This window comes from Lynx rufus, unplaced genomic scaffold (assembly GCF_022079265.1).
Source record: "Lynx rufus isolate CCGP_SWC_20201006 ecotype Redwood Valley unplaced genomic scaffold, mLynRuf1.p SCAF_6, whole genome shotgun sequence".
Lineage (NCBI taxonomy): Eukaryota > Metazoa > Chordata > Mammalia > Carnivora > Felidae > Lynx > Lynx rufus.
In genome coordinates this window covers 53,245,306-53,317,394 of record NW_025814878.1, presented here as the reverse complement: position 1 = coordinate 53,317,394, position 72,089 = coordinate 53,245,306, and the positions used below count along the sequence as shown (strand labels likewise).

Here is a 72,089-nt window from a genome sequence, read left to right as displayed (position 1 = left end):
AAAACAAACATGTTTAATTGGAATTGCCAGAATCAATGCCAGGAGATGAAAAAACAGTTGCAATCTTGACAGAACCAAAATTATAGAGCTAAAGTTAAATTCCTTAGCTGTAAAATAGTAAAATGGTACAGTAGTAAGCCATTACGCAAATACTATGTTATTCTGAAGCAATGGAATGGGAAATTGGTGCCAAGGAAAAACTGAAAGGATCATTGCATACAACCTATTTTGGCTTTGAAAACTCCATTAAAGTACTCCTGTAAAATATCTAAATGAAAATACTTATTAATTCAAACCCAGCATGAATAGCTAAAATGATAATATAATGGGCCAAATAATATTGCAACTCCTGAAAACATTTGGAATGGCATGCATTAAAATGAGTGTTGATAAGCAGTTAAAGTTTTAACTACCCTCCTGGCATGATACAAGACGGTTGAGTTTAGCATTTGGATGCCCTAGAATTGAAGGTTGTATAGAGGCAAAAGAAAGAATGACCCAGGAGTATCTGTTCTTCTTCATTGTTGGCAGCCTCAAGAAAAAAATTTACATCCATCTTTAAAATAAAAGATGTGAGACAGATACCATATGTTTTCACTCTTATGTGGATCCTGAGAAACTTAACAGAAGACCATGGGGGAGAGGAAGGAAAAAAAAAGGTTAGAGAGGGAGGGAGCCAAAATATGAGACTCTTAAACACTGAGAAAAAGCTGAGGGTTGATGGAGGGTGGGAGGGAGGGGAAGGTGGGTGATGGGTATTGAGGAGAGCACCTGTTGGGATGAGCACTGGGTGTTGTATGGAAACCAATTTGACAATAAATTTCATATAAAATAAAATAATATAATATAAAATAATAAACTAAACTAAATAAAATAAAATAATAAAATAAAATAAAATAAAATAAAATAAAATAAAATAAAATAAAATAAAAGTGTAAGGGTGCCTGGGTGGTTCAGTAGTTTAAGCGTCAGACTTTGGCTCAGATCAAGATCTCACAGTTTCTGGGTTTGAGCCCCATGTCGAGCTCTGTGCTGACAGCTCAGAGCCTGGAGCCTGCTTAGGGTTCTGTGTCTCCCTCTCTCTGCCCCTCCCCCACTCACACTCTGTCACTGTCTCTCTCTGTCTGTCTCTCTCAAGAAAATAAATAAGCATTAAAAAGTAATAAAATAAAAGATGTGTACAACTGAAATAGGAAAATGAGCATAGTTTAACTCTGGATGTTAAACCCACACTACACACAGTCTTAATAATATACATACAACATGTATATTTGTGTATGTCTGTGTGTGTGTGTGTGTGTGTGTGTGTGTGTGTTTACATTTGGATTTTAATTTTGAAAGTAAACTTGCAGGTAGACTAAATGAATTGGGCAAATAGAAGTTAAAACAAGAGCCTTACTTCTCCCTACTGAAAATAAAGGAAGAGACTTTCCCACTTTCCTTTTTCTTAGAGCACTTACTTCAAAAATATGTGATTGTATTCTTTATTTGTATCTTTGAAATTTTTGTGGGGCGCCTGGGTGGCTCAGTCGGTTAAGCGTCCGACTTCAGCCCAGGTCACGATCTCGCGGTACATGAGTTCGAGCCCTGCGTGGGGCTCTGGGCTGATGGCTCAGAGCCTGGAGCCTGCTTCCGATTCTGTTGTCTCCCTCTCTCTCTGCCCCTCCCCCGTTCATGCTCTGTCTTTCTCTGTCTCAAAAATAAATAAACATTAAAAAAAAATTCCACAAAAAAAAAATAAATTTTTGTAACTCTTTTTAAAAGCTAAATATGACTCTTCCCAGTTTTAGGGGATGTTTTTCTGAAGGACCTCGGAATTCTCTTTTTGAAATGTACTCATAAGGAACACAGCACCCCATCTCCAAGTTTCTGTGGAAGAATAGGAGCCTAGGTCTGCAGGGCCTTGCTCCAAGTTGCAAAATTACCTCTTGTCATAAACATAGGACAAGTTGACTTTCCTTTGGATAAAGCCAATTAGCTAATGCAGATGGTCACTGCACTTATCAAGTGAACTTAGGATGAACTGCCTATGACAAATGGTGCTTCATGTCATTTTGCTTGAGGACTAGTTATTGTTTAACTTGAGAACATGTATGTGATGGCAACCCATATTGGCAACATGTATTGTATCTGCTTGGCTATGCAAAATGGTGAAATTTCTTTCTGTCTTTGCAATCGCTTAGCAGATTGACTATGATGCACATCGCCTGCTGGTTTAATGCTTATTCAATAATAAACCTGTTTCCTTTCTCTTCTACCTTTGTGGGGAGATTTTCTGGGTTGAGAAGAGATCTTGTCTTGTTTTTAATTATATTATCCCAATAATCACCATCATTGAGTATATACTCTGCAATTAATTAAGAAATTTTAAAAAATCTCCAGTAGTCAAATTTCTAATTCTAACACTTATTGTGAACATTAAGAATGAAACAAAATTTAATCATGACTTATTTCCTATAATACCACAGGGCATTGATGTAGGAGGCACTTGTTAAAAAGCCATCTGTCTTTATTGAAATCCAACTTGTAAAAACTTCTAGCCTATAAAAATTACAAATAGTACTGTTTTTTTTTCCTAAAAGTAGGTCGAGTAATATTTCAAAAAATTTTAATTACATTCTGTTAACAGAAACTATGTTTTCCTTTCACAATCAGTGTGTATGGCAGGAAAACAACTAGGGACTAAAGCTGATGTGTCACTTTTTTATTCCCCGTCTCCAATCAGAATGACCATAAAGTATTAAGAGGCTACTCTCTCTAATGCAGCAGAATTGTAGGCTGATGCTTATATGATTATAACTGTGTTTATCTTTCTGGGTACAACCCTCATAAAAGAAGGATATTATTCCCTATCACTGTAAGTAGGAATCTGGAGAGAAGGAGAACGAAAGAACAGACATGAATATTCCATTATATGATTAAAAGTAGACTTCGGTGTTCAGCTTTCTCCAGAGGATGGCCATAACAATTAGCAAATTTTTTAAAAGACTGGTTTTAACTGGTTTTAACTGGTTGCCCAAATCCATCACAATGTATTTTGGTTGCTTAAACTAAGGATATTCTTTCATATACAAAAGCAATATATAAGCTATCAAATTATAATTTAAAATATTTGAACTTGTTATCATTCTCCCTGTTATTTCCCCTTGTTCAAATTATTTTTAAATTATTTAGCTTATTTCTAATGATTTCAATCTCTGGGTAATGAAAATAGCAAAAGCACAGATACAAGGAGCACATATGAATGAATTATATGGCTTTTGTTATTGAATGTTAAAACTAGTCTGTCTTCAGGTGAAATAGCAAAAAATAAAAAAAAGGAAGTAAAAATGTATTGTGGTAAACAATTATTTTTAATTTACACAAATATACAATTAAATTTCATGAAAAAGTATACTTATACACAAGAATCTGAGACACTAATTTGTTTTCTAATAAATTTTCTATCGTCTAATTGTGTGACTCGTGTAATTGTGTGACTAGTGTAATTGTGTGTGTAATTGTGTACTGAAAAATCCCAAAACTCTTAAAATAACATCTTCTGAAAAGAGAAGCTGTTTATATCAAATAACCTCTACTCCTATGCAATCAGACAATATATAAAAAATCAGAATCTTCTCATTTCTATTATCTTTGACACAGAAAGTTCTCTAAAATATATCTGAACATTACTTATGTTGCTATTTTACCTTCAAGCAGTTGTATCAATTCAGAATAAAATGCTATTTCTGAAACATCTACATGGGAACAGTGGTAGAACTTAGGTGCCAAATTGTTGCACTATTTCTAGCAATGGAGTAAAATGAATGGCTTCCATATATTTTATGATTCTTTTTTTCTTTAGCTTTGTCTAAGATTAACTTTACACAAAATAAAAGTTGGGATCAGACTTTATAAAGGTAAATCAGTATAAATAAGATTTAATTTTAAATGATAAGAGATATTTAATTAAATAAATGAAGATTAAATGTAAAATAGCAAGGAAGTTTTGTTTTTTTTTTCCATTTAAAAGCCCATCTGTCATTTCTGTTGCCAATACTAAAATATATCACAAAAAAAGATTAAAAGTCCAGCATCTTATTTTTTTTTATTTAAAAAAATTTTTTTTTATGTTTATTCATTTTAGAGAGACAGAGCACAAGCAGGGGTGGGGCAGAGAGAGGGGAAGGACACAGAATCTGAAGCAGGCACCAGGCTCTGAGCTGTCAGCACAGAGTCCAACAGCATCTTATTTTTAAAATATAAATTATCAGGGCACCTGGGTGGCTAAGTCAGTTGAGCATCTGACATAGGGTCAGGTCATTATCTTAAGTTTGTGGGTTTTAGCCCTGCATCAGGCTCTGTGCTGACAGCTCAGAGCCTGGGGCCTGCTTTGGATTCAGTGTCTCCCTCTCTCTGCCCCTCCCCAACTCATGCTCTGTGTCTCTCTCTCAAAAATAAATAAACATTAAAATAATTGAAATATAAATTATCTTATGTTCTAAATACCAGAAAATTTTAGTAATCACAAAACTGAAAAACTTGTTAAAAGGTTCTGATGATTTAATAGAAGACACAATCATGAAATAACATTAATTGTTTTTTTTTGTTTTTTATTTTAATTCTTCAACAATTAATTTCACTATTACTTTTATGTTACTCACACATATATACATATATGCATCCTTATTTTGATATACTAATGCATACATTTGTGGTGAAATTAATACATCCTCTACATTCAACTAGTACAATAGATACTAAGCTAGCAATTTTATTTAAAAAATAAATCTTATAAAATTAATATTGAGACCCAAATGTACATGGATCTTTTAGTTCTTTTATGAATTATAGTTCCCAATTTTCTCCTACCTCTCTGAGACTCAAATCCTTTGCTTTAAAGATGATGTATGCTAAATAATTTTATAAATATCAGAATTTTAACTTCTGTCTCAGAGGGATTCTGTTTACCAAATATTTCCTCATTATATAGCAATGCATTCATCATTCATTCATTCATTTAACGTTTATTGAGAGCCTACTATGTGTCAGGCATTCTTCTAGATGCTTATAATGTATCAGTAAACAAGGGAGACAATGATGCCTACCTTCATGGAGCTGCTTTCCAGTGAGAGCACACCAAAGGTATGCAATGTATATAATTAATAAATAAGCACGATGTAAGAATGTTAGAAGATGAAAAAAGTTAAGGGGGAAAAAAAAACAAGGAGAGCAATATCAGTGGAGGTCGGGATAAGAGTACTTGCAATTTTAAATAGATGATCAGGTGAGCTCTTATTGATACAACATTTAAGCCAAAACTTGAAGGAGGTGGGGAATTAGTTACATAAATAATTAAAGAAAGAATATTCCAGGCAGAGGACCTGATATTACAAGCAAAAAAGATCACTCTTTGTGTTGCATGGGTAATATGTTATAGGAAAATAAGAGTGGAAACTGGTATAAAGCAGTGTCACTATGCAGCTAGGTGGAACAGGAGAGCTAAGAGAGACCTTCCACGCCTTACCTAGGTTCAGTTGAGTAGGACTTGATAACTTTTGTGTGCAATCCACACATCTTTTATATATAATAAAAGTCTGTGGACACACATAGTCTGAGTCCTGCTAAAAGAGTGGATTTTTTTAATCCTATTTTGCCCTCAAATAAGCCTGTGATGAACTGAATCCATTAAAGCAACAAAAATCTTGTTCCCATTTTAAAATACAGACTAGCCTGACAGAAGAGGCATGTCTTTCACTGAATTATTGGTCTCAATAGCCTATATAGTCCCTTTTCACACAATTGCTAATGTTTAGTTAAAAAATAAAAGCTGCAAGACATAGAAGAGGCAAAAAAAAAAAATTGACACTGTTAAGAGATTAAAATACTCAAAAAGATCAGACTGAGAGAGCTCACATATGTTAGAATAATCAGACAGGGATTTTCTTTTAAGTATGAAAAATCTGCCAAAGGATATAGTGGAAAAGGCATGAAAAATGTATGAACAAATGGAAAATTGCAGGAAAAAAGATAGAAAAATTAAAAGGAGCCCAATAGAAGTAGAAATGTTGCAGTAACAGAAATGAAGATATTTTGATGGTTTTATCAGAAGACTGGAAAGAATAGAGAAAATGAAAAATGAATAAAAAATTGAAGAGGAGAGGAGAGAAGAAAAGAGAAGGAAAGAAGAAAGAAAGAAAGAAAGAAAGAAAGAAAGAAAGAAAGAAAGAAAAGAAAAGAGAAGAGAGAGGAGGGAGGAAGGGAGGAAGGAAAAGAAAAAAAAAAGCCTGAGATCTGTGAATCAAGATCAAATGTGAAACATGTAACTGGAGAAGAGAGGACAAAAAGAAAGCATAAGGGAGAAACAATAGGGCAGCATAAAAATTTGAAGAGAGAACATTTTCCCAATAGTTGAGTAAATTCCTTTATTTTATACACATTTTTTTTTCTTTTCATTTTGAGAGAGAGAGAGATCACAAGCTGGGGATAGGGGCAGAGGGAGGGAGAGAAAGAGAGAGAGAGAGAGAGAGAATATCATAAGCAGGCTCCAAGCTCAGCATGAAGTCTGACATGAGGTTTAATTCCATGACCCTAGGATCATGACCTCAGCTGAAATCAAGAGCTTAAACCAACTGAGCCACCCAGCTTCCCCAGAGTAAGTTCCTTTCATACCGTCTTTCACACACATAAGAACTATAAACTCTGGATAAAAATACAATCAATCAATATTTGTTTTTCATATGCTTCTCAAGGCTTTACTAATCTAGGGGCATGGCATGAAAGTAGAGTCTATGTTTTTCTTTTTTTTTTTTTCTTTTTTTTTTTTTTTAATTTTTTTTCAACGTTTATTTATTTTTGGGACAGAGAGAGACAGAGCATGAACAGGGGAGGGGCAGAGAGAGAGAGGGAGACACAGAATCGGAAACAGGCTCCAGGCTCTGAGCCATCAGCCCAGAGCCTGACGCGGGGCTCGAACTCACGGACCGCGAGATCGTGACCTGGCTGAAGTCGGACGCTTAACCGACTGCGCCACCCAGGCGCCCCAGTATGTTTTTCTATCTGGATTTCAACTACATTTATTGAAATGTGTGTATTTTGCCAATTGTTCTGTAGTGCCATTTTACTATAAATAATATGTTTATATTCATGAATCTCTTTAAAGATTTTCAATTTGGTTTGATTACTTGTCTGCTTTGTATATTTTTGTGCCACTACTGCACTGTTTTAAATATTGCATTTATATTGTATTTATCTCTATATTTCCATACAATTATATAAGCAATTCAATGTTATCAATTCTAACCAAAAAAAAAAAAAAGAAAGAAAGAAAGAAAAAGTGGAATTTTCATTTGGACTGCATTGCATCTAACGATCCATATGAAGGAGAATTATCATCTCTATAACAGTGAGTTGTAATTCTGAGAAGGTTAAAAAAAAAGAGAAAGGCAGATGGAATTCCTGGGATGGAAGAATAGTAATTGTGTAAAAAAAGGAAGAGATGTTTAAATTTGAGATCACAGATTTGGAACAACTATCAGTGAAGACACATCCTGGATATGACCATTGGAGTGAATGGATAGGTGGAATTTAGGTAAAGGTAGTTAAAATTCAGGACTACCAAAAAAGAGAGGCAGAGGGTGAGAGAAATTGAACAAATTCTGAATGGATTATATATTGAGAATACTTTCACCAAGAAAAATAGAAAATAGAAGACCTGGTTTGGAAGCACCTGAGCTAATTTCAAAGTCTTTGGTAGATGAGAGGCTATGAATGGGAGATTCATTGTTTGTAGTTACAAGAAGTGTTGTAACATGAATGGAGTTGGTGTCAAAGCAAAATGATGTTTCACAGAAGGGCAAAGGGGTATTTGAATATAAGAAGGACAGTGAGTATCAGCTGTATAGGAGTGTGGGAAAGAAAGTAATAATTCCTTTAAAACCTCATTTTTTGTTCAGTAAGGCAAAAAGATTAAAGGACTGTTCAGGTAAACGTTTGAAGAGGTAGAAAGTATATGTACCATGAAATAAAGGGCACAGTGAAAAGTTTTGTCAGAGGGCAGACTAGTGTGAGAATAGCTCAGAAGACCAAAAGCAGTTGTTAATGAGAGTATGAGACAAGTGTTAACTTTAAACAGAGTCAAGAACTATTTCATTTAAGTAAAAAAAACAAAAAACAAAAAAAAACAAAAAAAACAAAAAACAAACAAACAAACAAAAGTTTAGTTGGGAAGAGCAGAGGAATTACAATCAGGACAAGCAAGCTATGGTGAACCACAGGCCAGTCTGAAGAGACAAAAGAACTGTTTTATTAGGGGGAAAATGGGGAGGGTTATTCTAAACAAAGTTTATTGAAGAAGAACTATTTGATGCTATGGAAATTTCTCATTGCCTTCAGGCTGTGGTTAGTATGTTGTTGGGACAGGGAAGGATCTCCCTTCCTTAAAGGCAGGAGATAAATTCCCATGTGAAAAGTATCCACCTTGAAGAAAGTATCCATCCTTCCGTTTTTCCTGCTGGTTATGTGAGTTTCAATGAGTAAGAACTTTCCCTTTGGGGCTTACCAACTCCATTTTAAATGAGGTTTCCTTTGTTTGTTTGTTTTCACATAAGAGTATGAAACTCGGGTTTGAGAACAAGGTTACCAGGAAAGGGAGAGAGACATCTTGGTTTGAGTTGGCATAAACTCTCTGGGGCATGCTGAACGTCTCAGCTACCCTAAGGATTCTGTGTTGTCTGGGATTCATTTGTTCTGCGAAAACTCTACTTTCAGTGAACAGATCAAACACTAGCCTCCCAGGAATAATAGTGAATTAAAGCCATTGTGCTTGAACTTGAAACCTGAAGCAATTTGTGCTTAACTTGATGTTATAAGCCTTTCAATGTTAAATTTTTAGAGGAAGATCGTTGTATACATACATTAACCTAAAGGTGAAATAATTAACAAAAATATACTTCTATTTATAAAAAATGTACTTGAGTCTTATGAATATCAAACTGAAAACCTAGATTTTGAGATGAGGTTTCACATGAGGTAAAACAATGTATTCAAACGTATATCGCTCATCATAATTGAAGTTTTTTTTTTTTTTTTAAAGTGTTGTTTCAACAAGTGCTGGGCTGTTAACAGCTCTTAGTTGAACTAACAATTCTGACTGCTTACCAACTTGACGGTGTTGAAGCTCAAACTAAAAATAAAGTAGTGTATTATTTTACAAATTAAAAAAATAAGAAAAATAAAAGACATAAGGATGATCTAGAGATAGAAAAGTATATTATGTGATATTTTGACTCAGGCTTTTCTTGAACAACAGAATAGTTAAACAAAGGTGATCTAGGAAATAGAATATACCAATGAGGCAACAAGAGCTAAAGATGAATGAAAGGAAGTGTAAAGTAAATTTTTTAAATGGTGGAAATAGCTATTGAAATGAGCAGATTTCATAAAAGGAAAGAAAAATAAGAAGACAAAAGAATTGCTGATTTGTGTAAAAGCTTGTTTTAAATACAGTGAGTCATTAAACTGAATCTGTAAAAGAAGATTATACCAGAGAGGTGATCATTAAAAATAGGCTGTTCCTTTTTTCCCCTATTAATTCAGATACCAGCATTGTCCTCATTTGCAAGTTTATGAATTTCTAGTCACGTAACCTAAGTTCTGCCTAGTTCCATCTTTAGTTATTTTGTCAAAAACTTCTGCTTCACTGAGACTTCAAAGTAAATATGTGTATACACACCCACCCACCCATCCCACGTCACACATACAGCATATGCATGTTTAACGAGTTCTAAAATTTTGTTAATTAGTTTCAAACCACCATATTTGAGGTATAGAGATAGAATATATGATTAAAATAGGCAGTTTTTTTTCATTTACTTTATAAAGTAGAAGTGTGGTTACCTAAATTTCAGAAGACTTGTATTACAAGATCATTCTATTCATACAAGTTTAACCACGTGCTTGAAAAGGAAAGAATATGAAAGATGGGCAAACAGATTGATTTCAACACTGTGTGAGATGCCACTTAGTATTTAACTCAATAAATTTATGTTCTAGATAGAATTTGATCTCTATTGGTCTAGTTGCTTTGTTCCTCTAATACTACCCCACTTTGAAGACTCTGGTGTCTAAATATGTCTAATTTTAATAAGAGATTCTTAAATGCAAGGCAACTACATCTGGTGCTCAAAGAAACAGGGACATAACAGGATAATGTTGATCATGTGCTAACCTATTACCTACTTCAAATGTGGGCGCATGGTCCATAGCAGAAATAAAGCAAATGTTTACTTCATGCTCTTTCTTCTTTTCTTTCTGCAATTAAAGTATTAAATATTCACGAAGAAAACATATTCAAACACTGTCAACTCATTATAATACATTATTACTATGATGACTACATATGATGCTTTTAATGTATATTCCAGCAATTCTGAGGGCCCAGGGAGTAGCCTCCAGTCACCCCAAGGAAAAAAACAGAAGACAGAGGAGATATGACTCTCATTTTCCTATATGCCTGCTTCAACCAGAATACTTCTTTCATCTTTCTTCATATATTTCATTTACAATTTTGTTTTTAAAAAGGATATTTCTACATAACAAAATAAAAATGAATGAAAAAATAGAAGACTGTTTTTCATGAATTCAGGTCCAGACTTCCTAAACGTTTCCTTTCTTTTTTTTTCAACTTAGAAGTAAATAAACAAGTGATTTTGTTACTTTCTATATGTAACTTCAAATTTGCCTGTTTGTAAGTGATATGAAAATAACATTTTCTGTATTCTCTTTACTTATTTTTTTCAGATGTTTAATTAGCTGTATATTTTATCCACATGTATATGGAAAACTTCTGTACCATCAGTGTCTGCCCCTATGTTCCCCACACAATCATAAAATAGCAGCTACTTGCCCTTACCTAAATTCTGTCCTCATCCTTTATTTCCGTGGTCCAGCCTGTTCAGTTTCACAAAATCAAAGACCTCTAGGATGATAATTTCATTTTTCCCAGGATCTCTGCCTCTTTCCTGGTTTTTGCATCCTTTTACAAATTCATGGAACCTTTGCCTTTGTCTTTGTAATATATCCCCAACACACTCCAATCTTAGTAGTTTTTCCCTTACCTCATTGCCTAATCCCTAAATTTGTCATACTGGTAAGTATTCCACTCTTTGTTGAGTGGGGATACTAATGGTGATTTTTATTACTTCAAATTCACCTTGAAAATCTGACTAGGTTTCTACATCATACACATACCTACAGTCATCTTGCTAGTCATCATGATACTGATCATATGCCTCCTAATCTACTCTCTGCTGCTGCTGGAGCCTCCAGATTATCTTTCTGCAGGTGCAAATACTTTTTTTTCTCTCTGCTTTTTTTTTTGAACGTTTCATTTTTCCACGCCCTATTATAATTTTGTAGTCTCATTGTTTTACTTTCAGTGACCCCTAGCACCCATCTGAAATCCTGGTCTTAACATTTCCCCAAATGTGAAACATCCAGGAATTTCATGTGCTTGCCTATTACTCATTGTTAAGGCTAACTGTACTGTTATTGTCACTCTCTGCCGGTCAATATCCTTGCCAACTGTGGATCCTAATATTTTCTACTTTTAAGTACACATAACAAGTGTGAGTTCAATAATAAGAGACCATACTCCCTCAGCAATCTGGATAGCTTACTTTGAAAATATAGAGACAGAATGTTACTCTCTCTAACTTTAACTGTTACTACCCAGACCTACTCTGCCATTTCTCTTTTTACCTGGGTTAACACAATGGCCTCTTAAGTGGAAAAACTCAGTTTTCCTTTCTGTATAGGAAGCAAGAAAAACAAATCAGTTCTTTTCTACTGTGTTTCTTTATCCTGTGAGTCTTCCTTTACCCTCACACAGGACACTTTACTTCTGACATTTCTGGTCACCAAATGTGTGTGGATTTTTTCCCACAACAATAAGCAGGTCTCAGGCACCAAACATCCTACAATATCTCAGTACAGACACTGCCCAGATATGGTATCAGATCCCACCAGTAAGGACTCAGCCCCTCAAGGCTCTTCCCAACTGTTGCTAGACCAAAGCAGGTCTGCTTTTTAGAGAGTTATAGACAGAGACTGTACCAAGTGGAGTTGCTTCACAAAGTTATCTTTATTTGCAGCAAATAAGGAGATCACAGGGAATAGGTTTCAAAGCTGTGACTTCCCAACAGGGATAAGCAGGATCCTTTTATTGGGGCCTAAGAGGGACATTCACAGGGGTTTTTAACATTATATGGAAACTGAAGTAACTGTCTTGAACTTTCTGATTCATCTGTGCAGGTGTTGGGTCCTCAAATGTTTATTTTCCTGTTCCAGCAATTTGTTAGTTTCTAAAAGATAAAACTGACAGGCAGAATCTTCTAGATGTTCCCTGAGTTCAGGAGTCATTCCTGAGCCCAGGGGATCAAGGGGTCTCATTGTTGACATCCCCACCCCTACTTTGGATCCAGTCGCAAACCTAGGTTATCACCTGTACTTCTATCTAACTCTTTCCTCAGGTTCAATTACTTTGCTGGAGTAGCTCACAGAACTCAGGGGAATATTTACTTACATTTACCAATTTATTAAAGAATATAATAAAAGATACAAATGAACAGCCAGATAAAGTGATACATAGGTTGAACTCTGGAAGGGTCCGAGTGCAGGAGCCTCCAACCCTATGGAGTTGTGGTGTGAGTGTGTTTGCCCACCTGGAGTCCCTCACTATTGGCATTTTATGGGGGCTTCCTCATATAGGCATGATCAATTAACTCCATTTCCAGCCCCTCTTCCCTTTCTGGAGAATAGAGGGGTGGAGTTGAAAATTCCAGGTTTCTAATTCCAGGTTAGTCTCTCTGGTGATTATCCAGCAGCCCATCCAGAGTCACCTCATTAAAACAAAAGATGCTTCTATCACTCTTCCCACTTAGGAAATTACACGCGTTTTGGGAACTCTGTATGGAGAATCAGGGTCAAAGACCTATATATATTCTATTTCTCACACCCCTTACCTGGTCTTCCTGCTTCTGCTCTTGCCACATAGTTTCTTACAGCACAAATTCCAGAGACCCCACTGTAAGCCAGATTACGTCATTCCTCTGTGCAGAACCCTTCAATGTCTTCCCATCTCACTCAAAGGAAAAGTCCAAGATCGCTAATGTGATTTATGATCTGGAGCCATTACCTCTCTTACCTTACCTCTCCTGGTCTCCACATTGTACCACTTCAGCCATACTGTCTTCTACTAATTCCCCAAACTGCCAGTCATTCTCTTCAGTATGTCCCTTGAGTGGGAAAAGGGTAGCATCTTTTCACATTCTTTAAAGTGCATCTTATTAAAAGAAAAAAAGATGCACCTTATAAATAATTACATGGCTAAGTTGACTCAATTTTTCTATACGTGATTCATCCACTTTTAGTGTTATGTGAGAAAACTAAAAATTATTCCTATTTAAAAATGGCAACACCGGGGCGCCTGGGTGGCGCAGTCGGTTAAGCGTCCGACTTCAGCCAGGTCACGATCTCGTGGTCTGTGAGTTCGAGCCCCGCGTCAGGCTCTGGGCTGATGGCTCAGAGCCTGGAGCCTGTTTCCAATTCTGTGTCTCCCTCTCTCTCTGCCCCTCCCCCGTTCATGCTCTGTCTCTCTCTGTCCCAAAAATAAATAAACGTTGAAAAAAAAATTAAAAAAAAAATGGCAACCCCATATGAACTTTTGACTTTGTTTCCTCCTATCAGCTGACAGGTATTTGGAGGATTAAAATTAATTGTAAAATATGCATTAGCAAAGTGTAATTAAAGTGGTAAACCTGTTTCTGAAGAAAAAAAGTCACAAAATCTGTTTCATGGACAGAAATTATTTTTGTATTACCTGTTGTCAGACTACTTCCAATCACTTATTGCAACTGAAGTAAGATGAGAATGAATTACACATATAATTATTTAAATGGTCCATTTTATTCTTTCCATATGGATAAAATTAGTATTAGATTGCTATAACTATTTAGTAACTGCTTATGTTAACATTCATAGATAAGACCTTCATTTTCCATTTTCTGTGTCACTCAGGAAGTAAATGAACATAGAGAGGACACATGCTTTGTGGGAAATCTTTATAACTTTTGAGAAAATGATGATTCTCTTCCATTATAAATGAAGAGAATTACTTTTGTCAAAATGAAAAATCCTTTGCCTGTTTTCTACAGGGGCTTTCAATGTCACTACATGTATAGAATTATCCACTTATAAAATAGCAGGAAATTTATCTCATCAGAAGGTTATTACATGGTAATAATTTTGTTTAAAAAGTGTTCGTATGTTATCGTGAATTGCTTTCAATAAGATTTTTAAAATATATTTAGAAATTCGTATTAAGATGTAAGACTATTGTTTCATGAAACACTTTTCCAACTAATATTTCTGTCCTCCTGCTCCATGTAGATAATGAAGAGTTTCAGAGGGCAGAAAAAAAAAATGTTATAGATGCAGTGTTATCTAAGTGCCTAAGAAAAAATGTATTCCAACTAGCAATAAAAACTTTTTTCGGTGTCATTTTTTTTCTTCTTGTGACACATCACATACTACCTTGAATTAAATATCTGGAACTGATTCTTTTCACACAATAACCTATCCACATTATAAGTCAGTATTTGATAGTGACAGAATATTCATTCCACTATATAAATATGCCCTTACTTATTTAAAACCATTTATCAGTGGAAGGACAATTAGTCTTTCTATATTTTGTTATACAAAGAATTCTGCTATCTATATTTTGTTATACAAATAATTCTGTACTGAATATCCATTTATACGTAAACTTTCACAATATTTTGTAGTTACAGTTTTAGAATCAGCATTTTAAATCAGGGATGACACAGATATGACTAAATCACCTTCCAAAAGGATATTACTATATATATTCCCATGAGCAATGAGCAATGAATGGTATAAGTCCAGTTCTCTAGCACTTTATCCAGGTTTTATCTTTTATGGATTATCCTTGGTGTACATATCTTCTTATATCTTTCTTTGTCAATTTGTTTATCTTTTGTTAATTATCCCTTAAGAATTAATTAGCAGTATTCAAAAATGTGTTATTATATATGTGAATACTTTTTTGTTATATGTGTTGCAAATATTTACTTCTGGTCAGTCACTGTTTTAAAAATGTGTTATGGTATCTTGAATCTTACATTTTTATAATGTGTTATACCTTATAGATGTATTAGTTTATCCAATTCTGGGTAATATATTGCCTCAAAACTTAGTGGCTTAAAACAGATAAACAAAAAGAGTAATATTCTCTCAGTTTCTCTGGGTCAGGAATCTGGACACAGTTCAGTTGGTCCACTGATCCAAGTTCTCATACAAGGCTCAAATCAAGGTGATGGCTAGGGCCACAGTTTTATCTTCAGGAAAAACTCAGAGAGGACCCACTTCTATACTCTTTGGCAAGGTTGTTAGCAATATTCAGTTCTACCCACATTGTTGGATAGAAGACTTCCATTTTACACTGGCTGCTGACTAGAGGCCATCTATGACTTGGGGTTCTCTCCATGGGGCACCTCACTTGGTGATGGCTTCCCTTTGAGTATGCAAGTGAGAAAGCAAGAGATGGTGGGCAAGGCAAAGCCAGAGTCTTTTTGTAACCTAATCTCAAAGGTGACATGACATTATTTTTGCCATTACTATTCCTTTGAAGCAAGTCACTAGGGCCAGCTCACACTGCTAGAGAAGAGATTATACACACTGCTAGAGAAGGGAATGAATATCAGGAGGCAAGGATCTCCCTGAGAGGCATCAGAAGTTGTGTAACACAGATGTTTAAAATTTTAGGTAAGCAAATTTGTCTGAATTTCCCTTTATTATTTATAGCTTTGACAGAAAAATGTTTGCAGTTTACCGACAATTCGTTTACTAGGCAAGAATATTGTTTGGAATGTAACAAAGACTCACTAATATTTGTTGAATATATGCATGAATAAATAGGTATAGCACTAAAATATTGAATACATCCTAAAAATATTGCTTTAGTGTCCTATCCAATAGAATGAAAAGATAGCCGTAATTTCCACTCCTCCCTAGGTCCATGGCACTTGTAATGTGATTTCATGGATCTTTCCATCAGGAGGTGGGTGTTCTCCCTCCACACCCAGAATCTGAGTTAGTTTCATGATTTGCTTTTGGAAACAGAAAGTGGCATTGATAACACCTACATTTAAATAAAAACCTACATTTAAATAAAAATATTTAGCTCTACTGTAAGACTTTGTGCCAGATAAGGGTAAAATAATGCAGCAGGTGGTGTTTTACTTTCTTTAAAAGCAAAGTACTTAATTTGTTGAAATAAGTCATGAACCCATAAGAAGTTAATGAAAAATTATAACAATTTCAAATGTGTAGATTGAATTGTAATCCCTTGATATTAAACCTTGGATCTCTGCTTTATCTTTTTATTCTCAGGAATTGACATATTTGGGCACATTGTAAGTTCTCAACACATTTATTTATCAGATGATGGGGCCAATAATCACAATCTAAGGTCAAATAAATGCAAGCAAATCCAACTAGGGAGACTTAAGGGGCAGGTATTATTCAAATTGGATCATGAAAAATAGGTTAGAGTTAGAGAAAGAAAGGAACAGGAGGAACACACCTGGTATGAGAAATAATGTGACAATGGTAGAGAGAACTAGGTTAACATCAAAATCTTTCTACTCCTTCTCTATAGGACAGAACTGTAGCTGACCATACAGACACCCATATTGAAAGTACACTTTAGGTCCTTCTTTCAGGAAGGTGCAGTCACATTACTAACTTCTTGTCAATGAAATATAAACAGAAGTTCAATAAGTCACTCTCAGCATTAACCCACCATGGGTATGGGTTCCTCTATAGTCTTTTCTCTTCCAGTAACTTAGATGTTGGAAACTGTGATGTGACCATGAAGATGAAAACAAAAATCTTAGTAAATGATAGAGGAACAACACTGAAGGAACTGCATCATTGAGTGACTTTGTAAAGATGTCCAGCCTATTCAGACTACTTACTTTGAGGCTAGTACATGTGAGAACTAGATTTTAGCATCTTTAAGCCACTGTGTTTTAGGGATCTCATGTTTACAATGCTTCAAACTCTTAACTAATGTTAACTAATCTTAAATAATATAGCGAACACAAGTATAAAAGGGAGGAAGCACCATAAAACTTTGTTGCTTTGATTGGATTAGTTGATTATAAGCTTGAAAAAAAGAATGTGATGGAGGGAAATGCATACAGATAGGTATATCATCACTTCTGAGAAGTATATTTACAAAAGAAGGATGAACAAGTATACTTTTCTAATTGTAGAAAAGCTACTTAAGAGCAGTGGATTAAGATGTACAGATTCCTATATGTGCAGTCTGTTACTATAAGGATGAGAAGTCTGGAATTTCCCTCTTCAGACTTTGGTTCATAAACTTGCAAGCATAACTGAAGGAGGTAGGGTGTAGTTAGCAAATTAGAAACATATAATTCACTTTCACTTCCATAAATTAACAAACTTGACACGTTTGTTCGAAAAATAACATTATCAGTCTGTTTTTCTTTGCTTTCTCTCCTTGGATACAGACACAATGGCAGGAAACATTTCACTTTATTCCGAACTTTTCTTAAGGAAAATAATGTAAATGTTACTATGAGTAATAATTGATATACACTATTATTGCTAAAAAGATAATAGCACAGCATATGCTCTATCCAAAGGAAGTGATTATCTATTAATGCTCGCTGACTGTGGCAATATACAAATCCAGCCTCAAGTTTCTCTATCTTCTGTCATTTGTTTGTTTGTTTGTTTGTTTGTTTGTTTGTTTTTCAAGGTAAGCCAGGAGTCTGGCCTTTTCATCATAAAATTCCCTCATCTTAAATGTTGGTACAAAATTATAGCTTATAATGCTGGGCTAACCTTTACTGTGACAACTAAACTGACCATGTCTGTAGGCCACATTTGGTCGACAGTCTACCAGCCTATGCTTTTTGAGAACGTTCCAGCATGGGAGAAATCATGAAAATGCCATCATTTGTATTTGAATTTGATTTTGATTGTATTTGAATTTGTATTTGAATTGATACCTAGATGATTTGAAGTAAGCTGATATTATTTGTGGTGAAAGAAAAGAAAGGAAATAGTATTTTTGTGCTCAAAATAGTTATTATGTAAAATGCTTCACATAATTTATTTCAGTATGCTCACAAAAATCCTGCAGTTCAATATTTTCTGTGGTAAGTAAATTGAACATGAAGGAATTCAAATAATATAGCTTTGGTTTGAGTAACCCAAGAAGCAGAGGTTGAGTAAATATATTTGAGTGCAAATAGTTTATTTGGAAGGTGATCTCATGAAGCACTGGTAAGGAGGTGATACAGAGGAGGAAAGGAAAAGAAGTCAATATAGTCTGGGCTAATGAACATATTACCAGGGTAGGCTATAATATGCCTCAGAATTGGTACACCCTGCCCCTATCCTCCCAAAGGACAAGGAAGCTGGGTTATGTGTCCACCATACCTACCTGTCATTTGTTGAGGACTGTTTCTAAGAATGTTGATTGTCTGGCTTTTCTGACATGCCTCATGCTGCTGCTGGAGAACACCCCTGTGGCCAGAGATCATCCTCAGGGCCAGTGTTGCAGGTGCTGCAGAATAAAGCTGCAGGCATGGATAGATACCCTGAATGTTGAGGGGATGTGGAGTCCCAACCATATCCGCTACTCGACCAAATTTACATAAGTGTTTAATGTAGGGATGGGAACCTAAACTGGCAAAGGAACAAATGAAAGAGATAAAGAAGAAATATTAAGATCATAGGTAAAAACTAGAACAATATGGCATTATAGAATTGAAGGGTGATTGGAATGAGAGATTTATAAAAATTAATAAAATCAAATAACTTATCAATTAGTGCATAAAATATACATTATATTCCCTGGGAAATTATCAAAAGTTCAAATATTCCATACCCACATGGAGATGTGAAATATAGACCAAATGATAATTTTTGTCTTCAGAGAACTTGAAATTACACAAAAGCATGGTCAATAGAAGACAGTATAGATTGTCCTACTCTTAGCTATGGATTTTAACTTTTTAAGGTAATTTTATTTTCCTCTATAGAAAGTCAGATCTATTTTTATTTGAAGTTTTTAGATACTTACTTAAGCTGGTATTCAGTGCAAACTGACCTGGCCTATCTATTACTTTGTCGTGGTGCACAAATCCATAAGTTTTATCTGACATCCTTTTTCAAATATTCAGATCTGCTCAGGTAATATTTCTTAATTAAGTCCACTGATTGGCTAACTCCTTGTTTTTTTCTGCAAAATATTTCTGAAACTTTTGTTCTGTTTTATTTTTATTTTATTTTATTATTTTAGTTAAGGACTCCAGTTGAGAGAAGAAATAGTGTTCATATAGCTAGATCTGTATTGATTCTATGATAATCATCGTAACAATCAAATATAAATAAAACTAATTTTTCCAGGTCAACTTCAGAAAACACCAGAACCAATATAGCAGAGTCTGGTTGTACGTTGCTAACTAGCACAGGAGGGAATAAATCTTGCCAAGCAGCAAAACAACAGTGCTATTTGCGCACTCCCTGGAGGGAACAGATGATATTGACATTGAGCACATGCAAGGTCACAATATGGAAAATAGGTTTAGTAAGTTCACTCCATAATAACTGAGATTTGCATGGTCTCACTGTTGCCCACACTTTTCTACTAAAAATTTAGGTAATGTATTACTTTTGTTGACTAGGTGATTTTTTTCAGTTTGTGGAGTCTCAAATTCTGTGTCCTTAAAAGCGTCTTTCAATCAAAAAGCATAAAAGTTTGTCCCAAGTCTTGGTTACATGACCCATGAAAAAAGTAAAAGAACACTAGATCTGTCAGAGAGAGAGCTGTTGCTTAGTAGCACATAGTGGAGTGTCACTTTAGAAAAGAAAGATGTATTTATATGTGGAGGTAGATTTCCCAGAGAAGCAGTTTACACCATGCTCTGCAAAGTATTTATCTGGCAGTCAATAAATGACAGTGATGATGGTGATCTGTTAGACTTACAAGAGCACCTGGAGGAACTATCACGCCTGACTGATAAGCTGAGAAAAAAAACAGTGAGAAATAGAATTGGGACCATGAGAGCTCCACTTGATAAACTGCCCAAAGCTCACAGTCCATGAGAAAAGAGTGAAGTTACTCTTGGGGATTGATTAATTGGAGATGGCAAATAATCCTGGAATTTGTCTATTTTTACCAGTCTGCTAATAGATACTGCCTAATGAGCACTACATTTTGCTTCTAAGTTATTTACCATTATTTAAGAAATGATAGGGGAAAAAAATCTTCCAAAGGTCAACTCATCTTAACATAAAATGTTACCAACATAAAATGACAAAACCCACTATGTATTAGGATACTACATAATAAGATATTTTCATAGTGATTATGATGAATGGAAAATAAAAACACAAAACTAAAAACTAAGATTTCTGGAAGAATGGAAAGTAATATGAAATTAAGATTGACAATTGACAATCTTTATATATCAGGATGGAAAGTATGACCTATTATTTTTTCTTATGGTTTGCTCTAAGGGATACCCATAGATAACTACCCTCCCTGGTGTGAGGCCTCATCAGTCTACAACTCTGTGCTACATTACATTCGGCGGGTTCAACGCAAGGAAAGAGGAAAACTCTCACAAAGCCAAATCATACAGAACTTCACCAGGGAAAAGAACGTGAAACAAGTTCAGGATAAGGCAAAGAGCTCAGGGAACACAGTTGAGAAGAGTTTCATCTATAAATAAAAGCAGCAGTACAATGTTGCCCCAATTTATATTTGAAGACACTGTTCTTTGATGATTGCCCATACAAGCAGTGCCAAGGTTTGACTCCTGATAGATTTACAGAGCATTCTTTTGCACTTGTTCTATTCTCTGTTTAATTCTGAATTTCAAGCTGCTCAATAACATAGAGGAGTTTATTGCCATGGCTACAGTGAGGTGTGACTGTTAAAATAGATCAGAATGTTTATTTTTCTAAGTATTCATTTTAAACACTTGTTTACAGTTTCTTTTCATTTTAAATTTGTTCATATAGTACCATGCTGGCTGTCCATTTCCCTTTGTTTTTAACCACTTACACCAAGCAGAGATTTAGCTAGTATAACTAAAATTGCCACATTCAAAATGGATGCTGTAAGTACTACCCTTGACATTAGCCACCTTTATTGTTATAAGACTCTCATCTCAGTTTAGATTTTTTTTTTATTTTTTTTAACGTTTATTTATTTTTGAGACAGAGGGAGACAGAGCATGAACGCGGGAGGGTCAGAGAGAGGGAGACACAGAATCCGAAACAGGCTCCAGGCTCAGAGCTGTCAGCACAGAGCCTGACGCGGGGCTCGAACTCACGGACCGTGAGATCATGACCTGAGCCGAAGTCGGCCGCTTAACCGACTGAGCCACCCAGGCGCCCCTCACTTCAGTTTAGATTAATATTGACTTTAGATTTAACATGGTAAGAGAAAATTATTACCACAACTATATCAAGTCAAGGAAAGATATGCATCATGAAACACATTAACTATTTTTAATTTTATTAATACATTGAACTGCATTAACTATACAAATGTAGACCTTTGTAGCAAGATAATAGCAGTAGAAATATATATAATATTTTGGAAAGCACTGCTTCAAAATAGATTCCCCTTATTTTCTTATATTCTGGGCCTTAGAAATCTGAGCATAAGAAACATGTTTTACCTAAGTTCTTTGTAATGTGAGAAATGTATTTTATTAATAACCATTATCGATAATGCTAACAAAATGTCTTTAGGCTATCCTATTTTCTATATCTATTCATAAGTAGTTCTTCGATTGCATAGTATAACAAGTCTTTGATGTAGATAGAAAATGTTCAACTACATCTGTATTACAGATAAAACTGACTGGTCTCAGATCTTACATTAATATATGGCAAATTCAGGATTGAAATCTTGTGATTGTTTTGCTTTCTGCAACAACGAGAGTCAAACAATTCACCTCATTTAAAGTAATTGGTAAAAATCATTTTGTACTCCATTCAGAACTTGGCACATCAGGCACTGAAATATTAGAAGAATAGATGTTTAATAATGAAGGACTGTTCTCTTTTCCACTACATCTTTCCACCAAAATACTTTCAGAAAGGTTTGGCTTGGTTCCTTCTTTGTTTGTTTGTTTGTTTGTTTGTTTATCATATTAGAGTAATCTCCACAGAGGCTAAACCCCTCTCTCCAGCTACTAGTGTAACATCTGTCACGTAGTAAAAAGTCAATGTAGGTTTTTTTGAATGAATGGATGGTTGGATGGCTCTCTGATTGCCTGCTCGGCTGGATGACTGCATTTTTTTATTTATATCTTGGGATCTTGGTATTTGAAATTATTATGATTGCCTGAAATAAACAATGAAAATGAGGAATTCTTCACTTCGCCTACAGCAGTGATAATCGTGATGGTTAAATTATTCATTTCTTGACTTTGTTTCTCAATAATTATTCAGTGTGTGTAGGTTGTGTCCCAAAAATCTGCATTTTAACACACTCAAATTTATACTAATGCAGGCTGTAGATTATGTTTTGAGAATACTTTTATATGGTATATAGGTCTGATTAGAGCAGACTTTGTTAAAATTTCTTGAGCAAATCTAGGATAAAGTTGTCAGACTTCAGATTCCATACATCTCAAAGTACTAAGTTGATCGCTGAAATGGCAGAAGTTAATGCTATAAGCATTAACAATAAAGATAAGAAATCTGCACTGAACATTTGATGTGTGCGGTATTTTAGAGTGTAAGGTACAGTTCTTGATTCAGACAGCTGGGTTAAAATCTTGGCTGTCTCCTTCAATAGTTGTATCTCTTTGGTTACATTAATTAATTTATTTCTTCTTTAGTTGTTTTATTTGTACAATGTGGAAAAAATAACCTTTTCTTTCATTTTAGATTTTTGTAACAATAAAGCGGATTAACTAATGTAAAACATTTAAAACAATAGCTGACATTTTATAAGCTTTTACTCAGCAATATTTTCTCCCCCAAATCTATGTTCTTTTCTTCCATTTCCCTAATATCCTTGAGATGCTAACATTAGAGATTCATTAAAAAAATGCTTAATGGACTTTAAGACTGATTAGCAAATCCTTTTCATCTTATACGTAAAATAGAATTAGAGACGTTGAGAGATTTAATGAGATAGCACACATCTAGCCTAAGAAAAATGTGACTAAAGCTCCAGATTTTCTGATTCCTGCCTTAAGTGTATCTTTCAAAATTCCTTTGTCAACCATACTGACTGCCTGAGTTCGACCCCAGAGCTATAGGATGAGATTTTTTTGGGGGGTGATGGTGGTTAGGGGTGTTGTAGAATCCACAGATTCATTGACTGAAATTTTAAGTATATGAAAGCCAAAAACGCATCATAAGCCAGCATTTCTATTTTCTTTTATAAGCTGATAATGTGTGTTATACAGTTATTTACTAAGTAAATAATAATTCAATAGGACACACCTCATCCACCTTACTGAGAATAAACCTCTTCTTGCCTGTATCCTTGATTAAACAGATGGTAGAGTATAGAAAAAATTAGCTATAAACATTCAAAAAAAGAAAAGCTCCTAAGGGTAAATATAAATGAAAATTGTCATATAATACACAAAAAAATGTAGAAATATTCATTTTCAGATTTCTGCCTTTTGTTATTCTGATTTGTTTCTGCTGTTGGTTATTTTAAAATTTCATTATCGGTTAAAATGGATAAATGTCTTATTTTGGAAAAATAATACTTTAAAAAAGTGCACACTAAGATACAAGTGCAATATAAAGGTTGATATTTACTCATAGATAAACTAAGACAATTTCCGAAGGTAACTAAAATTTTTCATGAATTTTATAACTTGTATTCTTTCAGACATGCAAGAATGGGCTCTCTCTACTAAATACTCTGAAGTAACTTTGATCTAAGACTTAAAAATCATAGAGGGCACCTGGGTAGCCCAGTCTATTAAGTGTCCGACTCTTGGTTTTTCCTCAGGTCATAATCCCATGGTTCATGGGATCAAGCTCCACATTAGACTCTCTGCTGACAACATGGACCCTGCTTGGGATTCTCTGTCCCTCTCTCTCTGTCCCTCCCCCCCTTTTGTGTGCACTCTTTCTCTCAAAATAAATAAATAAACAAAACAATTTAAATCATAGACAAAGCTACCTTTAGACATAGCAATACAAAAAAAATTATTAGAGTTTCACTCTTTTTATCACATATTGCATGAGAAAAAAAAAGGATAAATGGGAAAGAAATAAAATCCTGAAATTTGAAATATGGATGAAGGGTCAGGAATCCTCTAGTCCACTGATGCCATTTTACAGATAAGTAAATAATCAAAGAGTAGAGATTTAACTATAATATAATAGCAACAGATCTCTATATGTTTAACACTGTAATTCATGTGCATTGCAATGGATATGCTATTTTACATAATTGAATCAATAAATTCCAGGTTTTAATGAAAGATATCATCACATTTTTTAATATATAAAGAATATAGAATGTTGTATATACTTATATAATGTCTTAAAATACATTTAAAATATGTAAATACATAATTATATATGTTTATTTATTTATATATATTTGTTATTTATATTTGTTTATATATAATTTAAATATGTATGATTATATATAATCAACATAAATATAAAGTCACATTATATATGTCTGTGTATATACACACACACACATGCACACACACACACACACAAACATAGTGATACTCAAAACACAACACTCAAATACAGCAGTACTCAAACAAGGCTGTTAATATTCTGTGATTGAATCAGACACAAAAGTTATCTTAACCAATCATTAACAGAATAATATTGGCACAGAGATTAAGTCTCTTTGCCACTTTTCTACTTTAGGTGTTTTTTTTTTCCTCAAAATTTACTAAAGACACAAAGATTTACCGACACAAAGATTAAGTCTCTTTACCACTTTTCAACTTTAGTTGTTTTTTTTTTTCCTCAAAATTTACTAAAGATTTGAACTATTTGATATTCTGGTAAAAGGCAAAACAATGAGGACTGTGAAAAGATCAGTGGTTTCTAATAGTTCAGAGAAAGGAAGAAGCAAAAGGATTTTTTTGGACAGAAATTATTCTGTATGATACTCAAATTAGTGGACATATGATCCTATATATTTGTTCAAACAGTTAGAATGCACAACACAGAGTGAACTCTAATGAAAACTATCGACAGTAGTAAATAATCATATATCAATATTGGCCCTTCTATTGTAACAAATGTTCCACACAAAAGCAAGATGTTAATAATAGGGGAAACTGGAGAATGGGGTAATATGGGGGGTATATATGAACTCTCTATACTTTCCACTCAGTTGTTCTGTAAATGTAAAGTACTTTAGAGATAGTTTATTAATTAAAGAAACAAACCAAAAAAGTTACTAATATAAAACCCATTTTAAGAGTTTTAAGAAAAATAATTTAATCATAAATTAGTTACAAAACTTCTTTTGTATCATGACAATTTAAACAAAGAAATACTGTAAAAACCTTCTGAGATCACAAAAAATTGTTCCCAGAACTTCTTGAAAACTATAGTTACTAAAGAATTTTAGAAGAATTTGGAAACACACACACACACACACACACACACACACACAATACAAATATACACACAAACTCAGTATGACAACATTAAAGAGTTATGTATTTGGGGAACTTTTTCAACTTTATATAGTAGAAATTATTAAATACATTCTGCAAATCAGTATAATAATTGTGTATTTAAAAATGTTTTATTTGAGTACAGTTGACATACACTGTTACAATAGTTTCAGCTGTGCAACACAATGATTCAACATCTCTATGTGTTATGCTGTGTTCACTGCAAGTGTAACTGCCACCTGTCGCTATATGACACTATTACAATATTATTGACTATATTCTCTATGCTGTACCTTTTATTCCCATGACTTATTTATTTCATAACTGGAAGTCTATATCTCCTATTCCCTTGCACCCTTTTTTCCCATCTCCCTACCTCCCTCTGGCAAATATCATATTTGTTTTCTAGATTTTTAGAGGTGATTCTGCTTTTTGTTTGTTTTTACATTTTTTTAGATTACACATATGAGTGAATTATTGTATTTGTTTTTCTCAGTCTTACCTATTTTACTTAGCATAATACCTTCTATGTCCATCCATATTGTTACAAATGGCAAGACCTCATCATTTTTATGGCTGCATAATACTCTATTTTGAATTTTGAATTTTTTTAATGTTTATTTATGTTTGGGGGCGGGGGCGGAGGGAGACACAGCATGAGCAGGGGACGGCAGAGAGAAAGGGAGACACAGAATCTGAAGCAGGCTCCAGGCTCCAAGCTGTCAGCACAGAGCTCAAAGTGGGGCTCAAACTCACAAACTGTGGGTGATCATGCCCTGAGCCAAAGTCCGACACTTAACTGACTGAGCCACCCAGGCGCCCCTGTAATATTCCAGTGTGTGTGTGTGTGTGTGTGTGTGTGTGTGTGTGTGTGTGTATCACATCTCCATTATTCCCTCATGGACCCTTAGGTTACTTAGGTTGCTTGGTTATTGTAAAACAGTGCTGCAATAAATATAAGGATGCATGTAGCTTTCTAAATTAGTGTTTTTGTATTCTTTCAGTGAATACCTAGTAGTGGAGTTCGTATGATATTTTTGTTTATAATTTTTTGAGGAACCTCCATACTGTTTCCACAGTGGCCTTATCAGTCTACATTTTCACCAACATTGCACAATGATTCCTTCTTCTCCACATCCTCCCCAACACTTGTTATTTTTTGTATTTTTATTATTATTATTTTTTAGCCATTCTGACAGATGAAAACTCATTGCAGTTTTGATTTGCATTTCCCTGGTGATTAGTGACATTGAACATCTTTTCATGTGTTTGTTGGCCATCTGTATTTCTTTTTTGGAAAAATATCTATTCATTAGTATAATTAATCATGATTAGTCAATGTTAGAAACTTAAAACTCACCTTCAAAGACCTTTAGTTAGATCTTTGAGACATTTTGTTGTGTTCTTTTTTCCTCAATTAAAAATATTTTAATAAACAACACATATTTAGAGAATGACTACTTTTAGTTAAGTTTAATTGAATGAAGATTTCATTATTCTTGCTCTGGGAAAACCAAATATTGCCTACCTCTAGGTTAAGATTCTCGCTGGGTATATGCTACATAGATAATGCCTTTCAAAGTGACTTCTGAAATTTTTTTTGTTCTCTTCTACTTTTTTTAATGTTTATTTTTTAGAGACAGAGACAGAGCATGAGCAGGGGAGGGGCAGAGAGAGAGGGAGACAAAGGATCTGAAGTAGGCTCTGTGCTGACAGCAGTGAGCCTGATGCAGGGCTCAAACTCACAAACCGTGAGATCATGACCTGATCTGAAGTTGGATGCTCTGCTGACTGAGCCACCCAGGTGCCCCTCTTCTACTTTTTTTTAAATTAAAAATAAATTATTTACACTTTAGCTTTATCATTTTCATTAAGCTATTTTGAAATCCAAGGTGTTAGTTTTTCCTACTTCCTATCTTTGAATTCTGGGTGCAGCCAAGTTCCGCCTTCAATATTTTGGTGGTCTGAATGTTTGTTGACCTGAAAGTTGCTGCAACATGGTTTTATTTCCTTATAGACCAATGTCTAGTACAATTATATGGCCTTTAGAGTAGAAAATAAACAATATATGTCTACTTCATTGCTTTTACTATTTGAAAATGTAGCTCAATTGCCTTCAAACTCATTAATTTCCTCTGCCTCTTCAAATGAAATGGTGTCTCATATAACACCTGAACAAGAGTGAATTATTTCACTTCAGAAGATGAGGAGAAATAGTTATGCCCTATTGAACTTTTAATATAAACCAACTGCTCCTTGAAATGCTTAATGATTAAAGAAAAGACCTATAGGGAGCTTCCAGACTTGATCTCTCTTAGAAGAATAAATAAAACAGACAGGTAATTAAGAGCAAATTCAGTTCTTGGTTTCACTGCTCAGTGTGTATGCTCACTATGGGTTAGCAGATCATAATACCAAGCTGGATAGAGCTTCTGTCTGGTACAAGACATATTTACTAGTTTTCACTTTGAAAATGTCAGCAATCGAGAATCTTCAACTTTTACTAACAATCCAAGACAAAGCTGATCTACTCAACAACTACATTTTATCATAGATGTGTTAAAATGATATGAGATTTGTGTGACTGTGTGTATGTGTGTGTGTGTGTGTGTGTGTGTGTGTGTGTGTGTGAAATTATTTCTTATTCAGAAGAAGTAAGCTTCATATATATGTATATGAACATGTCAGAAATTTCCTAAGGGCAAATATTTGAAGATTAGTTCTTGTTCCTTTTGTTATTTCCCCAAATATCTGCTAATTCTCAGTGCCTAGCCACATTTCAGTTATATTATCTAGAGAACCAGTTGAACTTCCTTTTTCTTTCCTGTTATTACACTGCTTATAACCTCTGTTCTGCTCAAATGTTCACCTCCCATCTTTGTTTCACTCATGACAGACTTCTCTAGGGGTAGAATGAAAATGATTTAGACTTTAATTTTCATTGAATTGAATCAGATGGATTTGGAAATGCTTCCTGTGGTTATGTAGTTTTTGTACTACCCTACTACTCAATTAATACCACTTACACACTAGTCTAATTTAATGCCCACTTCCCAGTCACAATTGAAAGTTGTGTTGTGTGTCATTTTGACATACAAACATATTTACTCTCACTAGGATCTCTCACATGGGTTCAATAGGATCATACTGAACACAGTATGGTTAATTGGTATTTGAAGCACAAAGTACTTATCCAACACCCATTTTTCCCCTAACTTCTCTAGAATCAGAACTCTGAATGACTTATTGCCAGATGTTTGCCTCATTTCTTAGTTTTATTTGAAGATTGGTAAGCTCAATTGGATATAAGAAAAATTACTGGGTTGGTTTTCCAAGAAAGTCCTTTAAATAAAGATGACTTCTTTTCTTCATGACCATTTTCAAAAGCTGTCTTATTTCTGTTTTTGTTTGAAGCATAGAGATGATGACTGAAGCTGCACAGGAAAACACATGAACATAAGATGAGCTTGACAGTAGAATAACACACTTAAAATGATGCGTGTGCAACAGGAAACTGGAATGTTGATACCACAGACCTTCCATAACAGCTATGATAGTCTCCCCACTTTGTAATTCCTTTACGGGAGAAAAATACCAACCTTTATCTGCTGATGTTATTGAAATAATTTATTCTAGGAGACACATATAATTCCCAATGCACACAACTGTTTTGTGCTGGTTTTGGCCTATTGACGGTACTGCTACCAGCTAGAAATGCCTGAAAGCATTCACCTGGCTTACGTTGAGCTTCCTACAGACATCTCTTTCCGAACCAATGTTAGAACCACTGGACTGACTCTTGGGGTTCCTACTGTGCTTGCTTGCAAGATGCCCTTCAGCAACAGCCATCAGGAAACTTTGAAAAACTAAATGTTTATTAGCTACAAGACCTGGAAATTACACAATACACCTGAGGCTCTCTGGTGGTGGGGGGGATAGAGAGAAAGAAAGCAAGAAAGCTCATGCACAGGGTTTCTGTTTTTATTGGGGTCAAGGGTAGGGGCCTCTGATTTCACAGGCTCATTCTTTATTGGTGTATTTAAAACATAAGAACATCATAAGATTTAAAACATAAAAGTGGTGATTTAAAGTGAAGGAAACAGAAAAGACAAGTGCTCCCAAAGATGAGTAATTGAAATCAACCATATTTTCTAAAACAAAAGAAACTCAGGCAGAGGGGAGTGGTCTGATTCTATCTAGCCCGGTGGCTGGTAATGTGCTTTTCAACATAATTGTCTTTGAAATGGATGTCAGCAATCCAAGTTTAAGTCATCCTTTTGCATCACAAAAACAGGAAAAAAAATGATCATTTATATAAATTCTTAAGTAGCTGGCACATACTGGGCAATGTACAGTTAATCAGTAAAAGTGGCGAGCTGTTAATACAATTGGAGATGAGAATTCTTTTCAGGTCATTCTCAGTATTTGAACTGCCATAATTCTCAGTAGATTCAAGAAAGAATCAAAGTTTTCCCAGCAGTGCAGTACAGATTGGAAAACAAGCAAAAAAATCACAAGTAATAAATGCAACTCAAATACTGCAGAGAGCATGTATTCAAAGATTGTGTATTAGGAGAACCTATATTTAAATTTCAACGCTTAAAAATTATAAACAGAAAATTGAGAATTGCTTCAGTTTGTAAATCTCACAGAGAGGGGCACCTGGGTGGCTCTGTTGGTTAAGGGTTGAACTCTTGATCTCAGTTCAGGTCTTGATCTCAGGGTCTTAAGTTCAAGTCTCTTGTTGAGCTTTGTGCTGGGCATGGAGCCTACATTAAAAAAAAACCCTCAAGCAGAAAAATGCTTTACCAATATCAAAACCAGTATAAGAGGGGTACCTGGGTGGCTCAGTTGGTTGGACATCAGGACTCAGGTCATCATCTCAAGGTTCATGGAATCAAGCCCTGCATGGGTCTCTGTGCTGACAGAGCAGAGCCTGCTTGTGATTCTCTCTCATCCTCTCTCTCTGCCCCTCCCATACACTCTACATAAATAAATAAATAAACATAAAAACAAAAACAAAAACACTATAAGAAGTTGAGGTTCAAACATAGATTTGGAAGTCCCTGATGCCTAGGCTCTTTTGTCTTATTTCTCTTTGGTACAGCTTAAAGATCAGCAGAATTAATAATGGTAAAATATGTTTGATGATACTTGATAAAAGTTAATTTTCTTAGGGGAAATAACAAATGACTTCCCTGTACATTATGGGTAGAAAAATGATGATGGTGGTGGTGGTGGTGGTGGTAAAGAGTCCACAAAAATCATAGATGGAAATATTCCAATTTCTCCAGTAAAATACAAAGTTATACAATTCTCTGATTCATAAAAATAAAGTCATAAAACATTTACTGTTTTCTTCGTTTTAGCTTTTGATAAAAAGTGTGACTAATTATGTAACAAGAGTGCATATGACTCTAAATTTTAAGTGTGAAATGAAATTTGGAAATAAATAACTTGAGATATGGTATAATTGATGCAGGCAGGCCGGTCTGAGGACCCAGAGGGGGTCCTGAAGAACTAGCCAGAAGTCCTTGGCTTCAAGCAAGATAGAAATCAAACGTGAACCAGCAGTTTGTAAATCTCACAGAGATTTACATACATATACATATATGCATATATATACACACACATATACATACATATATATGTATATATACATGTATATATGTATGTATATGTGTGTGTGTGTGTGTATATATATATATATATATATATATACATCTTTATATATGGAGAGACAGAGGGAGAGAGAGAGATGGATAAGGAGAGAGCATCCAAGAGACTTGGAAAGGAAAATAGCATGAGTCTGTCTTGCTTGAGGTCTGGGGTTTTTACTGGCAATTGTGGTCTGGTGCACATGTCCTCTTAGGCATCCAGGAATTGGGCAGAATAAGGAGAGGGTCCAGGTGTCCTTCATAAGTCACTAATTCCCTGAAACCAGGGGATTTGGTGTCAAGGTGGTTGGAGTCAGTGGTCTTAGAGAACTTTTATGAAGACCCTGCCTGGTCACACCTTAGATGTTCTGTATAGTGCTGGAAGCCTCCAAAGATACCATTATCTCTTGGTTCCTTACAAGGAAAACATGTTATTTGTATTTCAAAGCATGTGTAGAGTGGGGTTGGAGTGCAAGCCCTAGGAAGAATAGAAACTGGATAGGAAGCAACAAAACAAAAACAAACAAACAAAAAGCTTTTTTTCACTCATGGGGTTCCTTCAGTTTCCCTGCCTCATAATTATGTCAGCTATGATTGAATATTGCCCAAATTCTCTACACATTTCTATATTCATTCATTTTAAGTATATCTTTTCAGATTCCCTTATCAAAGAGCAGAGTCTATATCTTCACTCCTTGAATCTGAAATAGCCAGATGACTTTTTTGTCAGTGTTATTTCTGAAACTAAGCCTCAACAGGATTTTATACACTTTCTCCTAGACCTTTGTCTTATTCATGAAAGTAAGCCAGTACTGTGTAGCTGTAGGATAAATACCACCTGGAAGAGAGCTGAGGTAACCCAGCCAAGAACCATAGGACTCCCAGAGGCAAAGCCACCTAGCTTCATTGGCAGTGCTTAAGGGAGACCAGCAGCTACAGTAAGAACCCCTTCCCACAGGCTAATTTTTAACATATCAAGAACAGTGAATTATTGCTTAAAATACCCAGTTTTGTGGTGCCTTTTCACGGAGCAATATTATGGCAATACATTACTAATACAACAACCTAAAATGATTACATCATTCTGAGACACTAAGGAAATGTTATAATTGTGCTATAACAAGTTGAATTATAATACTTTTCTTTTAATAAAGGAAGTAGAAAGTGAGTTTGGCAAACATGGGTTTAGTTACAAATTTCATCATAAAATAGAAAATTAATTAGCTTTTTGGGGCATTGCTTTCCTCATGTTATAAATTGGAACTACCAATTTTATGTTACCAATAGTAACTACCCCTTTGTTGCTGGCAAATAGGCCTGCATATTAAAAGCAAAATAATTAAAACAAAATAATCTAAATCTTTTTCAATGTTTTAGCCATTGACCTACATGGAGAGTCTGTTAACTAACACATAAGCTAGGCATCTCTTACTAAATGTGTTACCAAAAAAAAAAAAAAAAAAAGAAAAAAATCATTGGAATACTATTTAAATATCATCATCATCATTAATTGATAAATGCAAGCAAACATTCTCACACTCAGAAAATGGAAATTATTTTAATAATCCTTTAAAGAAGGAAGAGTTTAAATACGGAATCACATATTTTTATTTAAATTTAATACAAAAAGACGTATGGATGGATCACACAGAGCATTTTTAAATACTATAGATAAAAGGTATTCGAACTTTTAAAATATATGTCAACACATAGGATATCTAGCTACTTTTTGAGAAGCTTAGTAAATTGTATTCATACAAATAATATTGAAAGCAAGACTTCATTGATTAAAACAAATACATTAAAGATTCCTAAGTAATAAATAATATTAAGAAAACTTTTGTATTGAAGGATGTTTTTTCAAAAACACTTTTTTCTTTAGAACATATAAAAGAAAATAAATATATTATATACAATAATTATACTCCCTGACCAGGTGTGATTTATTCCAGAAATGCAAGATTCTTTAATATTCAAAATCAATCAATATTATCAACCAAACTGATAAGCTACTGATCACATCAATTGATATAGAAAATCATGAGGGACTCACAATCTAGAAGTAATAATCTAATTCAACAAAGTCACAGGACATAATAAAAACATGCAAGAATCAGTTGTGTTTCCATGTACTAAAAATGAACATTTGGAAACCGATATTTAAAATACTTTACCATTTAAAATTGTTTCAAAGGACATTAAATACTCAGATGTAAATCTAACAAAACATGTACAGAATTTGTATGCAGAAAAATCACCAAAAAAGTTAATAAAGGAAGACACATATTGTGCTCATGATTTGGGAGACTTGATATAGTTAATATGCCAATTGTCCCCCAGACTGATATTTCAGATGGGCACAATGACTATTAGAATCCCAGCAAAGTTGTTTTTTTTTTCTTCAATATATAAACATATTCTAAACTTGACATGGAAATTAAAATATACTAGAATACCTAGAACAATTGTTTAAAAAAAGTGTGAGAGGAAACTACCTAATTTTAGTAATACTAGGTATCTGCAGCAATCAAGATGGTGTGGTATTGAAAATGGATAGACACAGAGATCAAAGGAGGAGCAGAAAAACTAGAAATAGACCCACACAAGTATGCACAATTGGATTTTGGCAAATTTACAAAGACAATTAAGTGAAGTATGGGTGACATTTCAACAAATATTAAGCATGGTATCTCATGATCTGTAAAAGAAAATATTGATAAGTTACACTTCATCAAAATTTAAAATGCATGCCCCATGAAAGACCCTGTTGAGAAGATGGAAAAACAAGCTACAACTGGGAGGAAATATTTGCAAACCACCTACAGGACAGAAAATAAACATCTTTAATATTTAAAAAACTTGAAACTTAGAAAAAAAAAACAAGAAATTCAATTAAAAGTGGACAAATTCTGTGAGCAGATATTTCACCAAAGACAACATACTGATATCAAGTAAGCATATGAATATGTTCAATATCATTAAGCATTAAGGAAATGAAAATAAAAATCATGGCATATTCGAAAGATTAAGTTAATGAGATAATGATAATACTGAATGTTGGCCAGGTAAAGGATATATTGAATTTCTCATAAATTGCTGATAAGACTGTATAATGGTATAACAGACTGTATTTGGGCAATCTCTTGTAAAACTAAAATGCACTTACTATATGACCTAGCAGTCCTATTCCTGGGATTTATCTCAGAGAAATGAAGCCTTATGTTCATACACACAAATTGTACATGGATGTTCATGGAAGGTTTATTTGTAACCTAAAATTGTAAATAACCCTGTTGTTCTTCAACTAAAATGGTTTAACAAACCATGGTGTATCTATACCATAAATATTACACAGGAGTAAAAAGGAATGAACTGTTGACACATACAATCACCTCCATGGATCTTAAAGGACCCAGGATGAGTAGAAATGCCAGTCTCAAAAGGCTGCATACTATACATTTCATTTATATCAAGTTTTTAAGCCAACATAGGGATGGAAAACAGATTATCTGTTAATGTAAATAGTTTAAGAAGAATAGGGTTGGTGTTACTACAAAGAGGTAGTATAAAGGAGTTTCTTTGAGATGATGAAGTGCTGTTTCTTGGTTGTGGTGGTGGTAAACCAAATCGATATGTGGGAAAGTTTCATAGAATTACACACACATAAACTCAAATAAGTGTGTGTAAAAGCTGTTGAGATATGAATATAATCTGTAGTCTAACAGTATTCTACCAATATCAATTTCCTTATTTTCTTTTTGTGAAATAGTTATGTGAGATGGCACTATTAGAGGAAGAATGGAGATAGGTCAACAGGATTCTCTGTACTATGTTTGCAGATTCCTGCATATTTATGATTATTTCAAAATAAAAAAATACCCTCTAGGTTTTTTTAGATTTTTTTAACGTTGTTTTTTTTTGTTTGTTTTTTTTTTGTTTTTTTTTGTTTTTTTTTTTTGAGAGAAAGGGAGAATGAGAATGAGTGGAGGAGGGGCAGGGAGAGAGGGAGAGAGAGAATTCCAAGCAGGCTCTGCACTGTCAGACTGGAGCCTGATGTGGGGCTCAAACTCAAAAACCGTGAGATCATGAGCCAAGTGGAAACCAAGAGCCTGATGCTTAACCACTGAGCCACACAGGCGCCCCTCGTGTTCTAAATTTTTAAACAATTTTTTAATAAACCAGAGGGGCATGAATGGCTCAATCAGTTAAGTATCTGACTCTAGACTTCTACTCAGGTCATGATCTCACACTTTGTGGGATCAAGGCCTGTGTTGGGCTTCACTCCAAAGCGCAGAGTCTGATTGGGATTCTCTCTCTACCTCTCCCCCACTCATGCTTGCTCTCTCTCTCAAAATAAATAAATAAACTTAAAAACATTTAATTAACCAGAATTTAATACTTCATATTGGTTCATCACTAGTCAATGGAGTTTCCTCACATTAGCCTGCATTTTTAATGTTCCAGACATATGCATTTATAACTAACCGAGGATACCTTATCAAGAACTTTTCTGTCTCTATAGCATTGTATGTTCTATATCCTTCAACTTCCATCTCCACAGGGGAGCTAACTCTAAAAGTACAGGCCAATATAATCTATTCTGGAAAATTCTCTTAGACTTACTGTAAATGGTATTGTAGTATAAGTCTACTATGAATACTTCTCCCCACATCCATACAAATACCTATGTACAAATCCCTACCATGAAACTTGTTTTCTTATTACAGAATATATGTTTCTGAGAGAATTAGAGTGCAATATATGGGTAAGAACTATTCTCAGTATTTCCATCTTTTCATATGGTACATAGAATATAGTGGTCCATATTATAGAAGTTGATAATGACAGATTAAATAAATAAACAAAATATTTTGGAGGGACACTATGATCTAGAAGTTGACTTTAATTATCTGGATTAAAAGATAGACCTGATTTTTCAAAATAGATCTGGAATGTTTTTAATATAACATTGCCTTTCAGATCTTTTTTATTGTTGTTGTTATCAATTGTGAAATCCTACAGACACTGATTCATTTAGTGAATCAAATTATTGAATATTGAACTCTTTGGATTTGTCTTCTACAGTTCCTTAAATTATTCATATAAATAAGTGTTGTATGAAATTGTTTTGGGGAACCCAAATGTAAGAGCACTTATTTTACTTTCTAGTGAAACTATATCTCAAGAGTTTAATTCTGGGAGTGCGTGGGTGGCTCAGTAGGTTGAGCGTCTGACTTCAGCTCAGGTCAAGATCTCATGGCTCATAAGTTTGAGCCTCGCCTCAAGCTCTGTGCTGATGGCTCAGAGCCTGGAGCCTGTTTTGGATTCTATGTCTCCCTCTCTCACTACCCCGCCCCCACTCACTCTGTCTCTCTCTCAAAAATAAATAAACATTAAAAAAAATTTTAAGAGTTTAATTCCGAAGATCATGCTTGTTGCTATGTATCATCTATTACTGTATACACATTTATTTCTGTTTTTGTGCATTTCCAATGTTACTTTGCAATGGTTAAAGTGCTTCTTCATCTTAACTTTAGCCTCAAAAACACACCTTGATTTTATTTACTGTAAGTTTTATCTAATTCTATCTACCAGAAAATTTAAATTTAAATTTGTAGACTATAAATGGAAAATTCAGTTAGAAGCTTTGTTTCTTATTCTTCATTCTAAATACCTTCACTTGCAGTTAGAGGAAGTAAATACTTTGTTTTCTAGAAATGTTTGTATAGCAAGACATTCTTTGTATCACCTGTTGATATTTCACATTAGTTTAATAGAACAGCTAATTTGTTTCTAAGTATGCAAATTCTTTTTATATACTGTAGTTTTGATGTACAGGTACAGCATATTGTAACACATGAGTTTTTTTTTAATTAAACAGATGTTAAGATTACAAAACTTTCTCATAGTAAAATATTTGGAAAAAACATGGAGTATACAAATAGATTCTACAACAAAGACTGTTGAAAAACTGGAAAGTGTATGCATATCAAAGTGTCTAAACATATAAGAAGATAAAATTGGTCTTTTCCGAGATGTCTTTTTATATATGTATGTCTGTGAATATCTCTATATACACATAATTGTAAGTGAATACTAAGTAAAAAAAAATATAGCAACTATTCTAAAAGGATTTAGGAATGGCACAAGCTGTTAGGGGAGAATTGAATTTTTAGAAAGTGAAAAGGAACTTTATGACATTTATGTATCTACTTGCTGATAAAAATAGCTTTTATTGTTTAATTTTTTTTCCACTTTCAGATTATATTGTCATTGGATATTGTGAATACTTAGTGGATAATAAAAAAAAGTAACATAAAGTTTAATGTAGGACCATATTGCAACTAAATAAAGAACTGATCTCTGCTGTAATTTAGTTCTCAGTACTCACTGCTCACATATGTGCAGGCAATGGAATTGGGGTCTTCATTTCTTCATTACATTCTGGAGACCATGGTATCAAACCACACTTCCCCACCACCTGGAAATCCTAAGTCCCATATTGTGGTTTATTTTCTATTGCCCTGATAGCTCTTTCACTCCTTTCCCAATCCTGTTAAATTCCATTTAATCCCCTCACTCTCGTGTCAGAGAGAAAATAAAATGCATTAGATAGGAAATGGATCAACTTCCTCAAAAAGACAAAATAAATAAATAAATAAAGAGAAAATTAAAAAAAAAAAGAAAAAGTAAAACTAACAACAGTAACAAACAACAGAAGAAAAGGGAAAAATACACAAATGGGTGAGTTTCTCCTGCAACTAAAATCTAATTTCCTCATCTCTGTCCTGATTCAATGCTTTTCTATCTTCCCAGGGATTTCTTTACTGGCACACTTTTACCTTTATTCCCTTCTTCTCTTGTTGATTTTTTTTTTTGGTAAGTATTTGAGAATATTCAGATTGTTTCATCAATAGAAAAAGTAAATACTGCCTCTCCCTAGATAACTACCTATTGTGCAGGCCCATCTGGCAAGCTGTCAAACCCCCTCCTTCATTTTATAGCCACTTTGCTGCATGGTATAGTTTAGCACACTAGCCATGTACACTACTTTTCGTTTGCTTCAAGTGAGAACATGCACACACGCACACACACACACACACACACACACACACAACCTGCTTTCTCTTTACATTTCTGGCCACTCTTGCAGAAACATTTTTTTTTAATTTTATTTTTTATAATTTACATCCAACTTGGTTAGCATATAGTGAAATAATGATTTCAGGAGTAGATTGCTTAATGCTCCTTACCCATTAAACCCATCCCCCCCTCCCACGACCCCTCCAGTAACCCTGTTTGTTCTTCATATTTAAGAGTTCCATATTTAAGCTCTTCCTTTTTGTTTCCTCCCCATTTTTATATTATTTTTGTTTCCCTTCCCTTATTTCAACTGTTTTTCTCTTAAAGTTCTCATATGAGTGAAGTCATATGATTTTTGTCTTTTCTGACTGACTCGTTTCACTTAGCATAATACCCTCTAGTTCCATCCACATAGTTGCAAATGGCAAAATTCCATTCTTTTTGATTGCCAAGAAATACTCCATTGTATACATATATACACCATATCTTCTTTATCCATTCATCCATCGATGGACATTGGGCTCTTTCCATACTTTGGCTATTATTGATAGTGCTGCTATAAACATGGGGGTGCATGTGTTCCTTCGAAACATCACCCCTGTATCCCGTGGATAAATGGGATACACCACCCCTGTATCCCGTGGATAGTAGTACAATTGCTGGGTCATAGGGTAGTTCTATTTTTAGTTTTTTTAGGAACCGCCATACTGTTTTCCAGAGTGTCTGCACCAGCTTACATTCCCACCAACAATGCAAAAGAGATCCTCTTTCTCTGCATCCTCACCAGTATCTATATTGTTTCCTGAGTTGTTAATGTTAGCTATTCTGACAGGTGTAAGGTGGTATCTCATTGTGGCTTTGATTTGTATTTCCCTGATGATGAGTGATGTTGAGCATTTTTTCATGTGTCAGTTGGCCACTTGGATGTCTTCTTTGGAGAAGTGTCTATTCATGTCTTTTGCCCATTTCTTCACTGGATTATTTGTTTTTTGGGTGTTGAGTTTGATAAGTTCTTTATAGATTTTGGAAACTAACCCTTTATCTGATATGTCATTTGCAAATATCTTCTCCCATTCTGTTGGTCGCCTTTTAGTTTTGCTGATTGTTCCCTTCACTGTGCAGAAGCCTTTTATTTTGATGAGGCCCCAGTAGTTCATTTTTGCTTTTGTTTCCCTTGTCTCCAGAGACATGTTGAATAAGAAGTTGCTGTGAGCAAGATCAAAGAGGTTTTTCGTGCTTTCTCCTCGAGGATTGGCTTCCTGTCTTACATTGAGGTCTTTCATCCATTTTGAGTTTATTTTTGTGTATGGTGTAAGAAAGTGGTCCAGGGTCATTCTTCTGCATGTCACTGTTCAGTTTTCCCAGCACCACTTGCTGAGGAGACTGTCTTTATTCCATTGGATATTCTTTCCTGCTTTGTCAAAGATTAGATGGCCATATGTTTGTGTGTCCATTTCTGGGTTCTCTATTCTGTTACATCGATCTGAGTGTTCTTGTGCCAGTACCATACTGTCTTGATGATTACAGCTTTGTAGTATAGCTTGAAGTCTGGGATTGTGATGCCTCCTGCTTTGGTTTTCTTTTTCAAGATTGCTTTGGCTATTTGGGGCCTTTTTAGGTTCCATACAAATTTTAGGATTATTTTTTTCTAGCTCTGTGAAGAATGCTGGTGTTACTTTGATAGGGATTGCATTGAATATGTAGATTGCTTTGGGTAGTATCGACATTTTAACAATATGTTCTTCCTATCCAGGAGCATTGAACCTTTTCCCATTTTTTTGTGTCTTCTTCAGTTTCTTTCATAAGCTTTCTATAGTTTTCAGTATATAGATTTATCACCTCTTTGGTGAGATTTATTCCTAGGTATTTTATGGTTTTTTGTGTAACTGTAAATGGGATCAATTCCTTGATTTCTCCTTCTGTCGCTTCATTGTTGGTGTATAGGAATGCAACCAATTTCTGTGCATTGATTTTATATGCTGCAACTTTGCTGAATTCATGAATCAGTTCTAGCAGTTTTTTAGTGGAATCTTTTGGGTTCTCCATATAGAGTATCATGTCATCTGTGAAGAGTGAAAGTTTGACCTCCCTCTGGCCAATTTGGATGCCTTTTATTTCTTTGTGTCGTCTGACTGCAGAGGCTAAGACTTCCAATACTATGTTGAATAACAGTGGTGAGAGTGAACATCCCTGTCTTGCTCCTGATCTTAGGGGGAAAGCTCTCAGATTTTCCCCATTGAGGATGATATTAGCGTTGGGTCGTTCATATATGACTTTCATGATCTCAAGGTATGCTCCTTCTATCACTACTTTCTTGAGGGATTTTATCAAGAAAGGATGCTTTATTTTGTCAAATGCTTTCTCTGCATCTATTGAGAGGATCATATGATTCTTGTCCTTTCTTTTATTGATGTGATGAATCATGTTAATTGTTTTGTGTCTATTGAACCAGCCCTGCATCCCAGGTATAAATTCCACTTGGTCGTGGTGAATAATATTTTTAATGTATTGTTTGATCCAGTTGGCTAATATCTTGTTGAGGATTTTTGCATCCATGTTCAGCAGGGAAATTGGTGTATAGTTCTCCTTTTTAGTGGGGTAACTGTCTGGTTTGGGAATCAAGGTAATGCTGGATTCATAGAAAGAGTTTGGAAGTTTTCCTTCCATTTATATTTTTTGGAACAGCTTCAAGAGAGTAGGTGTTAACTCTTCCTTCAATGTTTGGTAGAATTCCCCTGGAAAGCCATCTGGCCATGGACTCTTGTTTTTTGGCAGATTTTTGATTACTAATTTGATTTCCTTACTGGTTACAGGTGTATTCATATTTTCTATTTCTTCTTGTTTCAGTTTTGGTAGTGTATATGTTCTAGGAATTTTTCCATTTCTTCCAGATTACCCATTTTATTGGCATATAATTGCTCATAATATTCTCTTATTATTGTTTTCATTTCTGTTGTGTTGGTTGTGATCTCTCCTCTTTCATTCTTGATTTTATTTATTTGGGCCCTTACCTTTTTCTTTTTGATCAAACTGGCTAGTGGTTTATCAATTTTGTTACTTCTTTCAAAGAACCCGCTTCTGGTTTTATTGATCTGTTCTACTGTTTTTTGGTTCAGATAGCATTGATTTCAATAGCATTAATAAGAAATAATCTCTATTATTCCCTTTCTTCTGCTGGCTTTGGGTTTTATTTGCTGTTCTTTTTCCAGTTCGTTAAGGCATAAGGTTAGGTTGTGTATCTGAGATCTTTCTTCCTTCTTTAGGAAGGCCTGGATTGCTATATACTTTCCTCTTATGACTGCCTTTGCTGCATCCCAGAGGTTTTGGGTTGTGGTGTTATCATTTTCATTGACTTCCATATACTTTTTAATTTCCTCTTTAACTGCTTGGTTAGTCCATTCATTCTTTAGTTGAATGTTCTTCAGTCTCCAATTATTTGTTACCTTTCCACATTTTTTCTTGTGGTTGATCTCTAGTTTCATAGTGTTGTGATCTGAAAATATGCACAGTATGATCTCAATCTTTTTGTATTTACTTAGGGCTGATTTGTGTCCCAGCATGTAGTCTATTCTGGAGAACATTCCATGTGCACTGGAGAAGAATGTATATTCTGCTGCTTTAGGATGAAATGTTCCAAATATATCTGTTAAGTCCATCTGGTCCAGTGTGTCATCCAAAGCCATTGTTTCCTTGTTGATTTTTTGATAAGATGATCTGTCCATTTCTGTGAGTGGGGTGTTGAAGTATCCTACTATTATGGTATGTATGGTATGGTATGAGTTTCTTTATATTTGTGATTAATTGATTTATATATTTGGGTGCTTTCACACTTGGTGCATAAATGTTTACAACTGTTAGGTCTTCTTGGTTGATAGTCCCCTTGATTATGATATATATATATATATATATATATGTATATATATATATATATATATATATATATATTGTTTTTCATCTTTTCTCCCCTCAGGAAGTCCCCCTTAAAATTTCCTGCAGGGCTGGTTTAGTGGTCACAAACTTTTAATTTTTGTTTGTCTGGGAAAATTTTTATATCTCTTTGTATTTTGAATGACAGCCTTGCTGGATAAAGAATTCTTGGCTGCATATTTTTCTGATTCAGCACATTGAGTATATCCTGCCACCCCTTTCTGGCCTGCCAAGTTTCTGTGGATAGGTCTGCTGCAAACCAGATCTGTCTTCCCTTGTAGGTTAGGGGCTTTTTTCCCTTGCTGCTTTCATGATTCTCTCTTTGCCTGTGTATTTTGTGAATTTGACTATGATATGTCTTGTTGATGGTCGCTTCTTGTTGAATCTAATGGGGGTTCTCTGTGCTTCTTGGATTTTGATCTGTGTCTTTCCCCAGGTGAGGAAAGTTCTCTGCTATGATTTGCTTACATAACCCTTCTACCCCTATTTCTCTCGCTTCCTCTTCTGGGACCCCTATGATTCTGGTGTTGTTCCTTTTTAATGAGTCACTGATTTCTCTAATTCTTAAATTGTGCTCTTTTGCCTTAATCTCCCCCTTTTTTTCTGCTTTGTTATTCTCTATAAGTTTATCCTCTATATCGCTGATTCTCTGTTCTGCCTTGTCTATCCTTGCCGTTTCTGCATCTATCCATGATTGGAGCTCAGTTATAGCATTTTTAATTTCTCTGGGTATTTTTTACATCTTTTATCTCTGCAGAAAGGGATTCTAATCTATTTTCGACTCCAACTAGTATTCTTATTATCATGATTCTAAATTCTGGTTCAGACTTCTTGCTTGTATCTGTGTTGGTTAAATCCTTGGCTGTCATTTCTTCATGCTCTTTCTTTTGGGGTGAATTCCCTCATTTTGTCATTTGGAAGGGAAAAAGGAATTAATGTGGTAGAAAAATTGAAATTAAAAAAATTAAAATTAAAAAATATTAAAATTAAACTTAACACACACACACACACACACACAAATCGAATAGACGTTGCTAGATCCTAGGTGTGTTTTGGTCTGGGTGTTGAAAGTTGTTTGACAGATTAGAAAAAAAAGGGGGGGAGAAAAAAAAAGAAATCATTTGAGAATTTGAAGAAATGAATACACTGAAGTAGACTAAAATGAGATGATGGAGGTAAAATAAAATTTGAAAAAATATATACAAAAGTAAAGAATATAGTAGAAAAAAATTAAAGAAACATTTTTTTATAAAAATTAAAAAAATATGATTTTTTCTTTTTCTGTATTTAGGAAAAAAGAAAAAAAATGAAAAAGAGAAAAAAGATAAAAAAGAATAAAGAAAAGAAAAAAATCATTTGAAAATTTGAAAAAGTGAATACACTGTAGTAGACTAAAATAAAATGATGGAAGTAAAATAGAATTTGAAAGCATTTACATAAAAGCGAAAAATATAGTAATAAAAATTATATAAAAACATTTGTAATAGAAATTGAAAGTAAAAATGAAGTTTTTCTCTTTCTCCATTCAAGAAAAAGAAAGGAAATGAAAAGAAGAAAAAAGAAAAAGAAAGAAAAAAAGGAAATTGTTTGCAAATTTGAAATGGTGATACACTGAAGTAGACTAAATTAAAATGATGGAAGTAAAATAGAATTTGAAAAAAAATTACACAAAAGAAAAAATATAGTAATAAAAATTAAAGAAAAATAGTTTTAATAAAAATGAAAATAAAAATGATTTTTTTTCTTTCTGTATTCAAGAAAAAGAAAAGAATTATGGAAAGGAAAAAGAAAAAAGAAAAAAGAAAATTGAATAGATGAACCTGCTAACAGATTGAAGTAGGACTGAAATTACTTCGTTTTCCCCTAGAAGTCAGTCTATGTGGCTCTTTATTGTCCATTAATTAAGCCAGTAGTGAGACTTGGGTTCTTGAAGAGCGAAGTTGGCCCAGCTGGGCAGTGCTCAATGTAACAGCTCCGCTGTCCACTAGATGGCAATGCCAGCCTACTGGGGTGGATTGTTGTGGTGCTTGTAGGTGCGTATGCGCATGTACGGGAGCGGTAAAAAATGGCGCCACCCAGCTACCCAGTCTGTTCTCCCGGATCAACAATTGCGCACCTGTCCTCTGTCTTCAGCTCTAGTTCACTCCTTGCTTTTTCACTCTCCGTGACCAGGCCCCCGGCAGTACCTCTCTCCCGAGTTTTGTCTCAGATGTGGCTGTTTTCCCTGGGTTCTTACTTCTGAAGGACTGTGGTTTTGACCCGTTCCACCCCTCTGTGGGAGGGTCTCACTGAGCAATGACTGAATGAGCAATGGCCGAATGTCGGCTGCACCCAGGAATGCTTGCTGGACCCTGCTGCTGCCAGTGCCCTGAGACTGCGGCCAGGTTCCAGCCCACCCCAGAAAAAATCACAAGACAGTGTAGCAGCAGCGTTTCAGGGATTATGGAAAATCACAACACACATCTGGCACCAGGCTTCACCCTTAAGGACCTTATTCCAGCACCAGCGAATGTGGCCATTTTCTGGGGTCTGCTGGGACCAGGTGCTTTCAACAGTCTCTACAAAATGTCCTTCTAGCAGTGGAACCGCTTTCCCCTGTGTGGCCTGAGAACCTCCTGGACCCCACTCTGTTCCTGGGGATTCACCCTTCCCACCAGAGCACCACAAGGTATCGAGCTGCAGAGATCCAGCCTTTGCACTCCCCTTGTTTATAGTCTTAACGGAATTTAAAACCCTCTCCTTTCTCCTTTCTCCCTTTTTAGTTTAGTCCCTGTGGCTGTTTCCAATTTTCCACTTTCTCTCCAGCTGCTTTTGGGGAGGGGTGCTTTTCCCATATTCTCCCCACCTCCCCAGTCTCTGTCCCCTCTCTGCCCGCAAAACCTACCTTTCGTGGCTTCTCGCTCCCCAAATTCACCTCTCCACCCCGCATACCTGAGGAATTCTGTGGTTCAGGTTGTGCAGATTGTTGTATTAATCCTCCAATCAGTTTTCTAGGTGTGTAGGATGGTTTAGTGTTGGTCTGATTGTTATTTCATGGATGTACAACACACAAAAACTTCCATGCTGTTCTGTCATCTTGGCTCCTCCCCTTGCAGAAACATTTTTTAAAACCTCTTTTTTTCCCCCAAACATTGATTTGTATTTCCTAAATGTCTCTGCTAAGTCCTCATCTTAATACCACAAATATTTCCTGGGCTGTCTCATTGATTTCCATGGCTTCAATTTTCATCCATTTTTTTTAACTCTTCCCAAATCTGCCTTTGCATTATAGCTTCTCCTAGATTTGGGAATGGAATATTGAATAATGCATTAGACACAACTCTCTGGATATTAGGAAGGAACCTCAAATTCATCAAGTTCACAACTGAAATCTGGACTTTCTCTCAAGGGCCATTCTCCTATGCCTCCTGCTTATTGCAGGGTACGTATCAAACCTGAAGTGCCTAAAATAGAAGCATGAGCATCATCTAGGATCTTGAAAAAATCTGCCCTGATATTATCCCTGATACGATATTGTACAATTATTTAAAATAATTGATGTAGAAAAGAATTATACACAATATTTGATCGACTTAATGTTCTGCCTTTTCTAGTATTCTTCTCTGAATTTAAAGAACAATTTCACTTATTTTTTCAATGATCTCATTTTGGTTAAGATGAAAGAAACTTTCATTAGTCTGGTTGTGAATAAATACGATAATTTTTCCTTATTTAGTAGAGCTCACCTTTGGTCAGCCTGACTTTCTTTTTTTTTTAATTTTTTAATGTTTATTTATTTTTGAGAGAGAGAGAGGGTGCACAAATGGGGGAGGGACAGAGAGAGAGGGAGATACAGAATCAGAAGCAGACTCCAGGCTCTGAGCTGTCAGCACAGAGCTTGACGTGGGGCTCAAACCCAAGAACCATGAGATCATAACCTGAGCCAAAGTCAGATGCTTAACTGACTGAGCCACCCAGGAGCCCCAGCCTGGCTTTCTTTTTTGAATCTTATTCCAAGAAAATACTTCAAATAATCTTCTTAAGAAACTGAAAAATAAATGGTGTAAGTCGTGCTATTTATAATACCATTCATTATGGATATACTAGCAAATATATTTTTAATTCTGATCATGCATTACTAATACACATGAAACCTACATATAAATATGAAGTAAACTAAAACAAATTTCATATCAATGAATCCACCCTTATAGTATTATTGGCAATCCTATTCATAATATGTGAAATACGTTTCTTTTGCCTGATTTCCTATTTGGTTATTTATGTTATTTTACACGTTGATTTGTTACAGTTGTGCTGAATACTAAACTTTTATGTACTACAAGTTTTTCCCACTATCTCAAAGTGGAGCATTCTTATGAAAATTTTCTAAGCTGAAATGGTGTAAAATTAAGAAGCAATTACCATTAATTTATATGGAAAAAGTTTTGAGCATTCCAAGCGCGAAAAATTAACCTCTCTTAGGCTTTTCTGATCCGTTAGGCCACATCTTGCTAACAGATGCATAAAATAAATCAAGATAAAGCACAGAGGCTCACAGACACCATTCAAACTCTGGCAGCTTGATGCTGAGATGCTGAGTGTAGTTCCCAGGGAAGGCACTTGGTGACGCCACTCTCACTACTTGGGGTCCGGGCTGCCTCTGTAATGGCTCACTGCAAACTAAACTCTGAAAGCTATTTTTGCTTTTTGCCTTTTATCCTTTTGATTTATTTCAGATAGCAGGGAAAACTTGTACTGAAGAAGGTCTTTTGTGAAGGCAGAGTGGTATAATGTGACCTTATATCCGTGGGAGATACCTGTATTTTCATTGCTTATTATTTCTCCCATTTTTTTACTTTTCTGTTGACTTTTAAAGAGATATTTTTATAATGAACATTTATAAGTGAAGTATAACCCCATCTTTAAAGATAACTCTACCATTTCTTTTCTCATTTTTCAGGAGAATTAGGAGCCCTCAGAGCAGTAACTGTTGTTATTTCTCATTTTACCTCTCTCCCTTCAGTTTCACGTTCTGATCAACAGAAAAGTATCCATCTTAGTTCTTTTACAGCAGAGAATCACTGCTTCTCAAATAAATAAATAAATATATCTGCCTCTTTAATCATATTGTTCTTTAATGATACATATTTATTTTAATATTAAGAACTGATAATTTAATATATGTTATATAGACATAAGAAATTGCCATCATAATATCTCTGACCCATTTGGAAACACAAGTCTTATATCCACAATAACTTCCCACAATAACTTATCATAGTGCTTTGTTTTACCTGTGTATTATTCTATAATAGCTTTGGGTACCCCAGTAAGATTCATATCTACCAATATGATTTTAGTATAGTATTATATATAGAAACTTAAAAATAGTGTTATAATTTTCTTTGTATGATCAAAACCCTTTATTAGTTATTTTATTTTTGAACACATATTACCTCTCACTTATATTTGAGTCATACTTGTTATATGAAAATATTCTAAAACTCTTTGATATGCACAGAATGAATGATATGTTATAAATCAAAACCATGTTGCTGTCACTACCTCAAATATCTGCTTAGATATATAAATGATTACAGTGTTTTTAGTACAAGAAAAATTAAAACAAAATAAGCCATATATCTGTTCTGATGTGTCAAATATAGTCATTTTTTTCTCAAAATTCAAAATATTATACAAGATATAATTTTTAAAAATATTCTGATATTAAAATATGGTATTTATATCTTCTTGAAGATATTTATGAATTCAAAAGTAGAGGGTTAGCTTAAATCTCTATACTACAAAGTATTTGGTACATTCCTGTTAGAGTCAGCATCAAGGCAACATTTGCCCTTACTAGTGTTACTATTCATTATTGTTCTACTATTCATTTATTGCTAATGCAAAACAGCAAGATGAATAAATAAGGTTAATAAGCTAGGAATAAAACAGTTGTTATTTACATATTATATGAAATATGATCACATAGTAATAAATCCCAACAGAGCCAACTAACCACTAATCTTAAATTATTTAAAAGATCTAAAAAGTGGTAAGTTAAAAAGTCAATACAAATAATAAAAAAAGTCAGAAAAACATATAAATAAAAATGAAAACTTTTGTTCACTGTCAGAAAGTCTGAATAAAGCCTTAACATTGTACAGATGTCAATTATTTCCACATTATACTGTTACCCATAAACCAAATTCAACCCAAAACATAATTATATAATTTGTGGAACTTAACACATTAATTTTAAAATTAATATTGCAGATTAAGGGGCTAAGAATAGCCCAGAAAATTTTGAACAAGATCCCATTTTTTGTCATGAAATTAATAATATTTTAATATATCTCTATGAAATATATTTACTTTTTTCTTCAGGATAGCCTCTTTTATACTTTTCATCATTTATTTCTATTTCTGTTATTTATCATATTTTTTACTGATCTAAAGGAGTTCCTCATATATTATTGATAAGACATTTTGTTTATTGTACATAGAAAATACATGTATTCTCCCTCTTCTGCTTGTCATTTAACTTCATTTATAATGTCTTTTCTCAGGCAGAGGTTTTAATGTTCCTTCAAGGCTTTTGAGGTGATTTTGCATTTTGCCTGGGAAAGAGTTTTGTACTCCATGACTATGCTATATAGTATTTGTTTTGTTTTGTAAATTATTAAAATTTTGACAATACAAGGTCCAATTATGTAGCTATGTGACAGGTTTTGGAAAATACTTTAAGTGAATTTTTGAATATTATATAGGCTTGTTGATGAATTCTTCCTATTGATTTTGTTGAAAAAACTCATTACATAATTATTCTTTGTAATTTGATGACCAGAACTGTTCAGTATACAAAATTTTAATGACTACAGTATCTTCTTCTTAATATGTCACAACATTAACATAAAATTGCACATTAAGAACTATACATTTATTTAGTCTTAATTAGAATTTATTTTCTTCCCATTGCTTCTTAAACTGGTTGCCATTCTCTCTCTTTAGTTCATTTTTATGTTGCTAGATAGGATTGTCAATATTTTTCCAGATATCATGATTAAATTGATTAGTTTCCAAGTTTTTTCATATTGAAACATGAGTTTATTATCCATTTGTTGGTGTAATTGAAATACAGTAAAACACATAAACCAAGTGTACTGTTCAATGAGTTTTACAAATGCATATACCTATGTGATTGACAGACTTATGTACATTTCTATCTCCTCAGAAATATCCCTCAAGCCCCTTCCTCCCCAATCTCCTTTCATAACAAAGTGGCCACTCTACTGGTGATCTTCACCTCAGATTAATTTAATTAGTCTTTAACTTCATATGTACTCTGTTATTTTTTTCCATTGGACATGTTTTTGAGATTTTTTTTCAATATATGAAATTTATTGTCAAATTGGTTTCCATACAACACCCAGTGCTCATCCCAAAAGGTGCCCTCCTCAATACCCATCACCCACCCTCCCCTGTTTTTGAGATCAGTCATATTGTTACATTTAGTATTTTGTCTTTATTTACTGCTGAAAAATACCCCCTTTTATTGATATACCATCATTTGTCAATTCAGTCTCCAACCTGATAAATATTTGAATTTTTAATTTTTTAAATGTTTATTTATTTTTGAGAGACAGAGAGAGACAGAGAATGAGCAAAAGAGGGGCAGAGAGAGAGGGAAACACAGAATCTGAATCAGGCTCCAGGCTCTGAGTTGTCAGCACAGAGCCTGACGTGAGGCTTGAACCCATGAACTTGAGATCATGATCTGAGCCAAAGTCAGATATTTAACCGACTGAGCCAGCCAGGCACTCTGATATTTGAATTTTTCTAATGCATTACTTTTTATTGATTGATCCGTTGACTCATTACAGGATAAATTTCCAACTTGCTGCTTTAAATGTTCCTGATAAAGAAAGCATAATTTGCCAGATATCTTTTCAGGTAGTAGCTTAATTAGCCTAATATTTATCCCTTTGGGTTAATTCTGCACCTTGTTTTGGTTGTTACAGTTGTTGTTGTTGTTGTTGTTGTTGTCTTTACACTTGGAATTTTTTCTGGGCTCTGTTGAGAACGATGTTCAATTTCTTAGAAATCTTTTCAAATTTTAGATTGGACTTTTGGTTTCTTTTTTGGTTCCTCTTTCCCTTCTCCTCTAACATCTTAGTATTTTCTACAAATAACTTTAACTTCTCACATTCACTAATGGCCCCATCCCAGTACTCTAATGAGTTTTTCTTATTCTTTTTATCATTTCAAAGGGGTTTTGGATGTGGGGGCAGAGATAAAAGTATTCATTCTATTTGGTCAACATACTGCTCATCTTTCCATAGTCCTTGTCACTTTGTATTGCAATTTCTAAATAACTTGTCTTATCTTTCATTATTCAATAAACTCAATGAGAGTAAAGTCATGTTTGTGTTTTTTAAAAAAACACTTTATTGTGGTATGATTGTCATACAAAAGCTGTACATATTTAATGTATACAGTTTGGTGTGTTTGGAGATAAGCGAATACCTTGAAACCATCACCACAATCTATGCCATAAATATCTTTCACCTCCAAAAGTTTCATTCCACTTCATTTATTTATTATAATAAATAATCATTATTTTTGTGTGTATAAGAACTTTTAACATAAAAATTATGCTACCCTCTTGGCAATTATCTTAATTGCCATGAAATTCCCTGAACTTAGTACCTTCTTGGTGCACACTTAGTGCTCAACAAACACTTGTGTAATGAATAAAGGAGGACATTTATAAAACTTATTAAAGCACTAACATTGGTTATGAATATGCACTGTAATTACAGCTAATCTTAAATGGCATTATCTCCATTTTGCTGTCAAAATAATTCTAATGGACAGTTATTTACATAAAAAAAGAACTGATAACTTAAGAATAGTTAAGAGATCATGCAATACATAATATACAGTATAAGTATTTATGAAAGGAAATTGGAAAAATGGTTAAAAACAACCATGTCAGAATAGTAGAACCTTGGATGATTTCACATTGTTGTTTATATTCTTAATAAATTATAACTTTCCAACAACAATCCCACTCTAATTTCATGCTAAGAATAACATAGATGATAGGAGAAAATGTCAATAGTTTTGTTTTTTTTTTCTCAGTATTTACCATCTTTTAGCAGAAAATAACATATTTTTGGAGTTTTATGCCTCAAGAGAAAATTTGGGAACATTCCAATGGCATAATCTTTGTACAATTTGTTGACTTAGCACTTTTATGTGGTTATAGTTGTCTCCTTGCTATTTCCACTCCCAGGATAATGTTATAAAGGGTGTATCTGTGACAATCATGTGGCAAGACCAATTTGTGTGATGTAAAACTTAATTTGTTGGTTAAAAAGTGTTCATTTACTATGTTCCTTTACTCTTTTTTTTGTAAGGACTTTGTTCAATAACAATTAAAAATGGCCTCAAATGTGGGATAGAGAAAACCTAGGGAGCAAATCAGCCAGCCAAAAAGTTCAAAGAATGCCTAAGAGAAATACTTGTATGCATTCTTCGTTATGGAAAGACCAGGATACTAATGTACCGTAGTAAACTAATTATAGGAAATATAGGGTAGTGATTATATATATGTATACTTCGTAGCGTGTAGGGATTTTATATATAATATATATAATATATGTATTATACATATAAAATATATATATGTTTATATATATATGTTTATATATATGTTAAACATATATATATATAATTTTACGTATATACAAACACACACACTGTACTTGAATGGCCCTTGTGGTGTATTTACACAAATAAATATACAAGTAAAATTTTATTATTGTTTGATTTAACAGTAGCATCCTCAATACATATCTATGCAGTTCATTTTATCTAATTTGTAATAGGAACAGAAATAAGACATTATTATTTTTGTTATTAAACATGCTAAGTCATATTCCCTTAAATAAGTTATAGTAATTGTCTCTATGTTAACAATGTAATTGTGTTAATTGTTCATCCAAATTTACAGAACAGACTGCTTTAAAGAATATTAGTGGTATCTAGCTAAATCCCACCCTCGTCTAAGTGTGTGAAACCCTCCAAAACTTTCTGACAAGTGATCTCACCATCTCAAATAAAACAACTGCAAACATTAGTTAGGTAAATGAAGTAATTGTTGTCACAAGTAATATTGTTCTGCCTAGTCTTGAACTCAAATCCACTTCCCTTTAAATGCTGTTTATTGACACTTGCCATATTTCAACTTTTTTAAAGCATGTTCTAATGAATTTCAGGGGTAAAATCACATAACGTCTCCCATAGTGAAAATAATCTTACAATATTCCCTCTATAACCATGACTATAGTGATTGATTAGTGTATTTTCTTCATATAAATATAAATATGAAAAATATATATATATTTTTGGCCTCAGTTGCATACATCTATATGGAAAGACTCTGTAAAACATATTGTTTGGACTTCGTTTCACTAAATAAATTCTTGGTGTGTCTGAGCAAACTTGAGAAAAGTTACCACAAAATTATTTATTTGCATGACAAAATTAAGTCCCAAAATTAAAATTAAAATGATGTCCAGTATATTCATGCTATTGAGTTTATGAGATGGTTTGAATTTTGCATATTCTTTATCAGATGAGGCCATTGTCATTTGGTTATTTTTTTATTTAAACATTGCTTTCTCTATTTTAACATTATTACTTTACTTTTTTATGTAAAAATTACTAAATTATGCAAATTATTAATTCAAGAAATGCCTTTAATCTTTATGTAATTTGATCTAAATAGCCAAGGTGTTTAGGATAAATTTTAGGCTTTCTAAATGTAGATATTTCTCACACGTATTGAAAAAAAATATGTTCATGCTTTTTTGTTACTAAAAGTAAAAGAAAAATCATTTGCCATTTTCTCTGCTTCAGGAACTATTATAAGACCTTGACTTACATTAATCCATTTAATCCTCTCAAGAAATGTATGAGATAGGCATTATTATTTTCACATTTTATAGATTTGAAACGGAGACAGGGAGGCTAAATGACTTGTCTAAGTTGACATAACTAGTCTAGATTCGCCTGTAGCAGTCTGCTTCAGTGTCTAAGCTATTAGTCACCACCACACTAAAGGTTTTTACATTGATTCCTATGAAAAAAAATCAGCTGGACATAACCATTGTATGATCTCTTCCCTTCCTTCCTTGTAATTGTTTTAAATTTGAAGGTAACATTCAATTAACAAATTAATTTGATATTTTGTAATAAATGGACAGTTCTAAATTAATAATTCTGGAAAATAGAACGCCCCTCTAGATAAATGTAGCCTGTGTATCATGAACCGCTTATTTACTGTTTTTTTTTCTCCAATAGAGTTTGTTGCATATAATATAACTGAAAAATAGATACCTTTCATTATCATAGCACTCTGCCTGACAGTTTTGGAGAGGATAATGTATCTCTGACAGGGGAAACTCACAGGAGAAGTAAAACCACATTCAACTCTGAGTACCAAGTATGAAAGTTAAACACTTATAAACTACAGAGGATCCGTATGTATAGATCAACATCAAGATGAGTATTCTAACAATTATATACTCAAATCTGATTGAAGATTTTAGGAAATAGAGGTAAAATCATTGACACTATCAATAATCTTATTAATATTTTTTGTCTAGATTCTGCTAGGTTTCTAATGGAATATACATAGTTTTTTAGAATAGATGTAACCATTTGAACTTAAGAGTTACTATAGTTAAATATTTTCTTGTTAGTATTCTGAAGCTCTTTTACAGAGAAGAATCAATGCTTATAGCTCTTTATATTAACCAATTGTGCAAATTATTAGAACTACTTCAAATGATTTTCATAGTAGACAACAAAAACATTTTTAATATTCTTCATGTTGTTTTGATGATGTTTTTACTATTTTAAAATTTTATTTATCATTGTATTTACTTTAATTATTATTTCTTTCTGTGTCTTGAGAAATTTTTCCTATGCATATGGTTGAGAAGATAATCCCCATATGTTTTCTTCTAGGATATTTGTATTTTTAGTTGTTATGTTTGATGTATTTTAAAATTAATTTTATTATCATGTGAGATAGGGGTTGAGATTCATTTATTTAAACATAGTTATCTAGTTCTAACACCCATCATTGAAAAACTTTTCTTCCTCTATTGAATAATTTGATGCATATATGGGAAATCAATTAATTATAAAAGTGTGGGTCTATTTTTATACACTCTATTTTGTTCCATTGTTCCATTTAAATATTTTTATATTTAAATACCATACTGTTTTGATAATTGTTGCCTCTTATTATGTATTGAGTTGGTCTTCTAACCATGGTTTTTCTATTTCAAGACTTTTTCATGACTCTTGATTTTTCACATTTTCATGTATACTTTAAAACCACCCAAACATTTCCGTTAAACATGCCCTCAGAGATTTAGTTTGGAATTGCTAAAATTAAACCTGTACATCAATTTACAGAGAATTGAGTTTTTAACAATACTCCATCATCTAATCCATGGACATTGTATATCTCAGCAATGTTTTATAATTTCCAATGCAGAGATATTTCACATATTTTGTTAAATTAATGTCCATTTTCTTTTTGTCACTAATGTAAATAAATTGCTTTTGGTATGCATAAATACAACTGCTGTTAATATATTGAAATGCATGTAGTTTTGTTTACTGATCTTTTATCTGTGACCTTGATAAATTCACTTAGTAGTTTTAGTAGTCTAATTGTATATTCTTTAGGATTTTCTGTATGAGCCATCTTCCCTTTTGTGCATAAAACCTGTTTTCTTTCTTTCTTCTCAATCTATGTCTTTTGTTCCTTCTTCATGCCTTATGGCATGAACAGGACCTGCAGGTACAATGCTGAATAAAAGTGGGAAGAGTGGACAGCCTTATTTGGCTTTTGACCTCAGAGGGAGAGGGTCTAATACTTCATGATTTATGTTTGATGTTAATTGTAGGTGTTTGTGTGTGCCCTTTATTGGATTTAGGATTTTTTTTTTACATTTCTAGCTTGCTGTTAGTTTTTATCAAAGCATGGGTATTAAAAAGTTGTCAAATGCTTTTTCCCACATCTATTGAGATTTTCTTTTTTCTCTTTGGCATAGATATTAACTTCCATAGTTTTAATTTCAAATATTTTTATGTTAATATTAACATAAATCAATGTTTGGTTTATGTTAAAACAATTTTATACTCATGGGATAAACTCTGCTTGATTATACTATATTATCCTTTTTATATATTATCAAAATTTTTTGCTAAAATTTGTTCAGGATTTTATCTGTATTCACAGGATGAACCCCCAGTTAGTCTTGGTGTATTATTATTTTTCTTTCTTTATTTTTTTAATGTTTTAAATGTTTTATGCATTTTTGAAAGAGAGAGAGAGAAAGAGAGAGAGAGAGATCAGGAGTGAGGGAGGGACAGAGAAAGAGAGAGAGACACAGAATCCAAAGCAGGCTCAAGGCTTTGAGCTGTTAGCACAGAGCCCAATGTGGGGCTTGAACTCATAGGCTGTGAGATCATGACCTGAGCTGAAGTTGGATGCTTAACCGACTGAGCAACACAAGAGCCCCAATTTCTTGATGAATGTGATTTGATAATGTTTTAGTAAAAGATTTCTGCATTATATTATGGGGGATTTTGCTATGTAATTTTTTTCTTATAAAATCTTTATTGAATTGTGTTATCATAGTTGCTTTGGCTTCAATAAACAAGTAGAACAAGTAGAAACAAGTAAACAAGTAGACAAGTAAACAAGTAGGCAAGTAAACAAGTAGAAAACTTTGCTCTCTGCTTATACTTTCTAAGAATAGTGTGTAAACTTTTTCTTTTTTTTTTGATGCATGTTAGAATTTATAATTAAAACTATCTATACCTGGAGTTTTCCTTGAGAGACCATTTTCTTGTAGCTGCTTTTAAATCACATTCATTTTTTTTTTCAACGTAAGGCTATTCTGATTTGGGAGTGTGTGTTAATATTTGTACATTTCTTTCAGTGACTGTGCCAATATAGTTTAAGTTGTCAAATTTATTGATTTAAGGTTATTTATAAATTTTTCTTTGCCTATACTTAAAATCTGAAGGATCTATATTACTATTTCATTCTTCTTATAAGCAATTTTTGTTTCCTCTCTCTTTTTTATATTAACTTGCTAGAGTTGTATAATTTTTCATGACTTGTTTATAGAACCAACCTCTTAAAAGATATCTACCATTTGTCTGCCTTCATTTCTTGATTTCCAATGTTAGTGTAAATTTGTTTTCATGTACTTGCTTTATACATTTATATGTTTATATATTATCTTTATCATTTAGTAGAAAGAGTTTGCAATTATTCCTGCAATTCTTTGAACAATGAATGGGTTCTTTTTTGAACAATGGATTAGTTATAAATGTGTTGTTTAGCTATAACATTTGTGGATTTTCTGGATATTTTACTAAGAATTAATTTTATTTTAATTCTGTTGTTGAAAATTATCATGAATTGCTTTATTGGCCAGCAGGTAGTACATCTTTAGGAAAAGTCCATATGAACTAGAAACAGAGTGAGCAGGGAGGGAGCAGAGAGAGAGAACGAGAGAGAGAGAATCCCAAGCAGGATCCATGCTGTCAGTGCAGAGCCCCCACATGTGCTCAAGCTCACTAACCATGAGATCATGAGCTGAACCGAAACCAAGAGTTGGATGCTTAGCCGACTGAGCCACCCAGGTGCCCCTGTACACTTTTTTCAATCAAACAATGAGAGAAACATGTTAGAATCTCAAACTATGACTGTGTATTTTTCTATTTCTCATTCTACTTTATTTATACAAATATTTGTATTTATTATGAAGCTTTATTATTAACCACATACACACATATTGTGATTATTATGTACCCAACAAATTCACTTTTTATTATTATGAAATTTCTCTTTCTATCTATGGTAATATTTCATTATTGAAAGCCTATTTTGTCTGATACTGACATAGGCACCTCAAGTTTTATATTTCAATTCTTGGTACAGTATATTTGTTTCCTCCTTTGACTGTCAATGTTTCTAGGTCTCTATATTTAATATGTGTCTATATTTAATGTGGATCTTGCTTTTTTATTCAATATGACAATTTTGTCTTTTAATTCTCTATTTTATGTAAAAGTTGACATAACTGGATTTAGGCCTACATTTTTTTCTTTTTCATTTTTCTTGATAAACTTATTTTTGCATTTGGGTTTATTCCAGATTTTAATTCATCATACAAACTATGCTAGCATTAACACTTCAATTATTTTCTCATCTCAATAACATATGCCTGACTGTGTCAAACCCACTCCTCCTTCCCCTTTTACCCAGACCAGGCAATTATTCCCAGACTTAAAAGTGACTGCAAGCTTTGATCACCTAAAAAATGGCTCATCCATCTCTGGAACTTAATTTACTAACCATATGAAAATGTGTTAAGGAAACCTAACTCAAAATTGCAGTCAGGCTGTCAAGCATATACTACTCTATGTAGCTTGCATAGTCCAGCAGGAAGAAGGAAGATTTACTCTTAGGGCAACAGCAAGCTGTAGATACCCTGCAATAGCCAGCTATCCTGGCCTGCAGCCAATGAGAGACCACCACCATTTCTCACTCTCATTTTCCTCCAATGAACTTTTCTTTGAAACAACCCTCCTCCTCCCCAACTTCCTCTTTTCCTCTATAAAAGGATGCTCTCCTTTGTTCTCTGGATTTGCCTATGGTTCATCATAGTTTGCTTGTCCTGAATTGCAATTCTTCTGCTATTCCCTAATAAACCCGACTTTCTGGCTGAATTGCTTACCCTTTTCTTTAAAAAAAAATGGCAGCCAACTATAGCATCTACTACTCTTCATAACTTTATTATTTTTTCAATCTTTATTTATTTTTTAGAGATTGAGAGGGAGCAGGGTAAGGGCAGGAGGGAGGGAGACAGAGGATCTGAAGCTGACTCTGTGCTGACAGTGTAGAGCCCAATGTGGGGCTCGAACTCATGAACTGTGAGATTGTAACCGCAGAATAAGTCAGACACTTTACTGAGTGACTCAGGTGCCCCTTCAATGACTTTAAACAAATGCATTATTTTCCATGTATCTTGTACTTTCTTATTGCTGCCAGAGTTATGGTCATTTGTGACTTTCTACACGGTAATCAAATATGAGTATTTGATATGAGGTATCTCCTCCAGCAATTTTTAAAGGAAAGTTATTGATGTGTATAGACAAACAAACAAAATAAAACAGGATTTACAACCACACAGTCCTGGGTTTGTCTCTTAGTTTCTTCACTTTCTACCTGTGACATGGAGAAGTTACTTAATTTTTGGAGCCCCAATTAGCACATCTGTAAATCCCATTTCTTACAACCAATCATATATTATTCTGAAGATTAAGTGAGATCTTATGTGTAAATTAATTTACAGCTACTCAGTTCCTATACTGTGGTAGAACCTCAACAAATATTGAACTTCTGTGCATACATAAATTTGGGTAATTTCTGTATAAGTTTATTTCATTAAATAAATACAAAAATATTAGCTTGTTTAAAATTTAAAATTATTCAAAGTCCCATGTCACTCTGTGTCCCACACCCACAACTATGGTGGGGGCATGAGCTGTGGAAGGGCCCTGTGCAGCCCTCCTGTCCAGCCCCACAGAATCTTTCCTGCCCCCACACCTATGCCCATGTGTCCTCTGGCAACTTGTTGGTAGGCAGTGGCTGGGTGCAAGAAACAATTCACAGAGCCACTGAAAAAGTGAGAAATTTGGAGGAGCAGAAGGAACCAAGCTAGATGATGATTTCAAAGAGATAGAGAGGAAAGTGGATCAGGGCTGTGATGGAAATAATGATGGAAATGATTGAATACCTTCAAGACATCCCAGCTTCCAGAGACAAACTTATTGTGATCAACACCATGTCAAAATTCTGCATCCAGGGGAAAGCCAGGATATTCCCAGGCAGAAGTGCTGCTGGAAGAGGCCATGATTAAGTCTGGAAGAGGGCTTAGAGATGATTGCAACATTGGCCTAGTGATTGATGAGGCGGGAGGTCATTCAAGAACTTTTGGAGGTTTAAGACTTTTTGTGCATGGAAATCAGGTGGAACTTGACCTCCTTCGGAACCTTCATGACAGTGATCTAAGGAAAATTAAGCATCATGCACAGAGGTTGGAGGGTCAAAGCTTGGCCTTTGAGTGTAAGAAGAAATGACAAGGCAAGATTCCAAATCAAGAGCTCCACAAGAGTCTGGAGAAATTTGATTAGTCTCAAGATGTTGATGAGGTAAACATGTTCAACAGGTGAGCCAGCTTTCTGCACTTGTGCAAACCCATCTGGAGTACCATAACCAGACAGTCCGGATCCTGCTGGAAGTCACCCTCAGACTGGAAGAAAAAATAACACAAGCTTCATCTTAGCCTACAGGAGAATATCAGCCTAAACTACAAATGAGCCAGGAGCTTCCAGCTGGAGACAACAGTCAGCCCAATGGAAGCTTCTCCCTCATACACACTCATAAGTGCCACAGTGGATCAGCCCTGCGGCTGATTTGTGTACAACTTTGAACCTGAAAATGAAGGGGAAATGGGTTTTAAAGAGGATGCTATCATCAAACTCACTAGCCAAATTGATGAGCACTGGTATAGGGGAATGCTTCATGGCCATTCAGGCTTCTTCCCCATCAACTACATGGAGACTCTGGTTGCCTTGCCCCATTAAGATTTTAAGTGAACAGGCTCACCTCCTCTTGATCCAGATATTTAAGTTTAACTACTACTTTGGTAATGTTGCTCACAATACATTCCAAGTGCAGGTTGAAGTGGTCCAAGTCATCAAGTTCCACTGACTTTCTTTGGTTGACTTGTATAATCCCACAAGAGTGATGGTGATGAGCGGTATCTTCTTAGCGTGTAAGGATGGTATGTGCTATTTCTACTTTCTCTTCAGCTGCTTTTACGGGGGATGGGGTGCATTTCATGTACTCCCCTTCATCTCCATCCTCTCTCCACAAGCAAAACCAGCTCCCTGCCCTCCACAGCTTCTCTCTCCCCCAGTTCACCTCTCCGCGTCAAGCACCTGCTGAGTTCTGTGGTTCAGATTGTGCAGATTGTTGTGTTAATCCTCAAATCAGTTTTCTAGGTGTGCAAGATGGTTAAGTGTTGATCTGGCTGTATTTCATGGACACAAGATGCAAAAAAACTTTCATACTGTTCCACCATCTTGGCTCCTCCCCAGTAGGTATGTGTTTTTAAGTAGCATGTGTGACTGGGTTAAGAAGCCTTTCTTCCAGCTAATGTGCTGGTAGTACCTTTTGCCAGACAAATTCTGGCAACTCCACACTCTGCATGCAGGGATAGCAATCTACTTGGAAGGAAGGTACATTAATTGATTTTTCCTAACACTGATTTTAGAACACACAAACACATTTGCATAACTTTATGTGTTTATGTGTAGTAACTTCAGAATGCAAGGCATGATACTCTCTGCTACTCTTTCTCCACCACCTATAAGCAACCTGTTATGCAGTCATTACAGACAAGTGAAGCCAGAGATTTCCCTCATTCAGATTAAAATTCTCTTTTTCTTAGTTCTTGTATTTCTACTGTTTCTTTCTGGATCCATTTTATTTTGATCATCCTTAATCTTATTAATAATGTTTTGATTCTTCTCTATTTACACCTATAACTCTTCAGAGGTTGGTCCTTAAAGCACAGATGTTATGTCTTGTTACAAACTTCAGCAATCATATTTCTAATGAAATAGCAATTTTAATTTTTTGATTTGTAAGCTTAGGTATTTCACAAATCTTTGAAAGAACAACTTCAAGAGATTTATTTCAAATTCAACAAGTACTTGTTGACCTGTTTTCTGGGGAGGGCAGTCATTTTACATATAATATTTCATTTAGCCTTAATAATACTCTATGACAAAGGAGTTGATAATCATAATTCTTCTATTAGATGTGAACCTACTTCCCTAAAATTTTAACTCCATCTGAAAATCTGTGAGTACTCACTACTGTGCTGTTCTATATTTGTGTGGCTTTATGATTAAAAAGGGGATTTCTTAAGTTAGCCATTTACATGCAAATAGGTACTGTATTACTAGAATGCCTCTAGCTAAATATTTTGCTAAATAGTTCTTTTTTTTTTTTTTTTTTTTTTGCTAAATTATTCTACTGCAAATGCATTGTCTAGCCTGGGGTTATTTTAATTCTTAATACCAGCGTTATACTGACACACTAAGTATTATAAGTTCCTAGTGTCTCCTTCTGTTATTGCTTTGCTAGGTTTTGTTTAATTATGATATGCCCACCACTGTGGAAATGTTCTTCTCTTGCATGTACGCACACACATTAGTACACATGAAAGGACATGCGTGCATGCAGGCAAACACACACACGCATACAAACCTCTTGTTTTTTTGATCAAAAGATTTGGATATAATGAACTGCATTAGGAAAAACCCAGTCTACTTTGGATAAAACTTGGCAAGTATTTGACAGTATATATAATTGAGTTCAAACTGTTTTTGGTTTATAAAAGTAAACCCTGGTTCAGAGACAGGTTGATAAATACTACAGTAAAATTTAAGTCAACACTTAGTTTAAAATGGAGCACACTCTATAAAGTTGGAGCTTATAAACAGCAGAACGATTATAAACAATATTCCAGACTTCTGGCCAACTAAAATTTCACTGACATCTTGTAGGTGGAAAAAAAGTAAATAATCTCTACAAATCTTATAGACTTCAAACCAGATAAACAGCATCATTTATTAAAATGCTGGGAAGTTGATAATGATGATGATGATGATAAGCAAAATGGATAATAGTGTCTGGGATTTTGGAGGCCTTCCACCTACACTTTCTGCATGTATAAAGAGAAAAGCAAGCATCTGGCATACCAGATGGTTTATATTTGTGATGCCCAAGGAAAAAAGACTATGGAAGACAGAAAGACATGTTCCTACTGATACTAATAGTTTAGTATTCAAATTATGCTACAAGCATTTTGTCTCTATAGGAGATTAATGTTACTATGCATCAAAAAGAAATTTTAAAAATGAACTCTTAAGGCAAGAAGCAGACTGAATTTAAATGTATTTTCTTTGTGGAAAACTGAATCACCTAATTATATGAGGAATTTAACTAATTCTAACAGTATTATTTTTCCCAGCTTCTGGCCACCCATAGCTCAGGGAGGAAAGACCCCTCTAAGTCTTCACTCTGTGTTTCTTCCTGAATCAAAACATGACAGGCTGACCATCCCTTATTTCCTGACTTATTTTAATGTTTGTCTACAGAAGGATTGTCTCACAAAATATATAGGGTCCTACGTTCTACAGTATGTTTTCGGTTCAGGGCATCAATTATTGCAAGTCGTGTATTTTAGCACCACTCGCAGAAGTTGGGCTTCCCTAAGGATTTTCTCAAACAATGGGATAATTGATACCAACCACTTATGCCATTCAAGAACACAAGTGATCAAGCACAAAAGGGATTTTAGATGACAAGAACTCAACATATGATGAGAAGAAACTGAAAAGAAAATTGACTGAATTTGGTGAATGCAAAACTAGACTTAATGTGGTATTTAAGCCCAAATAACTCAAATTTTGGAGTAAACATAAATATTACATTGTTGTGTGACTATTTGGTTGAGGTATTATGGCCAGATCTTCATGAGTGATGGTGAGTTCTCCTCCTGAAAAAAAAAAATCAGTGTCACTACTCAACCATTTACAAAAGTAAGTGCTCAAGACTAAGGTAAAAAAAATAAGGGACAAAATGGTAGATTTAGTGTCAGGGGCAGTTTGAGCTAACTCTATCTCATGGAAAAGTTTTGGGTAATTTCAAATTAGGGGACTAAAATTTCCTTAGTTAAATGGAGTCAAGTCATGATTGAGGTAATGGGCTGGTCTTTAAGGAGCCCCTGAAGAAATAGTAATTCTGCATTACTTACTGCATTGTCTTTTCCATTTATTCCTTCAAATCATGAAAATACTTTTAACCCAGTGTGTGCTGTGTTGTGGGGAACTAAGACGTGTCTGTTCTCCATTTGGGACTAAGTGAAATTTTACTCATTTGTCTTCATCATCTTCTACCTTAATGCATTTCCTGTGATTTGTTGATGAAAGTCTTTTTCTCAAATATTTTTGTCAGAGGAGTCGCTTAGATCAGATATTCTCTGCCTTTGTGATGATCTCATTATATTCCATCCACCCTGATAGAGGAATATCTAGGATAGATATGGAATTCTAGGGTTGCAGTCATTTCTTTATCAGTAGTGTATAGATTCTCCTCTATTTTCACCTAATTTTCAGATTCAAGATGAGAAATGCAATCATATATTTTTTTCCCTATTGTACAAAAAGTTTTCTTCTTCTATAAGGCTTATAAGATTTTTTTTTTCCTTAGGAATAAGAGTTTTAACCAGACTGTGCCTAAATAAATATTCATTCTTAAAAATACAGCTTGGGGCGCCTGGGTGGCGCAGTCGGTTAAGCATCCGACTTCAGCCAGGTCACGATCTCGCGGTCCGGGAGTTCGAGCCCCGCGTCGGGCTCTGGGCTGATGGCTCGGAGCCTGGAGCCTGTTTCCGATTCTGTGTCTCCCTCTCTCTCTGCCCCTCGCCCATTCATGCTCTGTCTCTCTCTGTCCCAAAAATAAATAAACGTTGAAAAAAAAATTAAAAAAAAATACAGCTTATGACTATATAATCTCCTTAATTCCTCAATCATAGGTCTGCCCTCTACTCAGGAATATTTCTTCCCAGTATTTCCTAATTTTCTTCCTCACTTTTTATCTGCCTTTTTTTTTTCTTTTTGAAAATTTAGTTTTCACAAATGAGAGCCCTTGGGTTTATTGGCTGCGTTTGTATCCCTTTTCTCATAATTCCCCCCTTTTTCCTCTGCTTTTTGAGATCATTTTAAAATTTTCTATTTCATATCATTAATTCCAGTTACAACAGTGTATATGTTTATTTTTTGGTTAAATTATTGATTTTTATTTGTCTTTGGTTTGAACATATGTTCTTGACTTTCAGGACATACTTTTTCCTGCATATAAATCTTCATAAATGATATGTATATGTATTTATCTTTTTCATCCAACAATTTTGTTTCACTGGTCTACATTTCAAAATTCATTGGATGTCTTTAACCATTATTTATCTCTTTCAGCTTGGTGGAGTTCACACATCTTGATTGGACACTCTTAAGATTGATATTATGGTAGGTAGTAAGAGGAGAAAATGTTTTCTGCTCTTATGGTGGGTCTGTGGTGTAAAAAATTGAAAAAAAATTAAAATTAAAAGAAAAGGGCTATTGGGGTCCTATAAAGGCTTCGCTTGTGTAGCAGGAGAAAAGTCAACCAAAACTATTAATTCAAGCTTTATTTAAAATGCTATAATATGGAGGACACCCTGGTGGCTCAGTCGGTTAAGCGTCTAACTTCAGCTCAGGTCATGATCTCATGGCTCCTTGTCGTGCCTTGCATCAGGCTTTGTGCTGACAGCTCAGAGCCTGGAGCCTGATTCAGATTCTGTGTCTCCCTCTCTCTCTCTACCCCTCTCCCACTCATGCTCTGCCTCAAGAATAAATAAACATTAAATATTAAACAATAAACATTTAAAAATTAAAAATAAAAATTAAAAAATTAAAAATAAATGCTGTAATATGGAAAAGGTCAAGATGAGTGTTCTATAGGAAACCAATTGCCTAAAGTATTAATTGGATATATTGGAGAAAGTCAAAGTCTTGTTCTGAGAATTTTTTAGTGTTCAATTTATTGCAGGTGTGGGAAAAGTAAGATTGTGTTAATTGTGGTAAGGATGCATAAATAGTAAGACTGGGATCACAAATTTGCCAAGACTACATTAGGATTTAGTAAGAGGGGAGGGAAGAGAGAATTGAGGCTAAGGTCTTTTGTGGACCAGTAAAAATGTTTCATTTCTTGAGCATTTTTCACACTTGTTTTCCTGCACAATTAAAGCATTAAAACAGAGTGGTAACTCATTGTGGTTTTGATTTATATTTCCCTGATGATGAGTGATGTTGAACATTTTTTCATGTGTCAGTTGGCCATCTGGATGTCTTCTTTGGAGAAGTATCTTTTCATATCTTTTGCCCATTTCTTCACTGGATTATTTGTTTTTTGGGTGTTGAGTTTGATAAGTTCTTTATACATTTTGGATACTAACCCTTTATCTGATATGTTGTTTCCAAATATCTTCTCCCATTCTGTCGGTTGCCTTTTAGTTTGCTGATAGTTTCCTTTGCTGTGCACAAGCTTTTTATTTTGATGAGGTCCCAGTAGTTCATTTTTGCTTTTGTTTCCCTTGTCTTTGCAGACGTGTTGAGTAAGAAGTTGCTGTGGGCAAGATCAGAGAGGTATTTGTGTGCTTTCTCCTCAAGGATTTTGATGGCTTCCTGTCTTACATTGAGGCCTTTCATCCATTTTGAGTTTATTTTTGTGTATGGTGTAAGAAAGGGGTCCAGGGTCATTCTTCTGCATGTCGCTGTCCAGTTTTCCCAGCACCATTTGCTGAAGAGACTGTCTTTATTCCATTGGATATTCTCTCCTGCTTTGTCAAAGATTCCTTGGTCATATGTTTGTAGGTCCATTTCTGGGTTCTCTATTCTGTTACTTTGATTTGAGTTGTCTGTTTTTGTGCCACTACCATACTGTCTTGATGATTACAGCTTTGTAGTATAGATTGAAGTCTGGGATTGTGATGCCTCCTGCTTTGCTTTTCTTTTTCAAGATTGCTTTGGCTATTTGGGGTCTCTTCTTGTTCCATACAAATTTTAGGATTATTTTTTCTAGCTCTGTGAAGAATGCTGGTGTTATTTTGATAAGGATTGCATTGAATATGTAGACTGCTTTGGGTGGTATTGACATTTTATTTTATTTTATTTTATTTTATTTTATTTTTAATTTTTTAAATCTTTATTTATTTTTGAGAGACAGCGTGTGAGCAGGGGAGGAGCAGAGAGAGAGGGAGACACAGAATCTGAAGCAGGCTCCAGGCTCTAAGCTGTCAGCACAGAGCCTGACATAGGGCTCGAACTCACGAACTGTGAGATCATGACCCGAACCGAAGTCGGACATTCAACTTACTGAGTCACCCAGGCGCCAAGCATATTAACAATATTTGTTCTTCCTATCCAGGAGCATGGAATCTTTTTTCCATTTTTTTTGTGTCTTCAATTTCTCTCATAAGCTTTCTATAGTTTTCAGTGTATAGATTTTTCACCTCTTTGGTTAGATTTATTCCTAGGTATTTTATGGTTTTTGGTGCAACTGTAAATGGGATCAGTTCCTTGATTTCTCTCTTTGCTGCTTCATTGTTGGTATAGGAATGCAACAGATTTCTGTATGTTGATTTTGTATCCTGCAACTTTGCTGAATTCATGAATCAGTTCTAGTAGTTATTTGGTGTAATCTTTTGGGTTTTCCACATAGAGTATCATGTCATCTGCAAAGAGTGAAAGTTTGACCTCCTCTTGGCCAATTTGGATGCCTTTTATTTCTTTGTGTTGTCTGATGCCAGAGGCTAAGACTTCCAATACTATGTTGAATAACAGTGGTGAGAGTGGTCATCCCTGTCTTGTTCCTGACCTTAGGGGGAAAGCTCAGTTTTTCCCCATTGAGGATGATATTAGTGTTGGGTCTTTCGTATATGGCTTTTATGATCTCAAAGTATGCTCCTTCTATCCCTACTTTCTTGAGGTATTTTATCAAGAAAGGATGCTGTATTTTGTCAAATGCTTTCTCTGCATCTATTGAGAGGATTACATGGTTCTTGTCCTTTCTTTTATTGATGTGGTGAATCACATTGATTATATTGAACCAGCCCTGCATCCCAGGTATAAATCCCACTTGGTAGTGGCAAACAATTTTTTTAATGTATTGTTGGGTCGGGTTGGCTAATATCTTGTTGAGGAGTTTTGCATCCATGTTCAGCAGGGAAATTGGTGTATAGTTCCCCTTTTTAGTGGGGTAACTCTCTGGTTTGGGAATCAAGGTAATGCTGGATTCATAGAAAGAGTTTGGAAGTTTTCCTTCCATTTCTATTTTTTGGAACAGCTTCAAGAAAATAAGTGTTAACTCTTCCTTCAATGTTTGGTAGAATTCCTCTGGAAAGCCATCTGGCCCTGGATGGTTGTTTTTTGGCATATTTTTGATTACTAATTCAATTTTCTTACTGGTTATGGGTGTATTCAAATTCTCTATTTCTTCCTGTTTCAGTTTAGGTAGTGTATATGTTCTAGGAATTTATCCATTTCTTACAGATTACCCATTTTATTGGCATATAACTGCTCATAATAGTCTCTTATTATTGTTTTTATTTCTGTTGTGTTGGTTGTGATCTCTCCTCTTTCATTTTCGATTTTATTTATTTGGGCCCTTACCTTTTTTCTTTTTGATCAAACTGACTAGTGGTTTATCAATTTTGTTAATTCTTTCAAAGAACCAGATTCTGGTTTCATTGATCTGTTCTACTGTTTTTGTTTATTTGTCTGTTTCAACAGCATCAATTTCTGCTCTAATCTTATTTCCTGTCTTCTGCTGGCTTTGGGTTTTATTTGCTGTTCTATTTCCAGTTTGTTAAGGCATAAGGTTAGGTTGTGTATCTGAGATCTTTCTTCCTTCTTTAGGAAGGCCTGGATTGCTATATACTTTCCTCTTATGACTGCCTTTGCTGCATTCCAGAGGTTTTGGGTTGTGGTGTTATCATTTCATTGGCTTTCATGAACTTCTTAATTTCCTCTCAAATTATTGGTTAGCCCATTCATTCTTTAGTAAGATGTTCTTCAGTCTCCAATATTTGTTACCTTTCCAAATTTTTTCTTATGGTTGATTTTGAGTTTCATGGTGTTGTGGTCTGAAAATATGCATGGTATGATCTTGATCTTTTTGTGCTTGTTGAGGGCTGATTTGTGTCCTGGTATGTGGTCTATTTTGGAGAAAATTCCATGTGCACTGGAGAAGAATGTATATTCTGCTGCTTCAGGATGAAATGTTCTGAATATGACTGTTAAGTCCATCTGGTCCAGTGTGTCATCCAAAGCCGTTGTTTCTTTGTTGATTTTTTGATTAGATGATCTGTCCATTGCTGTGAGTGGGGTGTTGAAGTCTCCTACTATTATGGTATTACTATCAATGAGTTTCTTTATGTTTGTGATTAATTGACTTATATATTTGGGTGCTTTCACACTCGGTGCATAAATGTTCACAACTGTTAGGTCTTCTTGGTGGATAGACCCCTTGGTTATGATATAATGCCCTTCTGCATCTTTTGATACAGTCTTTATTTTAAAGTCTAGCTTGTCTGATATAAGTATGGCTACCCCGGCTTTCTTTTGTTGACCATTAGAATGAGAGATGGTTCTCCATCTCCTTACTTTCAATCTGAAGGGTTCTTTCAGTCTAAAGTGGGTCTCTTGTAAACAGCATATAGATGGATCTTATTTTCTTATCCATTGTTACCTTTTGTCTTTTGATTGGAGCATTGAGTCCATTGACATTTAGAGTGAGTACTGAAAGATATGAATTTATTGACATTATGTTGCTTGTAGAATTGGAGTGTCTGGTGGTGTTTTCTGGTCTTTTCTAGTCTTTGTTGCTTTTGATCTTTATTTATTTGTTTTTTTTTTCAACTTTTCTCCCCTCAGGAAATCACCCTTAAAATTTCTTGCAGGGCTGGTTTAGTGCTCACAAAATCCTTTAATTGTTGTTTGGGAAACTTTTTATCTTTCCTTCTATTTTGAATAACAGCCTTGCTGGATAAAGAATTCTTGGCTGCATATTTTTCTGATTCAGCACATTGAGTATATCCTGCCACTGCTTTCTGGCCCACCAAATTTCTGTGGATAGGTCTGCTGCAAACCTGATCTGTCTTCCCTTGTAGGTTAAGGACTTTTTCTCCCCCTTGCCGCTTTCGTGATTCTCTCCTTGCCTGAGTATTTTGTGAATTTGACTATGATATGCCTTGTTGATTGTCAGTTTTTTTTAATCTAATGGGAGTCCTCTGTGCTTCTTAAATTTTGATGTCTGTGTCTTTCTCCAGGTTAGGAAAGTTTTCCACTATGATTTGCTTACATAACCCTTACACCCCTATTTTTCTTTCTTCTTCTTCTGGGACCCCTATGATTCTGGTGTTGTTCCTTTCTAATGAGTCACTGACTTCTCTAATATTTATATAATAAACATTACTACATAGATGTTTTTTAAACATTTATTTATTTTTGAAACAGAGAGAGACAGAGCATGAACGGGGGAGGGTCAGACAGAGAGGGAGACACAGAATCTGAAACAGGCTCCAGGCTCTGAGCTGTCAGCACAGAGCCTGACGCAGGGATCGAACTCACTGACCACGAGATCATGACCTGAGCTGAAGTCGGTTGCTTAACCGACTGAGCCACCCAGGTGCCCCCATTACTACATAGACTTAAAGATAAAACCTAAATACATTTTTGTTACATTTTATTATAATTCGCTCTAATTAAAATGTAAAATTATGATTTGGAGACTTTACTATTTAGTACATGTAGATTATTTAAATAATTCAGAATTGCCAGAGATATTTTTATGTAAATCATACAACTTCTGGAGGTGGGGGGGGGAGAGATGAATTAAACAGGTGAAGGGGATTAAGTGTAAACTTGTCATGGTGAGCACTGAGTAATAATGTATAGAATTGTTTGAATCACTGTGTTGTACCCCTGAAACTAATATAACACTGTAGGTTAACTATACTGCAATTAAAATGAAAAACCTAATAAAAATTAAAAAAAAAGAAACAAGAAACTTCTGTCTTAGTTTCAGATTCTACTTCAGTTTTACCTACCAGTGCCCATTTTTCAACACTCTCACCTCCCAAATTTTAGATTTTGTTTATCTACGATATTTATTTATTCATTAAATATTTAATAGATATGATATAGAATTTAATAAACAGCCCCTGCTATTAAAGAGTCAGAACTCAATGTCTTACAGAAAAATGAGAACAAGGGAATTTATGAGGGACAGTAGACCATTTGATAAATGCTATGAAAGAGGATAAAGAATGCATGGTATAAACTGTTTAATGTACTCAAGGAAGACATTGATTAGGCAGTAAGCTTTGGCTGAGTCTTCAAGACATATGGTTTAATAGATAGTTGATTATCTGCATATTGGCATGAAGGTTTGAGAAAGATGACATGATATGGGAGTACTGGTAGCATTATGAAAGAAGGATTAAAGGGTGCAATAAAAGCAGGCAGAATGAAATAGGAGATAGCTTCAGTATTCTGGACAGAGTATCCTACTTGATTTTCCTATGCTACTCAACGTGACATTTTTCCCCTCAGTTTTTTGTGAAAAAAATCTGTGACCAGATTTATGGGCATAATTTGTCTCCAGTTGGCTGGGAAAATTTCTGGATCCTAGATCCTCTAGGTTGTTTGTTCTTTAATGTTGAACCTTCCTGTACTGCTGCTCACCATGGTAGTAAGGGCAGATATAGTCAGAAGTTCAATTACTGAGAAGGAGCATAATGTGCCTGAGAATAGGGTTGAAACATAGTAGCCTAGAGTCAAAATCTTGGGAAATACATCAGTTAAGACATAAATTCCAAGAGAATGTGATTTAAATGAATCAAGAAAGAAAGGAAATAATTTCCTGTGATTGGCAAGAATCAGGACTTATATCTATATCAATATAGAAAATAGAAAATTAATCAGCCATAAAAAAAGAAGAAAATCTTGCCATCTGTGACAATACAGATAAACCTGGAGGACATTTTTTAAGTGAAATAAGCCAGATAGAGAAAGATAAATTTTGTATGATCTCACTTATTTCTGGAATCTAAAAACGAAAGAAAGAAAGAAAGAAAGAAAGAAAGAAAGAAAGAAAGAAAAACTGATAGTAGGATAGTGGTTGCTAGAGAATGAGGCAGAGTGGAGGAAATGGGAATATATTGATCAAATATATACACTGACTTAAATAACTTTTTATCTAATGTAAAACATGGTGACTATATTTAATAATACTGTACAGTATCCTTGAAATTTGAGAAGATAGTAGATCATTTCATTGCATACACACACACAAATGTAACACAAGGTCATGGATATATTAATTAATGTGATTGTGGGAACCATTTTGCCATGTATATGATATCAAATCATAATTTAAATATATGTCATTTTATGTCAATTCTACCTCAATAAAGCTGGGGACCAAAGGACATAAATACTACACATAAAGCTAAGGACTGACACATTTGACTATAATACATGTACTTTTATATTTATATTCATATATATGTGTGTATCTGATACATATATACTGTAACATACACATACATAACTTTGTAAGAATAGAATTATCCTAGTAACAATTTTATCCACTGACTAAAAAATATTTGCCACATATATGACAAAGTGTTAATAAGTATAATATATTTTCAAAACTTATAACAATAATTAAGAGAAAAGACTGGGCGCCTGGGTGGCTCAGTTGGTTAAGTGTCCAGCTTCGGCTCAGGTCATGATCTTGTGGTTTGTGAGTTTGAGCCCCACGTGGCGCTCTGTGGTGACAGCTCAGAGCCTGGAGCTGCTTGGGATTCTGTATCTCCCTCTCTCTTTGCCTTTCCCCCACTCA

General features: G+C 34.4%; 1 pseudogene; it reads left to right on the top strand.

Annotated features, from left to right (window-relative positions):
• Positions 1 to 20,022: 20,022 nt before the first annotated feature.
• LOC124529113 (endophilin-A1-like) lies at positions 20,023 to 60,154 on the top strand (annotated as a pseudogene).
• Positions 60,155 to 72,089: the final 11,935 nt, after the last annotated feature.